The 71944-nt window shown below is 45.5% G+C and overlaps 2 protein-coding genes across 3 annotated transcripts; one reads left to right on the top strand and one right to left on the bottom strand.

Moving 5' to 3' along the window:
* Positions 1 to 13512: 13512 nt before the first annotated feature.
* On the top strand, positions 13513 to 25618 carry spx (spexin hormone). 2 transcript variants are annotated; one of them, XM_033039305.1, is made up of 7 exons: positions 13513 to 13773; positions 14814 to 14894; positions 14996 to 15053; positions 18315 to 18377; positions 20265 to 20392; positions 25326 to 25549; positions 25582 to 25618. In XM_033039305.1, exons 1-6 carry the CDS (start codon positions 13768 to 13770, stop codon positions 25437 to 25439), a joined length of 450 nt encoding a protein of 149 aa, XP_032895196.1. In that variant the 5' UTR covers positions 13513 to 13767; the 3' UTR covers positions 25440 to 25549; positions 25582 to 25618. The 2 variants fall into 2 exon arrangements, with proteins under 2 accessions (XP_032895196.1, XP_032895197.1); XM_033039306.1 differs by lacking the exon at positions 14814 to 14894.
* Positions 25619 to 28509: 2891 nt separating this feature from the next.
* On the bottom strand, positions 28510 to 66626 carry gys2 (glycogen synthase 2). Its single transcript, XM_033039478.1, has 16 exons — positions 66297 to 66626; positions 62675 to 62856; positions 59632 to 59823; positions 58801 to 58986; positions 53923 to 54067; positions 51820 to 51937; positions 50721 to 50841; positions 48455 to 48561; positions 44798 to 44857; positions 43455 to 43533; positions 41143 to 41256; positions 38529 to 38655; positions 35497 to 35592; positions 35232 to 35395; positions 32544 to 32624; positions 28510 to 30929 (listed from the first exon to the last, which is right to left on the bottom strand). Exons 1-16 carry the CDS (start codon positions 66415 to 66417, stop codon positions 30714 to 30716), a joined length of 2109 nt encoding a protein of 702 aa, XP_032895369.1. The 5' UTR covers positions 66418 to 66626; the 3' UTR covers positions 28510 to 30713.
* Between the last annotated feature and the right edge of the window lie 5318 nt (positions 66627 to 71944).

The raw sequence follows: 71944 nt of genomic DNA, 5'->3' as shown, positions 1-71944 counted from the left end.
CTATATTAAGCAAAGATTATAGAGGAGCAAGATAGACCACTCCTCGAAAAACGCGTAGTATGACGTGTGTGATTGTCGACGCCATTTTATTGAGCATTTTATTGGGCTGTCATGGCGTCCTCATCTAAATCTTCATCTCACTGCTCCGCTATCAATTGTTCTAATCGTAAATCTAAACGACCAGACCTGTCATTCTTTAGGTTCCCCGATAAAAAAGAAAGGTTAGAAAATATTATTATTATTTTTTGTCGATATTCTGTCGTGAAAATGTTATTTTCTGTTCTCCCATCAACGGCCATTGTGAAACTAGGTTTGTCGGTACATTAGAAGGTTAGTAGACTTATTTTTAATAGATCTTTACTTACCACTATAATAAAGACAATTTTAACACTTCTGTACGTTTTTGGTTTTGTTCTTGTAAGGGATTGGTCTCCAAAATATGGCCAGCGGGACACATTAGGCCCAGTGACCACGAGATTTTTCGAGCTCAGATTCAAGTCCGAGAACGCGGCGGCTTTTACCCGTTATAGCCCTCGAATTGTCGAGACATCACAAGCAAAGATCACAAGCCCGCCGTGAAGAAGGGTGCAATCAAAGATTATACAACTCTGCTCTATCATCTTTGGGTGCAATGGTGGGCCGTGGCGTTCGGCGGCGGCGGTTGCAATCAAAGATACTAGAGGAGCTCTGCTCTATAATCTTTGGTCGGAATGGGACGGCTGAACGTTATAACATGCTATCGTTCCACCCTCCCTCTCCCCTTCTCCTTCTCCCTCTTCCCCCTTCTCCCCTTCTCCCTCTCCCCTCTCGATCCCTCTCCCCTCTCGATCCCTCTCCCTTCTCTCGATCCCTCTCTCCCCGCGTGTCACTTAAAGAAATGGCGGCCGTGACGTTCCGTCACGTACTACACGTCAGTCCATTGGATTTCAGAGGAGTGGTCTATCTTGCTCTGCTATAAGATCTTTGATATTAAGTGTAGTTATTGCTGTGGGATAAAAATTGTTTTTGAGTCTGTTTGTCCTTGTCCTCATTGATCTGTACCGTCTGCCTGACGGCAACAGTTCAAACAGGGAGTGTCCGGGGTGGGAAATGTCCTTTATAATGTTCTGGGATTTCTTGAGACAGTGGGAACTGTGTAGGTCCTCCAAGGTGAGGAGAGGGCAGCCTACAATCCTCTGGGCGTTGTCAATAGCCCTCTGGAGCGCTTTCCTCTTAGCCGCTGTGCAGCTGGTGTACCACACGCATACACAGTATGTTAGGATGCTCTCTATGGAGCACCGATAAAAGGACAGCAGCAGTCTCTGGGTGATGTTGTTCTTCCTGAGCACCCTCAGGAAGTGCAGTCTCTGCTGGACCTTTTTCAGCAGCGCAGAGGTGTTCACGCTCCATGTCAGGTCCTCCTCAATGTGGATTCCCAGGAAGCGGAAATCCGCCACCCTCTCCACACAGTCTCCTCTGATGATTAATGGTGTAATGTCCGTTTTCTTCTTCCTGTGGTCTATTATGAGCTCCTTGGTCTTTGAAGTGTTGAGGAGCAGGTTATTCTCTCCACACCACACTGTCAGCTGCTCCACCTCATCCCGGTAGGCGTACTCATCCCCCCCAGGGATGAGTCCCACCACCGTGGTGTCATCCGCGAATTTGACAATGGTGTTACTGTGGTGGGCGGGGGTGCAGTCATGTGTGTAGATGGTGTAAAGCAGGGGGCTCAACACTCAGCCCTGTGGAGAGCCGGTACTGAGGCTGAGGGCCGTGGATGTGTGATGGCCCACTCTGACTCTCTGGCTGCGACCCGACAGGAAGCTATTTATCCACATGCAGGTGGAGCATAGAAGTCCCAGGTCCCCCAGTTTGTCCACCAGTTTGTGGGGAAGGATGGTGTTAAAAGCAGAGCTGTAGTCCACAAAGAGCATCCGCACGTAGCTCCCCGGATGCTCCAGGTGGGACAGTGCAGCATGGAGGGCTGTGGCTACAGTGTCCTCTGTGGATCTGTTCACTCTGTACGCAAACTGGTGGGGGCCAAAGCTTTGGGGCAGGAGTGATGTGATGTGACCCCGGACCAGTTTTTCAAAGCACTTCATCACCACTGGTGTGAGTGCAACTGGCCGGTAGTCGTTGAGGCTGGAGATGTGGGGTTTTTTTGGGCAAGGGGACTATTGTGGAGGACTTCAGACAGGGTGGGACAGTGGACTGGGCCAGAGACTGGTTGAAAATCCTCGTAAAGACTCCAGACCTTTTCGAGATACAGCATGGAAACAGGCCATTTGGCCCACAGAGTCCATGCCAACCATCGATCACCCATTCATATTATTTAAGAAGGAACTGCAGATGCTGGAAAATCGAAGGTACACAAAAATGCTGGAGAAACTCAGCGGGTGCAGCAGCATCTATGGAGCGAAGGAAATAGGCACCCGCTGAGCTTCTCCAGCATTTTTGTGTACCCATTCATATTAGTTCTGTAATCCCAGTTCCTACACTCTGGGGACAATTTTCAGAGACCAATTAACCTACAAACCCCCTCGTCTTTGGGATGTGGGAGGAAACCCAGTGAACCTAGAGGAAGCCCACGTGCTTACAGGGAGAACAGGGCGGCACACTGGCGCAGCGGTAGAGTTGCCTCCTTACAGCACTGGAGACCCGGGTTCGATCCTGAATATGGGTGCTGTCTGTACGAGTTTGTACGTTCTCCCTGTGACCTGCGTGGGTTTTCTCCAGGTGCTCTGGTTTCCGCACTCCAAAGACGTGCAGGTTTGTAGGTTAATTGGCTTGTGTAAATTGTCCCTAGTGTGTAGGGTAGAGCTGGTGCATGGGTGATCGCTGGTCAGCATGGGCTTGGTGGTCTGAAGGGCCTGTTTCCGCATTGCATCTCTAAAGTGAAGAGGCTGTGCAAACTCAACACAAAGGGCATTGTGTATCAGAATTACTAGTGATCTGATGGTGAGGATACAATAACCATGAAATCACACTCTAAGACTTGGTCATGATGAAATACTAACATGTTCACACTGGCCAACATTATTTATAATTTGTGCCGCAACTTTAATCAAGGGTAGTTAAGCAGTTAAACAGGAAAATCAGGAATTTCAGACTGATATGTATCTTCTCACTTTTACCTTTGCAAGCGAGTCATTTCACTGTCTCCCCTCCATTCTGTAATGCATTGAGCACAGTGTTTGTTATCCTCACATTCTGTACACAGGCTAAACTCACCACATATTTTCATTTCACCCATATTCTTCAAATACCCTGTTAACAACCTTCGAGGAGTTATTTACTGATTTTAGTCTTTAGAGTTACAGCGTGGAGTTATATTAATCTGCTCTGCCTGGATATGATCCATATCCCTCCATTCCTTGTATATCCATGTGCCTATCTAAAAACATCTTAAATGCCACTATCCACCACCCCTCCACTACCACCGCCCCAAGCAGTGCATTCCTGCCACCCACCATCAACTGTACCCTTTAGACTGTACCCCTCTTACCTTCGAATTATATCCTCTAGACTTTGAAAGGGGAAATGGTTCTGACTGTTATTAAGGTGAAAAATATGGATAATGGTTTTAGTTTACTTTAGTTTAGAGATATAGCACGGAAACAGGCCCTGCGGCCTGCCGACCACGCAGACCAGCGATCCCTGCACACTAAAACTATCCTACACGCACTAGGGACAATCTACAATTATACCAAGCCAATTAATCTACCTGTATGTCTTTTGTTTTCTCATATTATTCTCTCTCCTAATCCAATATTTAATTCTCCCTCTTTCTCTATAAATAAATGGATGTTAAATTCACCTAATTCTACTTTTGTCCCCTGGGCCCTATGCCCCTGTCCCACTTAGGAAACCTGAACGGAAACCTCTGGAGACTTTGCGCCCCACCCAAGGTTTCCGTGCGGTTCCCGTAGGTTCCCGGAGGTTTTTGTCAGTCTCCCTACCTGCTTCCACTACCTGCAACCTCCGGCAACCACCTGCAACCTCCGGGAACCGCACGGAAACCTTGGGTGGGGCACAAAGTCTCCAGAGGTTTACGTTCAGGTTTCCTAAGTGGGACAGGGGCATTTAGGCTGTTGATATTTCAGTCATTAAATCTGATTGTTTAAGGTAGACAATAGACAATTGACAATAGACAATAGGTGCAGGAGTAGGCCATTCGGCCCTTCGAGCCAGCACCACCATTCAATGTGATCATGGCTGATCATTCCCAAACAGTACCCCGTTCCTGCCTTCTCCCCATATCCCCTGACTCCGATATTTTTAAGAGCCCTATCTCTCATGAAAGCATCCACTAAGATCACCCCTCATCTTCCAAGGGATAGAGTCCCAGCCTGCTCAACCACTCCAAACAGCACAGGCCATCGAGTCCTGGCAACATCCTCATAAATCTTCTCTGCACCCTTTCCAGTTTGGTACTTTTTTACAGGATAAACAGGTTGTTGATAATTTTAACTGAAGGATATAAGGATATTAAGTCTGAAGAAGGGTCTCAACCCGAAAAGTGACCTATTACTTTTCTCCAGAGGTGCTGTCTGACCCGCTGAGTTACTCCAGCATTTGTGTCTATCTTTGGTTTACACCAGCATCTGCAGTTCCTTCCTGCACACTACCACTTATATATACATCTGAAGAAGGGTTTCGGCCCGAAACGTCGCCTATTTCCTTCGCTCCATAGATGCTGCTGCACCCGCTGAGTTCCTCCAGCAATTTTGTGTACCTAAGGAACTACAAATGCTGGTTTAAACCGAAGAAGGACACAAAAAGCGGCAGTAACTCAGCGGGACAGGCAGCATCTCTGGAGAGAAGGAATGGGTGACGTTTTGTGTCGAGTCCCTTCTTATATTTCCATTCCTGTTCCACTTACCTTCTCTTTAATTTTCAAGGAGTTAAATCATGCCTTTTCCATTCATTGAACATGTTGTTTATGAACTAACTTTTGAATTCCTACTGGATTGAGAAGGAACTGTTTATAATATTCTGTATACTGCCTACTTACGTCCAAAGAGTTACAATGGGATGACAGAAAATGCAAAAAAAAGTGTGATTGATTATATTTGCCAGTGAAAGTAGCCACAAACATACGGTCAGATACTTGGTGCGTCACTAGTACTATCTGCTGGGGATCTTAAAAGGTCAGCCCTAATTGTGTTAGACTTATCCAGGAACACTTCAGTCAAAACTCGAGTGGATACTACAGTTATCGTATTAGTAATACTGACTGCCATAGCAAGTTACGCAAGTGGAGAGTAGCGCTGTGTTTGAGATGTAAGGTTTACTGGCATCCATGTAAGCTTATCTAAGCCTTTAGTCTCATTTACCGGGATCAAAATGTCAGCCATTAGAAATATTTCCTCACTTGTACAATCAAAAGGTTAAATAACGTCTAACATGTGGGTCATCAGTTTTAAGAGGACACTGATTTTGAAAAGTTATGTTTTTTAAGTGTACGTTCAATTCAACTTTTCCATGATACTTCTTCCCCACAAACTCAGATATAATAATGTGAATATTGAATTGTAAGGTGGCTTGCCACCCTTTCTCAGTTTTACTTTCCCCATCCAAAAATGAAAGAAAATTAGATGTTCTGAAATGCATCAAAGCTTAGGTACCAATTCTGAAGTTTGCTTGTAATTTATTTATATGCTAGGAACTGCAGATGCTGGTTTACAAAATAAGTAATTGTGTAGACAATAGACAATAGAAAAAAAGTGCAGGAGTAGGCCATTTGGCCCTTCGAGCCAGCACCACCATTCATTGTGATCATGGCTGATCGTCCCCTATCAATAACCCGTGCCTGCCTTCTCCCCATATCCCTTGACTCCACTAGCCCCATAGACCTCTATCTAACTCTCTGTTAAATCCATCCAGTGACTTGGCCTCCACTGCCCTGTGTGGCAGGAAATTCCATAAATTCACAACTCTCTGGGTGAAAACGGTTTTTCTCACCTCAGTCTTAAATGACCTCCCCTTTATTCTAAGACTGTGGCCCCAGGTTCTGGACTCACCCCACATTGGGAACATTGTTCCTGCATCTAGCTTGTCCTTTTATAATTAGGAAGGAACTGCAGATGCTGGTTTAAACTGAAGATAGACACAAAAACCTGGAGTAACTCAGCGTGTTAGACATCATCTCTCAGAGATGCTGCCTGGCCGGCTGAGTTACTCCAGCATTTTTGTGTCTCGAAGATATTGTGTGCTAGAATAACTCAAATGGGTCAGGCAGCATCTCTGGAGGGAATGGACAGACAATGTTTTGGGTGGGGACCCTTCTTCAGAATGGATGTCGAAAGTGGGGAAGAGGAAGAAAGCTGGAAAAGAGAGGTGGGGACGGGACAAAGTTTGGCAAGTGATAGGTGGATACAGGTGAGGGTGGGTCTTGATTAGCAGATGGGTGGACAAAGGTTAGAGATGAAAGGGAAACAAAAGGTTGACAAATGGGAACAAACTGAGTCAAAAAGGACTTGGAGACAAAAGGGTATCAGATAAGGAAAGAAGAGGAGTGATATATAAAGCCAGAGGGAGGGATATAAATGGAAGGGGTCGGGATCAGGGTGGGGTAAAGAGGGGGGATTATGGGAGAAATGTGTGTGTACGAGGATGGGTGAAGGGCACAGGAAATAGAGGGGTTTATTATTTAGGATTGGAGAATTCAATGTACATACCATTGAGTTGTAAGATACCCGAGTGGAATATGAGTTGCTGTTCCTTTAGATACAGGGAAGGTGTTTGCAATGGCTGGAAATATCAATACCAGAGGTCACAGACACGGTATATGTGATATGCCATTTAGAACCAAGATTAGGATATACTTCTTCTCCTAAGAAATGGTGACCTTGTAGACTTCTTTAAACAAAACACACTTTGAATATTGGAGACACAAGGAACTGCACATGCGGGAACTTGCTGGAAATCACAAAGTGCTGGGGTAACTCAGTAGACAGACGACAATTCAGGTCTGAGGAAAAGTCCCGATTTGTAAAGCAGGGTCCTGACTCGAAACGTCGCCTATTGATGTCCTCCGGAGATGCTGCCTGACCCACTGGGATTGCCCCTGTCCCACTTAGAAAACCTGAACAGAAACCTCTGCAGACTTTGCGCCCCACCCAAGGTTTCCGTACGGTTCCCGGAGGTTGCAGGTGGTTGCCGGAGGTTGCAGGTAGTGGAAGCAGGTAGGGAGACTGACAAAAACCTCCGGGAACCTCACGGAACCCTTGGGTGGGGCGCAAAGTCTCCAGAGGTTTCCGTTCAGGTTTCCTAAGTGGGACAGGGGCGTTTACTCTAACACTTTGTGTCTTTTATTGTAAACCAGCATCTGCAGATCCTTGCATCTCAATCTGAAATAGTCATTTGTCCATTCTCTCCACAGATGCTATCTGACCCACAGAGTTCCCCCAACATTAAATATGCAGGAAGGAACTGCAGATGCTGGTTTATACAGAAGATAAGCGCAAAGTGCTGGAGTGGCTCAGCGAGTCAGGCAGCATCTCTAGAGAAAAGGAACAGGTGACGTTTTGGGTCAATACCCGTCTTTTCAAATTGTGATGATCCAGCCTGAAAAAAGGTCCTGACCCGAAACGTCACCTGTCCCTTTTCACCAGAGATGCCTCCCGACCCGCTGAGTTACTCCAGCGTTTTATGTCATTCTCCCCAGCACTATGTGTTTCTTTTAAGATTCCAGCATCTTCAGTTCTTTGAATCTCCAGAGAGGTTTAAACATGGTTCAGGAAATGCTAAGAACTGATATAGATTTAGCTGTATTATTGTCTCAATAACGGAGGCACAGTGATTTGCATGCTATCCAAACAGACCAGACACACCACACATAGCTATAATCAGTTCAAACTCAGGTTTTATAGATAATGGGGAAGATACAGAGTAGAATGTTGTTTCTTTGTTTGCAAACCTGCATCCTTGTGTCCCGAACTGAAACGCCGTCTGGCCGTTCTCCCCTCAGATCCTGCCTGGCCCATTGTGTTTCTCCAATACTTCTTTGTGTTTTTCTCATACTAAGAGAAAATCCAAGAAAGGCCAATCTTGCAAGTGCAAGTCTTCCATCTGCACCGCACTCTCCATCAATGTCTGGGATTACATAATTGTACCAGGGAAACATAGAAACATAGAAAATAGGTGCAGGAGGAGGCCATTCGGCCCTTCGAGCCAGCACCGCCATTCATTGCGATCATGGCTGATCGTCCCCAATCAATAACCCGTGCCTGCCTTCTCCCCATATCCCTTGACTCCACTGGCCCCTAGAGCTCTATCTAACTCTCTCTTAAATCCATCCAGTGATTTGGCCTCCACTGCCCTCTGTGGCAGTGGAGGCCAAAGGGAAGTTTTTTCTCACCTCAGTCTTAAATGGCCTCCCCTTTATTCTAAGACTGTGGCCCCTGGTTCTGGACTCGCCCAACATTGGGAACATTTTTCCTGCATCTAGCTTGTCCAGTCCTTTTATAATTTGATATGTTTCTATAAGATCCCCCCTCATCTTTCTAAACTCCAGTGAATACAAGCCTAGTCTTTTCAATCTTTCCTCATATGACAGTCCCACCATCCCAGGGATCAATCTCGTGAACCTACGCTGCACTGCCTCAATCACAAGGATGTCCTTCCTCAAATTAGGAGGCCAAAACTGTACACAATACTGCAGATGTGGTCTCACCAGAGCCCTATACAACCCAAAAGGTACAAACAGTATCTGCTCTCTTCGGCCAGTACAAATGGAGCCCAACTGTGGGCGGCACGATGGCGGTGGATGGCACGGTGGTGCAGCGGTAATGTTACTGCCTCCCAGCACCCGAGACCCATGGTCGATCCTGACTACATGTGCTGTCTGCATGGAGTTTGCACGCTCTCCCTGTGACCACATGAGTTTTCTCCGGTAGCTCTTGTTTCCTTCCACACTCCAAAGACCTACAGGTTTGTAGCTTAATTGGCTTTGGTGAAAATTGTAATTTGTCCCTAGTGTGTAGGATAGTGCTGGTGTACAGGATCACTGGTCGGCATGGACTCGGTGGGCCGAAGGGCCTGTTTCCACGCTCTATCTCTAAACTAAACTACAGCAACGTGCCTGACATCCCTATTGATTTGAATGTCAAGTAACTAATGTAAAACAACACTTGAAAATGTTTTGGGAAATGTCAAATCATTATCCATATACAGCTCATTACACTGAGATGCCAAGAAGGCCCAAATATATAAATCAATATCAGACTTGAACTATATAATTGTCTGTGTGTGCCATTCTCAGTCCATCCACCAAGGTTATAACCTTTATCCGCTTGTACTCTGACCATCGTTAATGGCACCACTGATCAGTAGAACTACTTTTCAATCTTGTCCTGAAATCTTCACTTTATACAATTCCCCACCATCAAAAGGATCTGCAGGAGTCGCTGTCTTAAAAAGGCAGCCGGCATCATCAGAGACCCACACCTCCCTGGCCATGTTTTCATTTCACTCCTGCCATCGGGAAGAAGGTACTGCACATCACGAGTCTGAAAACTGCAAAGTTCAGGAAACGCTTCTTCTCAACAACCATCAGGCTCTTGAACACTACAAACACTTACTAAACCATAAACTACAAGTGTCTTGGTTGTACTAGGGAACTTGGGCTTTTCTCTTGCACTGATATTGCTTTTTTAAACTTTCTTTTGTTAATTGTATTACCAGCATGAACATGTTTACAGACCTGTTACGCAGCTGCAGGTAAGAATGTCATTGTGGAGAGGAGACACAAAGTGCTGGAGTTACTCAGCGGGTCAGGCAGCATCTCTGGAGAGCACGGATAGGTGATGTTTCGTGACTGGACCCTTCTTCAGACGCTTCTTTGTTCCTTTTTCAGTACATAAAGACAATTAAATGCCCTTGAGTCTTGACTCAGGAAAGGCATGGGAATGAAATGATTTGAGTGCTATTCAAGAATTTCCCGTTTTCAATTGCCCGAAAATTGCTTCCAATTTAATTAAATTACTAGCAATAGCCAAAAGAACATCTTGACTCTTGAACAGAAATGGGAAATGCTGGAACAGCTTAGTAGACCAGGAGACATCTGTGGGAAAGGGAAACAAAGTTAAGGGGCTGTCCCACTGTGGCGACCTAATCCACGAGTTCTGGCGCGTTTGCCCTCGACTCATACTCGCAGCATGGTCGACACGAGGTCCTAGGTGGTCTTTGTAACTCTCCTTCATGCTCGAGAGTAGTACACGAGGCCTCAGCTAGGTCGCTGGAATTTTTTTTAAACATGTTGCCCGCGAGTAAAAAAAGGTCGCCATGGAAAAAATCAAAACTTTTTTTACTCGTAGGTTTAGTCGTAGTAGGTCGGCATGTCATTCGTAGGTAATTGAAGGTAGTGGAAGGTAATCGAAGGGAGTCGTAGATAGTCTTCAACATACTCGAAGGGAGGTCGAAGGAGATCGAAGGTGGTCGATTTCACTCTCCATTATTCGGTGTCCAGTTTTTCCGAAGCTAGTCAAAGCTGGTCTTCAACATAGTCGAAGGAGGTCTTCAACATGACATTTTTTCAAACTCTCCTAAACTCTTCTAACCGCGCCAATTAGGTCCCCGCAGTGGGACAGCCCCCTTAATTGTTTCAGGTGAACAAGAAACACTGGAGTAACTCGGAGGGTCAGGCAGTATCCTGGAGAACATAGATTGGTAACTTTTTGGTTGGGGAGTCTTCTTCAAACACAAAACCAGCATCTGCAGTTCCTTGTCATTACACAGTTTTTCAGGTGAAAGACTTTGACCTGAAATGGGAAAGAACAGAAAGTAAAGTTTAAAGCTGCACAGTAGGTTGGGGAGGTCTTTGATGGGTTTTTTTCTCCAGTTTTTAGAGATATAGCATGGAAACAGGTCCTTCGGCCCACCGTGTCCACCCATTCATACTATGTTGCCCCACTTTTGCATCCTCTCCCTTCACAAGGGGGCTCTATATTAGAAGCCAATTAACTTACATTAATCACTCTTCCCACCAATCTGTACACCTTTGGGATTTGGGAGGAAACCAGAGCAGGTGGAGGAAACTCCACGCAGGTGGAGGAAACTCCACACAGAAGCACCCGGGTCACCGGCGTTGTGAGGCAGCGGCACTACCCGCTGTACTGCCCATGGAACACACCGCGGTAATGACAAGACAAATCCATTGTCTTTACACATCTCTCCCAAACTTCTCCGCTACTGAAAACAAAGTGTTCTCTCTTTCCACGTTCTGATGAAAGGTCGTCAATCTGAGTCAGACTGTGCCTGACCTGCTGAGTTACTCCAGCATTGTGTGTCTATCTTGAGTATTTCCAACGTTACTCTGGTTGGTTTTTATTTCAAGATTCCAGCATCTGCAGTTATTTTGAATCGCACCTCCGACTCCTGAATGCACCAACACAATTATAAACTGAACATATTTTAAAATGATAGAATTTATCTTTTAGTTGCCTGTGTTAGGATGAGCCCTCTGCCTCAGAGGGCGGTGGAGGCAGGTTCCCTGGATGCTTTCAAGAGAGAGCTAGATCGGGCTCTTAAAAATAGCGGAGTCAGGGGATATGGGGAGAAGGCAGGAACGGGGTACTGATTGGGGATGATCAGCCATGATCACATTGAATGGCGGTGCTGGCTCGAAGGGCCGAATGGCCTACCCCTGCACCTATTGTCTATTGTCTATTGAATTAGAAAGCCAACAGGGACCAAGATGACAAAGAGTTATTGACTGTTCCCCTCACAAGTACTGAGTGCCGCCAGCATTTTGTGTTTTAATTGTGCAGTGACCCAAGATCAGAGATACCAGATCATAGATTGGTACAGCATCTAAAAAGGCCCTTCGGCCCAACTCGTCCACACCAACCAAGATGCTCCATCAGCACCAGTCCCACATTCCCGCGTTTGGCCCATACCCCTCCAAACCTTTCCTATCCATGATGTACCTGCCCAATGTCTTTTAAATGTTGGTTAAATGTCTAGTACCTGCCTCAACTACCTCCTCTGGCAGCTCATACCTACATTATATATAAAGTTGCTCCCCGTGTTCCTATCTTACCCCCCTCACTTTAAATCTGCACCCTCTAGTTCTTGATTCCCCGCTCCAGGACAAGGATGCAGTGCATTCACCCTATCTATTCCTCCTGATAATATCATATCTGCAATAAATATACTATATAAAATGATAATAGCTGTAACATCTAAATGGTGGCCGACTAGGAAAAGGGGAGATGCAGCGAGACCTGGGTGTCATGGTACACCAGTCATTGAAAGTGGGCATGCAGGTGCAGCAGGCAGTGAAGAAAGCGAATGGTATGTTAGCTTTCATAGCAAAAGGATTTGAGTATAGGAGCAGGGAGGTTCTACTGCAGTTGTACAGGGTCTTGGTGAGACCACACCTGGAGTATTGCGTACAGTTTTGGTCTCCAAATCTGAGGAAGGACATTATTGCCATAGAGGGAGTGCAGAGAAGGTTCACCAGACTGATTCCTGGGATGTCAGGACTGTCTTATGAAGAAAGACTGGATAGACTTGGTTTATACTCTCTAGAATTTAGGAGATTGAGAGGGGATCTTATAGAAACTTACAAAATTCTTAAGGGGTTGGACAGGCTAGATGCAGGAAGATTGCTCCCGATGTTGGGGAAGTCCAGGCCAAGGGGTCACAGCTTAAGGATAAGGGGGAAATCCTTTAAAACCGAAATGAGAAGAACTTTTTTCACACAGAGAGTGGTGAATCTCTGAAACTTCCTGCCACAGAGGGTAGTCGAGGCCAGTTCATTGGCTATATTTAAGAGGGAGTTAGATGTGGCCCTTGTGACTAAGGGGATCAGAGGGTATGGAGAGAAGGCAGGTACGGGATACTGAGTTGGATGATCAGCCATGATCATATTGAATGGCGGTGCAGGCTCGAAGAGCCGAATGGCCTACTCCTGCACCTAATTTCTATGTTTCTATGTTTCTATCACGTATCAGCCCCCTGCGCTCCAGTGCGCTTCCCGTTCGCAGAAGGGTCCCGACCCCAAGCGCTGTCTGCCCATTTCCCTCCACAGATGCTGCTTGTCTGGCCCGCTGAGTACCTTCTCCCACATCCCAAAGATGTGCGGGTTTGTAAGTTCATTGACCCTCTGTAAATTACACCCCTGGTGTGAACGTGGGATATCATAACATAGTGTGAATGGTGATCGATGGGCTGAAGGGCCTGTTTTCATGCTGTACATCTAAACTAAACTAAACTAAACTAAACCGAACTAAGTTGCATTTTCAACAGTGCATCAGTTAAGACCACCAACAGCGCATCAGTTAAGACCACCAGTTTGTAGAAAGGAACTGCAGATGCAGACACAACGTGGGCGAAGTACCTCAGTGGGTCAGGCAGCATCTCTGGAGGAAAGGGATGCCTGACGTTTTGTTTTGTCCAAGATTCAATTGTCTGAATCATCAGATGTCTGCAGAAGGGTCTCGACTTGAGGCGTCACCCATCCGTCTTTCTCCAGAGATGCTGCCTGACCCGCTGAGTTACTCCAGCAATGTGTGTCTGGTTAAAACCCCCTCTGCTAAACGTGGCGGCATTGCTTCACTGGACAGCCAGTCAAGTCTCGTCCGAGACAGTTGACGTCGCGGTGATAAGGGCTGCAGGGTTAACTCGGCAACTCTCCCGCGACCCCTCAACCCCCCTCGGTGCCTTCAGCTCCAAGATTGACAAGTGGCCCCTTCGGAGAAGAAAGGGAGCGCATTTATAGAGGGCAATGCAGCGGGCAGCAACAAACGCCACTTAACCTGCAACGCGGAGCCAGGCACGAATATGAAGGTGAGTGAGAGGGAGATGGAGAGAGAGAGGGGGGAGAAAGAGGAGAGAGAAAGAGAGAGAGAGAGAGAGAGAGAGAGAAGAGAGAGAGAGAGAGAGAGAGAGAGAGAGAGAGAGAGAGAGAGAGAGAGGAGAGAGAGAGAGAGAAAGAGAGAGAGAGCGAGAAGAAAGAGAGAGAGAGAGAAAGAGAGAGAGAGGAAAGAGTGAGTGTGTGTGTGTGTGTCTGTGTGTGTGTGTTTGTGTGTGTGTGTGTGTGTGTGTCTGTGTGTCTGTGCGAGAGAGAGGGGAGAAAGATAGTGAGAGGAAAGAGAGCGAACGAGTGTGTGTATGTGAGAGAGACGGAGAGCACTACTGCTCCATCCTATTGAAAAAAATAGGCACAGTGCTGGAGTAACTCAGCGGGCTGTGTGTCTTTATGTAAACCAACGTCTGCCGTTCCTTCTATCTCCATTCGTTAAAGATTATCCCTCTCTCGCTGAATCTTCCTTGCAAACGATCTTCCTACCAAAGTCTAAACTTCTGGTTAAGAGCCACGGTCTTTCTTGGAGTTTCTTTTGCGAAATATATTTTGCTTATAATTCAGCGTGGACTCGGTGGGCCGAAGGGCCTGTTTCCATTTGGGTGGGTGACGCTTCGGGTCGAGACCCTTCTGCAGACCTCTGAAGATTCAGACAATTGAAGCCAAGTCTGATCTTGGACAAAACAAAATGTCTTAACTAAACTAAATTAAATTAAACTAAACTAAACTCAACTAAGTGCAGCTGCATTTTCAACCGCGCATCAGTAAAGTCAAACAGTTAAGACAAACTGTGTAGAAAGGAACTGAAGGTGCTGGTTTATACCGAAGATAGACACAACGTGCTGGAGTAACTCAGCGGGACGGGCAGCATCTCTGGAGGAAAGGGATGGGTGGCATTTGAGAAAGTGGGATAACATAGAACTAGTGAACGGGTGATCGCTGCTGGGCACGGACTCGGTGGATGAAGTATCTGTTTCCACGCTGTATGTCTAAACTAAACGGAATTATTTATTCTGTTGTGCAGGGTCTGGGGACGGTCACGGTTCAAGGCCTGCTCCTGTTTTTCGTGTCTTCCTACCTTGTACAATCTCGGGACGTCCCCCAGGTACTGCCGCGGTTGTTAATCCAGCTGATTTTACTCTCACCTCACGCCCCCGCCCCACGGTTGTACTTGATGCTAACGCCATTGTGTTTCTTCCTCATTAGGGTCACTTCCAGAGACGCAACTGGACCCCTCAAGCAATATTGTACCTGAAAGGCGCACGTAAGTCAAAACCTAAAGATCCAATTCTCTTTACATACCTCCCGTAAGATCATACGACATAGGAGCAGAATTAGACCATTCGGCCCATCGAGTCTGCTCCGCCATTTGATCGTGGCTGATCTATCTTTCCCTCTCAACCCCATTCTCCTGCCTTTTCCCTGTAATAGTATAGTACAGTACAGGAACAGGCCCTTCGGCCCGCAATGTTTGTGCTGAACATGATGCCAAGCCCAAGTTCCCCTCTCTCACTTATGTGAAGACCTTATGCCTTCTCGCTTTTCACATTTCTAACCTGGGGGGGGGGGGGGGGGGGCGGATAGACAATAGACAATAGATGCAGGAGTAGGTCATTAGGCTGATCATCCACAATCAGTACCCCGTTAATCAGATCCCGACTATCTCCCCTACCCATGCCTTTCACGATTGTATCGACTTCCATCAGGTTTTGTGCTGAACCCGTGTCAAGACCAACTGTTATCTGACTGCACATAATCAATATCCCTCCAAGACTGGATATACTCGGCTTGTACTCGCTAGAATTTAGAAGATTGAGGGGGGATCTTATAGAAACTTACAAAATTCTTAATGGGTTGGACAGGCTAGATGCAGGAAGATTGTTCCCGATGTTGGGGAAGTCCAGAACAAGGGGTCACAGTTTAAGGATAAGGGGGAAGTATTTTAGGACCGAGATGAGAAAAACATTTTTCACACAGAGAGTGGTGAATCTCTGGAATTCTCTGCCACAGAAGGTGGTTGAGGCCAGTTCATTGGCTATAATTAAGAGGGAGTTAGATGTGGCCCCTGTGGCTAAGGGGTATGGAGAGAAGGCAGGTACAGGATACTGAGTTGGATGATCAGCCATGATCATATTGAATGGTGGTGCAGGCTCGAAGGGCCGAATGGCCTACTCCTGCACCTAATTTCTATGTTTCTATGTTTCTAATACCTGCATATCCGTTTGTCTATCCAAAGATCTCTACAATGCCGCTATGGTTTCCGCTTCCACCGCCAGCCCAGGCCGCGCATTCCAGGCACTGGCCACGCCTTGTGTGTAAAAACAATGAAATGTCCCACACATCTCCCCGACCCTACTTGCCCCTAGCTTGAAGCGTTGCCTTAGAGAATTTGTTTTATTTCCATTCTGGGGAAAAGCATCTGACTGTCAACCCTGTCTATGCCTCTCATAGTTTTATATACTTCTATCGGGGCCTCTCAACCCCCGGCGTTCCGGAGAAAACAATCCACGTCTGTCTCACCTCTCCCTGTAACACCCTCTATCCTGGCATCATTCTGGTAAACCTCCTCTGCGCCCTTTTCCAAGCCGCCGTATTCTTCCTGTAATAGAGCGATCGGAACTGCATGCAATACTCCATATAAAGCTGCATAAAGTTTAATTTAAGTTGAAGTTTAATTAGCAGGATTGTAAGTCAGTAATCGCGTGGTACACAAAGTGCTGGAGTAACGCAGCGGGTCAGACAGCATCTCTGGAGGACATGGATAGGTGACGTTTCAGGTCGGAACCCTTCTTCAGACCTATCCATTCCCTCCACAGATGCTGTCTGACCCGCTGAGATACTCCAGCACTTTGCATTCTACGCAAGATTCTAGCATATGCAGTTCCTCCCGTCTCCTCTTAATTTATGAGGTTTAAAATGGTTATATTAAATTATATCCGTTCTTTATTTCTTTACGAGTTGATACACGTTAGAGGTAGATTGGAGGCACAATGAACTGTAGATGCTGGGTTAAGACTGGGTTAAGATGCTGGGTCCAAAGAAGGGTTTCGACCCGAAACGCCACCCATTCCTTCTCTCCAGAGACGCTGCCTGTCCCGCTGAGTTACTCCAGCATTGTGCATCTGCTGTAAATGCTGGAATATTGAGCAAAACATAAAGTGCTGGAGGAACTCGATGGTTCAGGCAGTATTTGCGGAGGAAATGGACAGGCGAAGTTTCAGGTTGGGACCGTTCTTCAGACTGATGGAATAGGAGAACCCCCCAACTCTCCCCCCACCTTTATTCTATTGGTGTGCTGAAGGGTCCCGACCCGAAACGTCGTCTGGCCATTCCCTCCACTGATGCTTCCGGACCCACCGAGTTCCTCCAGCACTTTGGTCTTTGCTCTAAAGTACTATTATTACCTGTCCCTATCAATGGAGTATTGGGCGTGGAAGAAACGTTGTTTTAGAATTCCTGGCGAATTGAGATATATGGTTGGTTTGCAATTAATTATATCACTAGCTTCAATCTACACACACAATTTACACTAGATCCCAATTAATTATCTGTGTGGGCAGGAACTGCAGATGCTGGTTTACACCGAAGATAGACACAGACAAGTGGAGTCACTCAGCGGGTCATGCAGCATCTCTGGAGAGAAGGAATGGATGACGTTTCAGGTCGACACCCTTCTTCAGACGTTTCTCGACCCGAAACATCACCCAGTCCTTCTCTCCAGGGATGCTGCCTGTACCGCTGGGATGCTCCAGTTTTTGTGTCTACCTTCGGTTTAAACCAGCATCTGCAGTTCCTTCTTACACATTAGGCATCTCTAGAGAAAATGAATAGATGGCATTTCGGGTCGACAGTCTGAAGAAGGGTCTCGACCCGAAACGTCACCTATTCATTAATAATTATTTATTGGGGCGAGAAAGACTGGGTTAGATTTACTTTGTACTGTTATAACTAGTACTCGCGATCAAAGATCTTATAGCTCCGCTATAGGATCTTTGCTCGCGATTACCTACAAAGAGTGAATGCATTTCTGCGTTGCGAAGTAGTCTCGTTTAGCCAAAGGGCTTGAAAGTTAGTACATGGATTTAAACTCGCTAGTTACAATTACAAATGATGTCGCGTAAATGATGCGCAAATAACGCCCAAGTGGGACAGGCCCTTAAGTAAACGTCATTCCCCGAACTTCAACTGGCGCTTGGCGCCAATGAATGCAAAGAGACGGATAATTCCGGATAATTCAGAGATAAAAATCTCCTGTGAAAACCCCAAAACGAATCTCTTCCAAGAAATTGTTTCAGAATTCGCACCGTCCACAATCGGATCTGAAAAAAGTTTTTAGTGAACGTACAGGAGATTTCACGGGGTGTTAAGTTTCTAGTGAAAGTGCAGGAAATGCAAAGTAGTGTTTATTAAAGACACGGAGTGCTGGAGTAACTCAGCGGATCAGGCAGCACCTCCGGAGAACATGGATAGGCGACGTTTCGGGTCGGGACCCATTTTCACCCAGTTTCAAACTTCTGCTTTACAGAGGGACGGCGATTCATAGCGGACGATGGAAAAGACAGCGACCTCTTTGAGAAAATAGATATCGGTAAGAGGCAGAGAAGAGATGGAGACACGAGGAACTGCAGGTGCTGGGATCTTGAGCGAAACGCCAAAGTGCTGGAGGAACTCAGCGGGTCAGGCAGCATCTGTGGAGGGAAATTGACAGGCGACTTTTGAGGTCGGGGCCCTTCTTCGGTGATGGAGAAGGGGGAGGGGGGGAGTTGGAAATGAGAGGTGGGGAAAGAGCAAAGCTGGCAAATGATATGTGGATACAGGTGAGTGGGGGGGGGGGGGAGGGTGATTGACAAATGGGTGGACAAAGGCCAGAGGTGAAAAGGAAACAAAAGGGTGTGAGATAAGAAGAAAAGAGGAGTGAAATGTAAAACCAGAGGGAGGGATACAGGTGGAAGGGGATGGCTAGGGGGAGGTGGAGAGGTATTAGTTAAAATTGGAGGATTCAAGGGCATGTCCCACGTGGGCGTCATTTGCGCGTCACGCAGATGGCGTGCAAAGATTTTGTACATCACAAAATCCTGGGGCGCCACACGCGACCGCGCGTCACTGTTTACGGCACCATGCACATGCACGCGTCACGAGGCGCGCATCCTGCATCGTGATGCGTACATTGTGTTGCGTAAATGACGCGCAAATGGCGCCCAATTGGGACAGGCCCTTGTTCATACCATTGGGTTGTAAGCTACAACCTGTGAATTGGAGAAGTGTTTTATAGTAAGAGTCAGGACATTTCAATAATGTTCTGCATTCTACATGTAATAAAAAGGAACTGCAGATGCAACAATAGAAACACAATGTTGGAATAACTCAGCGGGTAACTCTCTGGCCAATTGAGGAGCCACGTTGTGGTACATAGACACTGTCGCCGCCACCGGCCACTGTCTTAGATAAAAAGGAAGAATGGCCGCTCGTCATGAGGATAACCAAGAAACTGCAGGCGCTGGTTTACAAAAGAAAAGACACAAAGTGCTGGACTAACTAGTCTGTGGAATTTTCTGCCTCAGAGGGCGGTGGAGGCAGGTTCTCTGGATGCTTTCAAGAGAGAGTTAGATAGGGCTCTTAAAAATAGTGGAGTTAGGGGATATGGGGAGAAGGCAGGAGCGGGGTACTGATTGGGGATGATCAGCCATGATCACATTGAATGGCGGTGCTGGCTCGAAGGGTCGAATGGCCTGCTCCTGCACCTATTGTTTATTGTCTATTGTCATAACTCAGCGGGCTGGGCAGCATCTCTGGAGAACATGGATAGGTGACATTTTGGGTTGGGACCCTTCTTCAGACTGAAGAAGAGTCTTGACCTAAAACGTCATCTATACATTCCCTCCAGAGATGCTGCCTGGCCCCCTGAGTTACTCCAGCACGTTGTGTCTACCTTCTGCATTCTACATGTGTAGGGAGGAACTGTAGATGTTGGTTTACATCGAAGATAGACACAAAATGCTGGTGTAACTCAGCTGGTCAGGCAGCATACTTTGGTATTGCAATAGATGGGATAGACTTGAGATCGAATGGCCTACTCCCACTACTCTTTTCTAACAGATTAGCAGTAAAAAGTAATTTTTCAACAGTCAATAGTGCAATTTTCACATATGCAACTGAACAGCGAAATTCGTTTTGCATATACAGTATCACACATGCCGACGCCACCATTTTTGGTGCCATTATTCCAAGTCCAAAGTCGGGTCGGCCCATCTGGCCGTCTTTGTGTTTGCAGGGTTGCCTCCTGCAACAGACCTTTGAGGCGCTGTAGGTATTACCCCGGGTTCACCCTTCCTCTGGCCCACGCTCCTCACATCCGACAGCATCTCCAGCCCCCTCCCTGTTACACTGACCGACGAACTTTCGGGCGGGTTCTCGGTCCCACCGGCCAACGGGTTCATGCAGATTCAATAATAGGTGTTCTTTATTCTTCTATCAGAAACCAGAAGCCAAAACACCAACCCGTCATCCCTGTCAGAAGCAATGGCAGTCCTCCTTGCTTCGGTGAGACAGGCACAAGAGGGCAAGTACGTTGGCAAGCGGTCTACAAGCTCACTGCACTCTGAGGTACGTGAAACAGCAAAGCCACAAGATATAGAGAGAGAACGGTGAGACAAAGGAAAAACCCACAGCAGACCATTCATCAGTAAAACACAAAGTGCTGGAGGAACTCAAAGAGTCAGGCAGCATCTGTGGTGGGAAATGGGTCAGAGTCTGAAGGAGAGTTTGAAGGTCGTTCCCGACCCGAAACGTCGCCTGTGCACTCCACAGATGCTGCCCGACCTGCTGAGTTCTTCCAGCAATTCGCATTTTACTCGCGGTTCTATCATCTGTTCTTCCTTGTGTGTCCATTTTGCTGCCCCATTGTGAAATCTCCCCAAAGTATGCCGACTTTGTAAGAGCTTCCCCTTCTCTCTCCAATGGGAGTTCTGTGAGACCCTCTCTCACTGCTGCCTACTCCGTCATTACTGAGCCTGAACCAGACTCCGTCATTACTGAGTCCCAACCAGAAACATCGCCTGTCCATTCCCTCCACGGTTGCTGCCCGACCCATTGAATTCCTCCAGCACTTTGTGCTTTTCTCACGATTCCTGCATATTGCAGTTCCTTGTGAAGACGGTTCACTAAGCTGTTCATTGTGGTTTAGGCAGCAGCAGGCAGTAATGTTAATTGCTGAGAATATTCGATTTCATGTTATACAATAGATTCAAAATGATATACATTTGCAAACACAAATTAAGTATGATGCAACGATAAAGCAGTGTCTGATTATTCAGATACTAAATGATGGCAGAGCAGACTCGATGGGCCGATTGGCTTAAATCTGTACCTATGTTTTATGACCTTGTCTTATTCGGAAATACTGACGGTTCGGCAACTGGCCCTTAGAACAGGAACAGGCCCTTCGGCCCACAATGTCCATGCCAACCATGATGCCATTAATCTAATCTCCTCTGCCCGCAAATAATCTATATCCCTCCATTCCCTGCATATCCATGTGCCTACCCAAAAGCCTCTTAAACACCACTGTCATAGCTGCCTGCACCACCACCCCTGGGAGCACGTTCCAAGCATCCACCACTCTCTGTATAAAAACATGCCCCGCACAACCATCTCACCTTAAAGCTATGCCCTCTAGTCCTTGACATTTTCATGTGTTTAAGAAGGAACTGCAGATGCTGTTAAATCAGCGGGTCATGGAGCGATGGAAATAGGCAACGTTTCGGGCCGAAACCCTTCTTCAGACTGATCGAAGGAGATAGGCCCGAAACGTTGCCTATTTCCTTCGCTACATAGATGCTGCTGCACCCGCTGAGTTTCTCCAACAGTTTTGTATACCTTGACATTTCCATCCTGGGAAATGGTGCGGGATGTATTATACCACTGTGTCATGTGTAAAATAAGTGTGTTTGGAAAATAACAGGAGCTTCATCCAATATCCTGTTCATCCATCACAAGCAAAGTGCCGGATTATTGGAATTTTTCCATATTGTGGTAATTCTAGTGTAAGGCCAAAAGATACAAAGTGCTGGAGTTTACTCAGCGGGTCAGGCAGCATCTCTGGAGAACATGGATAGGTGATGTTTTGGGTCAGGGCCGTTCTACAGCATGTTGTGTCCTTTTGTGTAAACCTGCTTCTATAGTTCCTTGTTTCAAGCATAAGGCTGCAATTGCCACATTTAAATGAAATTTACACCGGGGATTCTTACAGCAGTTAATGTGTGAAGTTGTGATCTCCTCCATCACTGGAAGGGTGTGGAGGCTTTGGAGAGGGTGCAGATGAGATTTATCGGAATGTTGCCTGGATTAGAGGGTAGTAGCTATGAGGAGAGGTTGGACAGACTTGGATAGATACAAAATGCTGGAGTAACTCAGCGGGACAGGCAGCATCTCTGGATAGAAGGAATGGGTGGCGTTTCGGATCGAGACCCTTCTTCTGACTGAGAGTCAGTGGGAGAGGGAGACACAGAGATAAGGAAGGGTAAGGTGTGAAAACGAGATATCAAAATAGATGAGATGAAGGAAAATGTAGGAAAAAAATCATGGTTAGTCTTGGGTTGTTTTATCTGGGACAACGGAGGTTGAAGGGAGACTGGCTAGACGTATATAAAATAATGAGAGGCATAGACAGGGTAGACAGTCAGAACCCTGTATCCCAGGCTGGAAATGTCAAAGACTAGTAGGCATGGTTTTAAGATGATAGGGGTAAAATTTAAAAGTCATGTGTGGGGCACTTTATACACAAGGCGTGGTGGGTCCCTGGAACGTGCTGCGGGGGTGGTGATGGAGACAGATACGATAGTGGCGTTTAAGAGGTTTTTAGATAGACACATGGATACGTGGGGAATGGAGGCTATGGACCATGTGCAGGCAGAGAGGATTAGTTAAAATTGGCATCATGTTTAGCACAGACAATGTGGGCCGATGGGCCTGTTCTTGTGCTGTACCGTTCCATGTTCTATGTAATAGGAGATGGGATAACCTTGACCAGAAATTGTGAATTAGAAGACAAGTGTTTGATATGATGTTGTGAAGATCCAGAATTACACTTGAATTTTGAACATGTCGAATTGTAAGAGTCATAGATTCATACAGCAGGGCAACAGGCCTGTCAGCCCGACTCATCCATGCTGCCAATTCTGTACCTAGTAGGAGTGGGGAGAAGAAGGGACAAGTCTTTCATTTTGTTGACTGCTTCTCTGAGACAGTGTGAAGCATAGATGGAGCCAGTGGTGGGGAGTCTGGGTTGTGTGATGGACTGGACTACATGTACAACTCTCTGTAATTTCTATGTGTAAGAAAGAACTGCAGATGCTGGTAAAATCGAAGGTAGACACAAAATGCTGGAGTAACTCAGCGGGTGAGGCAGCATCTATGGAGAGAAGAAATGGGAGAGATTTCGGGTCGAGACCCTTCTTCAGACTGATGTCAGGCTGACCAGCGATCCCCGCACATTAAAACTATCCTACACATTAGTGACAATTATAATAATGATACAATTATTTACAATTATACCAAGCCAATTAGCCTACAAACCTGTACGTCTTTGTAGTGTGGGAGGAAACTGGAGATCCCAGAGAAAACCCACGCAGGTCACGGGGAGAACGTACAAACTCCGTATAGGCAGCACCCATAGTCAGAATTGAACCCGGGGAGGCAGCAACTCTACCGCTGCGCCACCGTGCCGCCCCCATGTAGACAAATTCTCATACCTTCCAGGATCACCACCACTTGTATGAATTGGTCTTAATAGTGCTAGTCTGTAAATATTGAACATGGAAATAGCAATAGATGTGACGTTGAGAGGATATAAGGCTGTAGGATATTCAAATGTGGCAAATAAAACCGAGTGTACAGAAGCATGAGATGATACATTTTGTTGCAATGATTTATGTTAAATTGTATCATGTTAAACAGGATCTGAAGGGTCCTGACCTGAAACATCGCCCATCCATTCCCTCAGGCAGAATCTGTGGAGCGAATGGGCAGATATTATTTGACTCAGGACTGATATAGGGGGTGGGGAGAGAGAGAGAAAGCTGGAAAAGAGAGGTGGGGAATTCTGCCCCCGTCAGACTAAGGGTCCCAACCTGAAACGTCACCTGTTCATTCCCCTCCACAGATGTTACCTGACCTGCTGAGTTTCCCCACCACATTGTGTTTAGAATAACACTTGAAATATTATTTTTAATAAGTGTATGCGTTTTCTTTAAACATTAACGTATGCGGTATTGTGGATGGTGAGGATGATTATCAAAAAGTGCAGCAGGATCTTGATCGGTTTCGACAGGTGGGCTGAGGAATTATTGATGGAGTTTAATACAGAGAAAGGTGAGATATTGTATTTTTGGAAGTCTAACATGGGTAGGATCTTCACAGTGAACAGCAGGGCTCTGGGGAGTGTTGTAGGGCAGAGGGATTTAGGAGTTACAGGTAGATAGCGTGGTCAAGAAGGCTATCGGCACATTGTCCCTCATCAGTCAGAGTATTGAGTATAGGTTGGGTTTTATGTTGCAGTTGAACAAGACATTGGCGAGTCTGCATTGGTGAGTATTGTGTTCAGTTTTGGCCACCCTCTTATAGGAAAGATGTTGTTAAGCTGGAAAGGGTACAGAGAAGATTTTAGGATGTGACCAGGACCTGATGGCTTGAGCTACAAGGAGAGGTTGGGCAGGTTAGGACTATTCCTTGGAACACAGGTGTCCGAGGGGTGATATTATAGAGGGGTATAAGATCATGAGGGGAATAGATAGGGTAAATTAGTCTTTTACCCAAGGTAGAGGAATCACGAACCAAAGGACTTAAGGTGAGAAGGGAAAGATTTAATAGAAACCCGAGAGGCAACTTTTTCCATGCAGAGGGTGGTGGGTATATGGAACAAACTGCCAGAGAAGGTAGCTGAGCCAAGTACTAGACTTTACTTAGACTTAGTTTCTCCCACACTGTTGAGTGCATTGGACAGCAAGCTTTCGCCATTCTGTTTGGTTATGTGCGACGTCTACCACCCTCGATAGGCTTGCGTCTCGGGCTTCCAAATCCTTCTGGATTATAACTTTTATATGTGGCCCTTGATGCTAAAGGGATCAGGGGGTATGGAGAGAAGGCAGGTACAGGATACTGAGTTGGATGATCAGCCATGATCATATTGAATGGCGGTGCAGGCTCGAAGGGCCGAATGGCATACTCCTGCACCTATTTTCTATGTCTATGTTTCTATAACAACACTTAAAATACATTTGGATAGAGACATGGATTGGAAATGATTAAAGGGGTGGGCCAAACGCAGACAGGTGGGATTAGCTTTGATAGGCATCTTGAGCTAGTTGGGGGAGATGTAGATGGGGACATTTTGGTCGGCTTGGGCAAGTTGGGCTGAAGGGAGTGTTTCCGTGCTTAAAGACCCTAATACATTCAACTCAACTTGCAGGTTACCGAATCTAATTAAACACCGATGTCTACAAGTTATCCCCTGTAACCTGTAACTCTTTTGAAATTACAGATGAGGATGAGGAAAGTAAACAGTAGTATGTCTGAGAAGAGAATCCAAACGGGAGAAAAACACTCGAAATACTTGGACTTCTGCCGAGTTTCCCTTGTTGAGCCATTAGATTAGACTTCATCTTTGTGCTATTTAACTCTGCTGGCACAAAAGAATGTCTGTAAGTTATTCTTTACAATGTACATGGTTATGGATATACAACCTTTGGATTATCCACTTGTATTGTCGACCAGCGATCCCCACACTTGTATTGTAGCTGTTTAATGGATTAAAAAGCTTTCAGCTTCTTAAAAGCTAATTATTTTTGCCAAGTATCATTTTCAGCCATCGTTGATTCAAGTTTAAAACACAGCTTCAAAGTAGAAAATCAAAAATATGTTATCACTCAATTTTTGATACTATTTCAAATGATCTTCTGTTCAAAATATGAAACATGATTTTGTAATAATAAAACAATTCTGATAACATTCACAGTCTGCCATTTCACTAAAGCATAATCACAAAAATTAAAAATGTGTGAATTTTAAAGTATTTCCTGTTTTTTTTTAATTGACATATTTCGCTTGGGCAGCTTACTCCTCAGCGGTGCTACCTACCAGCTTAGTCCTCAGCGGTATCTACCAAGTGCTGTGCGATATCATAAACTACGATTGAGGTGTTACAGTTGTAACATCATATTGACTTCTCTAACTTCAAGTAACCCTTGCTTTCCCTTCCTCTCCAGTTCTCCAGCCAGTCTGACTGTCCCCCCATTTTACATTTTATCTGCTGGCTTTGTCATCACCTTCTCCTAAGTAACAATGATCTATTCTACATTTTCCTTGAACGTCATCCCTTTTGATCTCTTACACTTCCTTATCTCCCTCTCCCCTGACTCTCAGTCTAAAGAAGGGCCTCGACCTGAAAATGCCACCCATTCCTTCTGCCCAGAGATGCTGCCGGTCCCGCTGAGTTACTCCAGCATTTTGTGTCTATCTTAGTTGTAAAATAAAAGTGGAGGTCAAAAATCAGGGTTATAGAAGTTATTCCTTTTACAACTTAATTATCTACCAATTGCTGTGGGATATCATCAACTACGACTGAAGTGTAGTCGCTGTTGTAACATCAAACACACTTCAGGTAATTTGTGCACCGTAGTCTCTGGGGCAGTCGTTTAAGAGGTAGATAACCAGATTAAATCCTCTAACGTGTTCTTTAGCTTGGATACAGGGGAGATACAGTGCTGCCCCCAAATGAACAGACTTTGATGTTCAGCCAGAAAGCAGATGGGACCTGGAATTGTCAGCTTTGAAAACACAATCCTCCCTGTTATTAGAATGTAAAACAGCACAAGAACACGTGGGGCGATATGTTGGCACACTGGTAGAGTTGCTGCCTTACAACACCAGAGACCCAGTTCGATCCTGACTATGGGTGCTGTCTGTATGGAGTTTGTACGTTCTCCCCGTGACCATATGGGTTTTCACCCCAAGTGCTCTGGAGTTTCCTCCTGCACTCCAGAGACCTACATGTTTGTAGGCCTATGGGCTTTGGTACAAATTGTCCCCAGTGTGTAGGATAGTGTTAATGTAAGGGGGATCGCTGGTTGACAGAGACTCGATGGGCCAAAGGGCCTGTTTCCATTGCTGTATCTCTAAATTCAGGTCCCCCAAGAGGCTGCGGAAAAGGTGGGCGACGAAGCCTGCCTGGGCCGAATGGAGTGTCGACGGCAGTGGTGAGCCTCAGTGGCGCGGGGCCCCGGCGTGGTGAAGCTTTGGCAATGGGTGAAGCGGCAGTGGGGCCATGTGGCGGCGGCAAAACCTCGCAGGTCGACCCGCAGTCGGTGGCCAATGAGAGTGTGGGGGAACGGCCGTGGGGGGGGGGGGGGGGGGGGAGAAGGAGAAAGAACAATGGAGGACTCACCGTGGGGGGAGGGGGCAGAACAATGGACAATGGGGACCCAGCCTGGGGGAGGGAGGGGAACAAAGGGAGGGGAGACGGAGTACTTTGTAACTTTGTCAGTGCAGTAGGCGACCACTATTTGTACAGCTTGGGGCATGCAAGCAAAGGATTTCACTGTGCCTTGTCAAATGTAACAATGAAGTTACATTTTCCATTCCAACTGAAACTAAACAGGCCCTTCAGCTCACTCTGTCTGTGCTGAACACAATGTCAGGTTAAACTAATCTCTCTGCCTGCACAAGATCCATAACCCTCTATATTCATGAGCCTATCTAAAAGATTCTTATCATATTTGCCTCAACCACCACCCACTGGCAGCATGTTCCAAGCACCCACTACGACGAAAAAAAAACGTTCACGCCTCTCACGTTAAAGTTCTGCCCTCTAGTATTTGACGCTTCCACCCTGGCAAAAGGTTCTGACGGTCTACCTTATCTATGCTTCATTACTGTAGTTTCCATTTTGCTTTCCTTGGGCAACCTAATCCAATGTCTCTCCCTCACACATGCAGCAAGTTATCTGGCTGTAGCTCAGTATTGATGTGAAGAGCTTAAGATTGGAGATAGCACGACCTTTAAAAACACCCCACTGTAGAATTGCTGCCTCAGCACCAGGGACCCCGGTTCAATCGTGACCTCTGGTGCCAACTGTGTGAAGTTCTCACCTTTTCTGTTACCTGCATGGGTTTCCTCCCACGTCCCAAAGACGTGCAGGTTTGTAGGTTAATCGGCCTCTAAAATTGCCCCTAATATTTTGGGAGTGAATGTCAAAGTGGGATACCATAGAACTCGTGTGAAAGGGTGATCGATGATCAATGTGTGCTGAAGGGCTTGTTTCCGTGATGAATTCTTCAATCAATCAAATCCAGGCAAAAAGCCTTGCCCCAATTTTGAAAACAACTGAAATGAGCATCTAAGCCCAAGATTTAGTTAGAGGGTAGTTAATCGGTGGAACTCATTGCCATAGAGGGCTGTGGAGGCCAAGTCAGTGGACATTTTCAAGGCAGAGATAGACAAATTCTAGATTAGAACGGGTGTCAAGGGTTATGGGGAGAAGGCAAGAAAATGGGATCCGGAGGCAGAGATCAGCCATGATTGAATGGCAGAGTAGACTCAATGGGCCGAATGGCCTAATTCCACTCCTATAACTTGTGATTTGAATATGTCTGGGATTTAAAAGTGGAACTGTTTACTGATCAATAATGAGCAGATTAATAATTAAAAAAACAGACAGTAGGCTGAACTGGGAAAGTGTTAATATTTTCTTTAATATAATAAATCCAGGTTCAAATATTTAATGACATTTATTGCACACTGAACCAATTGCCAATTACACCCAATTAGTATCAATCATAATAAAACTATTTACCGAGTCAGTGTTCTGTGCTGAATGGTGTTTTAAATTGTAAAATACATCATTTGGCGGAAGCACAGTGCTACTCAGCTACAAACAGTAACACTGACCAGACAAGCAAACATTTAAAGATATCAAAAATCAAACCGATAATATCAAGGGCCAGGACATCATTTGACGTAGTTCAACTTAACAGGAGATGCACATGTCCCTTGCCAATTCAGATTTAGTGGAGAGGAACAAAAACGCATTCATTTCAGTTAAGGCACTTTCCACATCAGTTACGTTAACTAATAAAATTCAGAATGCAGCAAACTTTGTCACACAATTAAAATGGAAACTGCTGATCGCAATGAAATGATGGCATTGGGCACATTTAAGAGTTCTCAAATTAAACTGTGGGGTCAATCATTGTGACTGCTTCTACTTTGATTAGATCATTAAAGGTGTAGAGAGAGATCAGTGCCCATTAAAACTGGTCTGAGTCGACCATCACTGCATTAGTCCCATTCACACTACATCACCCTTTGATTTTTAGAGTCAGATTCTGAGATACAGCATGTGGGCAGTAAGTAGCAGCACTGATTACATGGTTCATAGTCACCTTTTATTGCCCATTACACTGCTCAAAGTAAAAACATGTTTGTAATCTAATTTTTGCCATTGGTGACTGAGGCTTTAGAAAGCTAGGATCGTACCAAGCCATCTGTCCATGTACCTCAAGACCTGGCACATTTCTCCTTCTATCCTCCACTGGAGAATTGTTATCACAATCAGCTTTCATTTGATCTACATGTACGTACACAAAACCACACACACACACACAATTTGTTACAAACTTAGATCCCAGAAACAAGATAGTGATGTACGACGATTAGCTGCTTTATTCAGTCCCCTTTGATAGCATCAATTAGTTTTAAATCGTAAATACAGAAACAACAGCTTATTCTAAAATCACAAGTGTACAGAAATGGAGAAAGCGGGGAAATTTACCCCAAGATAGAACCAACAGGATAAGGCCCAACCTGTGGGGGGTGAATAAATACATCGTTTGAAGAAAGCAAGCATTTAGTTTGTACAGTGCAGGAATGTCGTGCATTTTCTCAATAATCACACTGTTTTCAAGCTGAAATTCACCCATTGCAGAATAGATTGCCAAGTGGATAACAGTGATGAACAAGTTAATTTTAATTCCCTTTTGTATCAGAGCTCGAATGATTAATATGTAACATTTCATGTGTGGGGGAGGGGTGGGGGTGGGGGGGGGGGGGGGGGAGGGGGAAATGGTTTGGTAGTGAAAGGAGAAATGAATGGGCTAACATGGTGTATATCCCAAAACAATTATCAGCAACTTTAGCACCCAGAAGTGTGAAGTGTGAACATTACAACCTGTTTTTAGTTACCGGTGCCATGAATGTGAAAATGACATAAGTTCCAACCCCTGCATTGAAATACTGATTCAAACAACCATTCTTGGGAGGTCTATCTCTGGATTTTAAAGCATTGGGTGATAATGGTGACTGGCCACATCTCAAGTTCTGAAATAACAACATCAGCAGTGTAACATAATTGCATGTAATAATTATATCATTCTATAAATTAGCTAATGTTATTTGTGGACATGGTGCAAATGTGTTCTGGAAATCAAGGGGCGATTCGAAAAGGCTTTGGGATTTGCCTTTCGAATTGATATTTCAGTGCAGGGGTTTGGAGCTTTTAATTCATTGTTCCCTACTGCGGAGACTTATTACTGGAACTTGCTTCAATAGAATTGAAAGGTGGATGGAGGCTGAAGGGTACGACAAGAAAGAATATGTAGTTCTTCCAGACCTGCTTGATATAATGGAGCAGGAATAAGAATGGCATAACTCTTCCTTAATTATTACAGACATTTAAAAAAAAGGTTTACATGAACTCACTCAAAACTCGTATAAAGCACAATTCTGCCCTTGAGATGAGAATTTGACAATGTGCTGCACTAGGGTACAATATAACCAGACTACACGGACTTAACTTGCTAGTGCTTGCGCTTCTGTTTTCCCCATTGTCAAGGTTTTGTAAGCGGCGTTTCACATGGTGAAGTTCGGCACCTGCTCAGTTGTGGTACTCTGCATCAGACTGGTTTCCAGTGAGGAAGGGGGCCAGGGAAGCTGGCGTTTTAATGTTCCTCCGATCCTTCTCCGCCTCCTCCTCCTCATTATAACGCTCGTCGCCATTCTCCTCATCGTCACTCTGGTGGGGACTCGAATGCAAAGACACCGAAGGGGATGGCGGCACGGAGGCTGGCTGGGGATATCGGAAACCCTCGGTCTGGCGCAAGACAAGAAGGGATTAGTCTGTGCCATTAGGCCTTTTGGAAAGGTCACATCTTTTGTGGCACGTGGTTTATGTAGCCTGCTTTAACACGGAACAGACCAGGCCCTTTCGCCCACAATATGCGCTGAACAGGACGCCAAGACCAACTCTCATCTGCCTGCACATAATCCATAGCTTCTATTCCCTGCACTGTGTGTAAAATAATCAGCCTCATACATCTCCTTTAATGTTTCCGTACTCTCACTTTAAACCCTATGCCTTCTAGCTTTTGACATTCTTGCAACGGGGGCAAAAAAGATCCAGCCCATCTCCCCTACCTACACCTCTTATAATATTGTCTATGTCCATCAGGATTTGTGCTAAACATGTCAAGACTAGCTCTTATCTGCCTGCACATGATCCATATCCATGTGGACAAAAATGCTGGAGAATCTCAACGGGTGAGGCAGCATCTATGGAGCGAAGGAAATGGGCAACGTTTTGGGCCGAAACCCTTCTTCAGATTGAGAAAAACTCAGTCTGAAGAAGGGTTTTGGCCCCAAATGTTACCTATTTCTTTCGTTCCATAGATGCTGCCTCACCCGCAGAGTTTCTCCAGCATTTTTGTCTGCCTTTGATTTACCAGCATCTGCAGTTCCTTCTTAAACATCCATATCCATGTGCCTGTCCAAAAGACTAGCACCCACTATTGTATCTGCTTCCATCACCACCCCTAGCAACAGTGGCGGACTGGGTCTGAAGATATTGGTTGCCAGGAGACAAAGGGGGCCTACTTCATCAGGGGCCCACTTGATATAGGGGGATCACTTGTTCTGCATTTCTTAAAAAGTTACTCCTCTCACCTGAAGGCTACAAGCAAGGATGACTCAGCCCAGCCACTTCCTCTTCTCCCCTCTCCCATCAGACAAGAGGTACAGAAGTGTGAAAAAGCACACCTCCAGATTCAGGGACAGTTTCTTCCCAGCTGTTATCAGGCAACAGAACCATCCTACCAACAACTAGAGAACAGTCCTGAACTACAATCTACCTCACTGGAGATTCCTGGACCATCGTTAAACCAGACTTTACCTTGCACTAAACATTATTCACATTCTTCTCTTTATCATGTATCTGTACACTGTGGATGGCTCTATTGTAACCATGTATCATCTTTCCACTGCCTGGTTAGCACGCAACAAAAGCTTTTCACTGCATCTCGGTACACAAGTGACAATAAATTAAATTATGACCTCAAGTATTTGACATTTCCATATTGGGGACAAAGGTTCTTAACATCTACCTTATCCAGGGCACTCAGTTGGATACAATTCTATTAGGTATCCCCTCAACCTCTGGCGTTCCAGACAAAATCAAAGTCTGTTAAACTGCTCCTCGTAGCCAGTACCTCCTAGTCCAGGCATCATTCTGGTAAGCATCTTCACCCTCTCCAAAGCCTCTACATTTCCCTTGTAATGGAGTAACCAGAACTGCACACAATACTCCAAATGTGGCCGAAGCAAAATCCTATGAAGTTGCACCATGCCTTCCTGACTTACACTCAATGACCCAACTGATGAGAGTCAGAAATGCCAGCATTCAGTCCACAACATATAAAACAGACAAACTTACCAAAGGAGGTGCAATGGGCTCCATCTGGAATTTTTCAGGGAAGGCTCTACATAACGCAAGATGACGGGCGTGCATATAGTACTGAGGATGAAAGGAATTTTAAAGTTACCATTCACTTTTGAAGAATGCAACAAAAAGTTCTGAATCCCAACACTAAAACAAAATCTGTATGTGCCAAGTTTTCAGACTGAGCGATGAAATTTACAGATCGAGACTCAGAAACAGCTTCTTCCCCTGCTATCAGGCTTCCACAAGCTATGGTACTGTCCGATTCAACTCTACCTCATTGGACAGTCTCTGGAACTGATGCACTACAATGCTGAGAACTATATTCTGCACTATCTTCCCCTTTGCTTTATCTATTGCACTTGAGTTTGTCTTGTTGTATTATCTGTTTGGATAGCATGCAAAACAAAGCTTTTCACTGTACCTCAAGTACATGTAACAACAATAAACTCAAACCTATATGTGGGGCTACTGTGGATAGGGTGAGCATCTTCAAATACCTGAGAGTCCACACCACAGAGGATCTGCCATGGACATCACTCACTGCTGCTCTGGTGAGGAAGGCAAGGCAGCGCCTTTACCACATCACGCAGCTGAGGAAATTCATAGTCTCTCTGAGGATTCCTTCAGTCCTTCTACTCTGGGGCTGTAAAAAGCATCCTATCCGGTAACATCACAATCTGGTTTGGGAACAGCTCTGCCCAGGACAGGAAGGCTCTGCAGAGAATAGTGCGTTCAGCCGAACACACTATGGGAACTACACTCGCCCCCCTGCAGGACCTATACACCAGGAGGTGCAGATCCAGAGCCAGCAACATTATGGGGGACCCCTATCACCCCAGCATCGGTCTGTTCCAGCTGCTACGGTCAAGCAAGCGACTCCGCTGTCAGGCTGCGAAAACAGAGAGGATGAGATGGAGTTTCCTCCCACAGGCCATCAGGACTGTAAACTCTCATCTCACCAGGGACTAATTTACTGGTGTGTTGTGCCTTTTAATTTTTCTAAAAAGTAAATACTTGTTCTGTTCTGTTCTGTTTTTAATTCGCAGGCATTGGCACTTTCATTTCACATCTTGTACGTGTATGTGACAAATAAAGTTGACTTGACTTGCTTATTTACAGAAATTTACTTCCCCATTTTGGTTAAAAATTCAATTAGCCAGGAGCCTCTGATGGCAAATTTGATACACCTGTAGTTGTCAGCTAATGGGGAAGGGTCCCAACCTGAAACATCATCATCTCTGGAGATGCTGCTGGACCCGCTTGAGTTACTCCAGCGCATTGTCTCTTTTCCTGGTGACCACATCGAGCATGGGAATTTGCTTGCTTGCAATCCATTTGAAATCTCTTTGCCCAACTCCCAAGACCAGATGATTTATTTGGCTTTCACACCCTTTAGTCTCTTGGAATCTCTGCTTCACTAATCTCAAAGCCACACCAAGACCGTAGCATTAAATCTTTAGCCACCATGCTTTGGTGCAGGCCAGGAAGCTGGGAGCATGAAACTCCCTGCCCCTCATCTCATCCCAACCCCTCCCCAGGTACTTATGCTCTATCCAGGAGCCTGCTGCAAGGTGTATTGTGTTCACGTGCACAGTGAAATGCATTGTCTTGCATGCTATCCCAAAACAGATAATAATATACATGAATACAATCAAGTCAAACTCAAGTACCATAGCTGGAGCAAAGAGAAAGATACAGAGTGCAGAATATAGTTTTCAGCATTGCAACGCAACTGTTCCACAGACAAAGTCCAACGTTCGCAATGGTTTATAGATGATTCGGAGAGTACCCTAGCTTATGGAAGGACCATTTAGAATAGAGAGAAATAAACCGTTAGTTTGGTGGTGCGTGCATGCTTTCAAGCTTCTGTATCTTCTGCCAGATTGGAGCAGGGAGAAGGATGAATGACTGGGATTGGACAAGTGATTGATTATGTTGGCTGCTTTGCCAAGGCAGTGTGGCACAGATGGAGTCAATGGTGGGGATGGGACAAAAGTGCCCGTTTCCATACTGCATCTCTGACCTAAAGGAAGCACCATTTAGAAACCTGATAACAGAGGGGAAGAATCATAGAAAATAGGTGCAAGAGTAGGCCATTCAGCCCTTTGAGCTAGCACCACCATTCAATATGATCATCTAAAATCAGTACCCCATTCCCGCTTTCTCCCCATATCTTGGTTCTTGGTTTCTTGGTCCTCCAAAATATTCCAAATGGAATTTAAACTGGAGGTGGTGAAGGGAGGGCTTAAGCCAGAAAGGGTTATTGGGAAGAAATAGCTACTTTAAATTTAGTTGCATCTGGTTGGGTAATTTCGTTCAGACCGTAAGGTCTGAATGACAATAAAGGTATTCAATTCAATTCAATTCAATATAGTTGGGTGGAGATTATTCCATGCTTTAATTGGGCGGGGGAAGAACGAATTCCTTGACTGCGTGAGCCCCAAGAGCTATATCTAACTCTCTCTTGAAAAGATCCAGTGAATTGGCCTCCACTGCCTTCTGTGGCAGAGAATTCCACAGATTCACAACTCTCTGGGTGAAGACTTTTTTCCTCATCTTAGTCCCAAAGGGCCTGCTCTCGAGTCAGATGGTGCGCGCTTTTGTACTTCCTGCCCGATGGGAGCAGAGAGAATGAATGACCAGGGTGGGCCAATATTGGGGCAGGGTGTGATTTTGTACCCGGCCTAGGTATCTCCAGTCCAGAAGTTCCGAAAGCCTCTCTGTCCGATTCCTTTGAATGATCCTCTGGCGACGAGATTGTTTGCAAAAGCCGAACATGAACTGCGTCAACTGATTACACGACTCTTCGAGGGATCGGAAACGCCGGTCGAGGATGTAAATCCCTGGAAGGAGGGAAACACACAATGGTTATCGGAAGCCCAAACCCGGAGAACTAAATGAGGTATGTTCTGTGGAGCAGCAGTCGATTGGAAAAAGGACTCACCATAAGATGTAGGGTCCGCCACGTGCTCCTGCATAAAGCACCCAAAGCCGGAGAGGTTGGTTGTCACGCTGGGAATCCCCATCACCGTACACTCCGCTACAAACACACAGAGAGTTGGCAACAGTGTTTGATGCAGGCTGATAGAACATGGAACAGTACAGGAACAGGTCTTTCAGCCCACAACTTGCTGAACGTGATGCCAAGGGTCTGGACACGAAACGTCACCTATTCCTTTTCTCCAGAGGTACAGCCTGACCCCCTGCGTTACTCCAGCTTTTTGTGTCTATCTTCGGTTTAATCCAGCATCTGCAGTTCCTCCGTCGCTGCCTCAAAAAAGCAGGCAGTATCATCAAGGACCCTCACCATCCTGGCCACTCACTCATCTCCCCGCTACTTTCAGGTAGAAGGTACAGGAGCCTGAAGAGTGCAACGACCAGGTTCAGGAATAGCTACTTCCCCACAGCCATCAGGCTATTAAACTTGGCTCGGACAAAACTCTGAACATTAATAGCCCATTATCTGTTATTTGCACTTTATCAATTTATTTATTCATGTGTGTATATATTTATATAATGGTATATGGACACACTGATCTGTTCTGTAGTCATGCCTACTATGTTCTGTTGTGCTGAAGCAAAGCAAGAATGTCATTGTCCTTTCAGGGACACATGACAATAAACTCTCTCGAATCTCTCCCTACACATGGATCCAAGACCACCACTTATCTCAGTTTTAGAGAGACAGCGCCTAAACAGGCACTTTGCCCCACCGAGTCTGCGCCAACCAACAATCCCCGCACACCAACACTATCCCACACACACACACGGGACAATTTATCCAAAGCTAATTAACCTACAACCCTGCACATCTTTGGGGTGTGGAAGGAAACCAAAGCACCCAGGGAAAACCGCATGGGTTACATGGAGAATGTACAAACTCCATACAGATAGCACCCGTGATCAGGATTGAACTCTGGTCTCTAGCGCTGCGGGGCAGCGACTCTACCGCAGCGCCACCCGAAGATGGACAAAATGCTGGAGTAACTCAGTGGGTCAGGCAGCATCTCTGGAGAAAAGGAAGAGATGACATTTCAGGTTGGAACCTTTTTTTCAAGTCACCAAATAGAAAAGTCACAGAGCATGACATAACTTTATTTGAATATTTCCATTAGTTGTGTACATAGTGTGGATGAGGAGAAGTGTAATTTGACTAGCTGCCCAAGGTCATCTGTTGCTGGCCCAGATTTGTCATGGACTTTACTTGCTTCCAGTCACATCTCCCACCCCCATCGATCTGAAGGGCGGCATGGTGGAGCAGCGGTAGAGCCTTACAACGCCGGAGACCTAGGTTCGATCCTGACTACGGGTGCTGTGTGTACGGAGTTTGTACATTCTACCCGTGACGTGGGATGTCAAGATTTTAATATGAAGAAAGACTGGATAGACTCGGCTTGTACTCGCTAGAATTAAGGAGATTGAGGGGGGATCTTATAGAAACATACAAAATTCTTAAGGGGTTGGACAGGCTAGATGCAGGAAGATTGTTCCCGATGTTGGGGAAGTCCAGGACAAGGGGTCACAGCTTAAGGATAGAGGGGAAATCCTTTAGGACCGAGATGAGAAAAACATTTTTCACACAGAGAGTGGTGAATCTCTGGAACTCTCTGCCACAGAAGGTAGTTGAGGCCAGTTCATTGGCTATATTTAAGAGGGAGTTAGATGTGGCCCTTGTGGCTAAAGGGATCAGGGGGTATGGAGAGAAGGCAGGTACAGGATACTGAGTTGGATGATCAGCCATGATCATATTGAATGGCGGTGCAGGCTCGAAGGGCCGAATGGCCTACTCCTGCACCTATTTTCTATGTTTCTATGTGACCGCGTGGGTTTTCTCCGAGATCTTCGGTTTCCTCCCACACTCCAAAGACGTGCAGGTTTGTAGGTTAATTGGCTTAATATAAATGTAAAATTGTCCGTAGTATGTATAGTGTAGTGTTAATGTGTGGGGACCATTGGTCGGTGCGTATTCAGTGGGCCGAAGGGCCCTTTTCCACACTGTATCTTTAAACTAAACAAAGGATCACAACCCCAAACATCCCCTATCCATTTCTCCAGAGATGATGCCCAACATGCCGAGTTATTCCAGATTTTAGCCAATGCCTATCCAAAAGTCTTTTAAATGTCACAAAAGTCTTCAACCACCCCCAGCAGCATGTTCCAGGCACGCACCACCTGCTAAAAGACCTTCCCCCTAACATCTTTACATTTTGTCACCCCCACTTTAAAATTATGCCTTCAAGTATTTGTCTTTGCCACCCTGGGAAAAAGGTTCTGACAGTAGACCTAATCGATGCTCCTCAGTTTTATACACTATCAGGTCTTGCCTCAACCTCTGACAGGGAGGTTCAGGACTTTCACCCAAGGTTAGGATTGAACCCAAGTCTCTGGTGCTGAGAGGTAGTGACTCTACCAGCCAGGGTGGTGGGTATCTGCAACGAGCTGCCAGAGGAGATAGTTGAGCAAGGTACTGTAGCAACATTTAACCTGTTCACTGCCAAGATTTGTTTTCACATGTATACTCTGACCACAGTATATTCAGGGTGGCACCGAACAGATTAAAAGACATTTGTGCTGGGGGTACATGGAATGGGAAGGTTTAAGGGATTATGGGCTAAAGGTGAGTAGGTGGGACTGGCATAGATGGGGAATCTTAGTTGTCATGAATAAGTTGGGCCAAAGAGCCTGTTTCCATGCTGCATGGCTAACGCTATACTTCCCCTTCCCTCTTCCTATTCTACTGGTTGGACTCATTGTAATTATGCATGTTATCATAAATTTGATAGGATAGCATATAAACCAATGCTTTTCACCAAACCTTGGTACACGTGACAATAATAACTCTAAACCCAAGTTCATTCTCTCCCCATCTCTCATGCTTCCTCCTGATGAATTATCTAAGGTCTTCTGCCAACACCAAACATTGAAGCTTTCCTGGTCCTCTGAGGTCAGGCGTGTTATGGGACCGATGACACTTACCAGGAGTGTATCCCCAAGGCTCATAATAGGATGGGAAGACTCCAAGGTGACAACCCCGGACAAACTCCTCATAGTCCATGGGCAACAATGGACTGGTAGACGATAGAAACTCGGGGTGAAAAACAATCTAGAAAATTTTAAAAAGGTAGATTTTAAAACATTTGAAAAACAAGTGATGTTGTTATTAGGAATTAATTTCTGGAAGGCACAAGGAATTGCAAATGCTGGAATTTTGCGTAGAACAGGAAGTGCTGGAGTAACTCGAGCAGGCGTCTAACATGCTGAGTTACTGTGGATCGGTGAAGTTTCGGGTGGGGACCGTTCTCGAGACAGATTGTAATGGGGGGGGGGGGGAATAAGAGAGAGAGAAAATTGGAAAAGGGAGATGGGAGTGGGACAAAGCCTGGCAAGTGATAGGTGGAGTGTTCTTGTCAAGCAGAACTGTATTAAGGCCCTGTCCCACTTTCCTGAGTTACTCACGAACTCTCCAGAGTTTTCCCCTTGATTCGAACTCGGAGAATTACGGTAATAACCGTTCTTAGGTACACGGGGCTATTTTTTTTTTTTAAACGCGTGGACATTTTTCAACATGTTGAAAAAAACGTCCCAACTTACCCGATGCCCCGAGTTCCTACGGCTGGCATTACGAGCCGCTACGAAACATCTACGGACTCCTACGGACATTACCCGACATTCCCCGAGTTCGAATGAAGGGGAAAACTCGGGAGTAACTCGTGAAAGTGGGACAGGGCCTTCAGATAGGGAGTAAGAGGCAGGTCTTCAGCAATCTGTGCTCATTTAAGCAAGAGTTTAGTTTCATCAAAATAATTACCAATCTGAACAATATTCACATCCCAGATCATTAAGATACAATATCATTTGGCTTATTTATGATTTCAGTTTTTGACATTTATTCCCCTCCACCTCATTAGGCACTTTCTAGACCAATTTTTACAACATTCATATACAATCTGCTCCAATGACGCTGGTCCCAAATCAGTGCTGCTTAGAACATTAAATTGCCTTAATGGGGATAATGTTCATTTAAATAAAGCAACGATGGGCAATGGCAGGTGGTGTATATATCAGCAACAGATTGAGATTCGTTTTAGTTTAGTTTAGAGATAGAGCATGGAAACAGGCCCTTCGGCCCACCGAGTCTGCACCAACCAACGATTTCCCACTCACATTTGTTCTATGTTATCCCACTTTTCATCCACTCCCTACACACTCTGGGGCAATTCACAGAAGACCATCAACCTACAAACCTGAACGTCTTGGGGATGTGGGGGGGGGGGGGGGGGAAACCCACACGGTTGAAGGGAGAACACGCAAACTCCACACAGACAGCACCAAGGGCCAGGATTGAACCCAGGTCTCAGGTGCTGAGAGACGGCATATCTACTGCTGTGCCTCTGTACTACCCTCAAAGAGAATTTAGATCTCCATTTAAATAAAAAATACTTCAGTTATGCATTGAAATTTCCAATTCAAATAGAAAATTTAACAAACTAGTCCCACTTGCCTGTGCTTGGCCCATATCCCTCCAAACCCGTCCTAAACAGTTAGACAGGTACATGGATAGGACAGGTTTGGAGAGATAATGACCAAGCGCAGGCAAGTGTAGCTGGGACATTGTTGGCGGTGTGGGTGAGTTGGGCCGAAGAGCCTGTTTCCACACTGTATCACTCTATGACTCCACGGCTAAACTAGACTTGGATCAGTTTTAGATTAACACCACTATGTACAATGCCTTTAGGGCCTGTCCCACTTGGGGGTCATTTGTGTGTCACGCAGATGGCGCGCAAAGATTTTGTACATTCCAAAATCTTGGGGCGCTGCGCGCGACCGTGCGTTACTGCCCACGTACCATGCGAGCGTAATGCATAAATGATGTCGTGTAAATTCATTCTGAATACTCCAACACTTCAGACTGCATGGCACAGCTGCTGCCTTACAGCACCAGAGATCCAGGTTCAACCCTGATCTCAGGTGCTGCCTGCTTGGAGTTTAGATGTTCTTCCTGTGACCGTGTGGGTTTCCTCAGGGTGTTCGGGTTTCCTCCCACATCCCAAAGACATGCAGGTTTGCAGGTTCATTGCCCCCAGTATGCAGGGAGTGGTTGAGAAAGAGGGGTAACAAACACAAGGTAAATGGGAGATCGATGGATGGCGTTGAGTTGGTGGGCCGAAGGGCCTGTTTTCATGCAGAATCTCTGAACTAAACTAAAGACTAACTGCTGCACTAGTTTCACGATCTGTACAACTCATTATCATCCCATATCCCACAGCCAACAATGGACCATTGTGGGCTCCACATTTACTTTTTGCATATCTTTCATTTATTTGTTCTATCTCTCAATATATCCATCTGAAGGGTTCTGACCCAAAGCGTCACCTATTCTTTTTCTCCAGACCTGACCCACTGAATTACTCCAGCTTTGTGCCGATCTTCAGTTTAAATCAGCATCTGCAGTTCCTTCCTGCGCACAATTGAGAAAATAGCATGAACGTAAAGGGTGCAATGATCATCAGGTACGTAGAAGGAGATGGGCATCCGGTCTGGGTCTGGGGTCAATGCATTCCCAGCCCTGGGCAGAAGGCCAAGTACGTACCTTAACTCGGTCAGCTCTGTTGTTGAACAGTCCAATGCGTCTGATGGTGCTGAGGATCGGGTCCTTGCTGTCATCGAGCATGTTGTGCGTCGTCACAGGAGGTAGACTTTGACGCTGGAGTTGGGGAGGACAAATTTCCAATCAATGGCTACAGTAACAGTGATACATTTTAAAGTAGAACGCATTTTATCGGGATGCATCGCGGCATGGTTTGGGAACAGCTCCACCCAAGACCCCAAGAAATTGCAGAGAATTGTGGACGCATAGCCCAGACCATCATATAAACAAACCAAACTCCCTTCTATTGATTCCATCTACACTTCACACTGCCTCGGCAAGGCCACCAGCATTATCAAGGATAAAGGGCCTGGCCCACAATGCGAGTTCATCCAAGAGCTCTCCAGAGTTTAAAAAAAAAAATCAAACTCGTGGTAAGTACGTAGAATGTATGTAGCGGATAGGTCGGAGCTCGTGGACATCTCGTAGCGGCTCGTAACGCTAACGGCAGGTACTCGGGAAACGCGGTAAGCTCGTGAAATTTTTTCAACTGTGAAAATTTCCAAGAGTAACCACGAGTTTGATTTTTTTAAACTCGGGAGAGCTCTTGGGTGTACTCGCATCGTGGGACAGGCCCTTCAGTCACACCCCGGTCACTCCCTCTTCTCTCCACTCCCATCAGGCAAGTGGTACAGAGCGAAAAAACGCACACCTCCAGATTCAAGGACTTTCTTCCCAGCTGTTATCAGGCAGCTGAATCACCCCTATAACCAACCAGAGAGCAGTCCTGAGCTATTATCCACCTCACTAGAGACACTCGGACTATCTTTGAACAGACTTCACCCTGTATTAAGGTTATTCCCTTTATCCTGTATCTGTACACTGCGGATGGCTTGATTGTAATCTGCTGTCTTTCTGCTGACTGGTTAGCAAGCAAAAGTTTTTCACTGTACCTCAGTACACGTGACAATAAACCAAACTAAAATTAAAAGTATCGTGGGAAAACCGTATGCAATAAAACTACCGTTAAACCACTCTTTACATTCACCAGAATAGAATTGACTTAGAATAGAATAGAATAATAGAATAGTCTGCAGCGCCACCAACTAGTTGAATTGAATAGCAGGACAAATTAGAAAATATATTCAAACATTAAACTAGCTTAAGATTAGTCCTGCAGAATTTACTGCATCCTCTCATTTACACTCAACTAATTTTCGCATTATTGTCACTGTATTTCTGGAAAGTTCACCCTCAACCCAGGCAGAGGCAGAGGCAGAGGTCCGAAATGTTATCGCAGGGATAGGGATCAATGAATGGGCAATAGGGTTTGACGTCCAGAGTGTCCATGATCTAATCAAGCATCAGAATCATGCATTTAAAAAGTGTCCTAGGAAAGTTAAAAAAATAAAACCCACTGGCAGGTGCTTAGATCACAACGCCAGGGGAGGTGGTGGAGGCTGATATGATAATAGCATGTAAGATGTGTTTAGATAGACACATGGATATGCAGGAAATGGAGGGATATGAATCGTGTGCAGGCAGAGGAGATTAGTTTGACTTTGCATCATGTTTGGCACTGACATTATGGGCCGAAGGGCCTGTTCCCTTGCTGCATGTTCTAATAGAGATGAGAGGATAAGAGACAGTCTTCAATTCATATTTAAAATCTAGCAGGTTGCAAGTGCATCAACATTAATTAATTGACTCTTTGAAAAACATGCCAGAAGATTGGATGTGCCTTGGGCCCAGGATTTTAAACAACAAAATACTCAAGCTGTTAATATAACAAATATTAAACAAAGAAATACACGTACATTCAATTCAATGATTCCTTGGGCATCAAATTATGGACAAACCCTTATGTATCATGTCCTCAAAGGATTCAATTTAAAAGAAAAGTCAAGGAGTTTCGGAATCAGAGAGAGCTGGATGTGTACAGCTTCTTTTTATGGAATTCCCTGCCACAGAGAGGCAGCGGAGGCCAAATCACTGGATGGATTTAAGAGAGAGTTAGATAGAGCTCTAGGGGCTAGTGGAGTCAAGGGATATGGGGAGAAGGCAGGCACGGGTTATTGATAGGGGACGATCAGCCATGATCACAATGAATGGTGGTGCTGGCTCGAAGGGCCGAATGGCCTCCTCCTGCACCTATTTTCTATGTTTCTATGTTTCTTTTGCCAACCTTGGGAAAATACAATTTTCAAACTCTGGAATCAAAGAACTGGATTTGTACAGCTTCTTTACCCAGCAGGGGAAAATATAATTTAAGCTCCATCAAGGCCAAAAAACAATGGGTCCATTCCAAGACATACCTGCGTGGCATAAATGGCTCTTTTCATCACAGTCAAGTCATCACGATCAAGGAACTTGGTCATATCTGGCGTTTCCCCTCTGTAAACACATGATAGTCATGACTAATGGAAGAGACCACAATAGCTGCTGTACATCAAGCAGAGTCAACCCAATGGCCGCTCATTCTAATTTACAAGTTCACAAGTTATAGGAGCAGAATTAGGCCATTCGGCCCATCGAGTCTACTCTGCCATTCAATCATGGCTGATCTCTGCCTCCTAATCACATTTTCCTGTCTTCTCCCCATAACCCTGGACACCCGTTCTAATTAAGAATTTGTCTACCTCTGCCTTAAAGATATCCACTGACTTGTCTACCTCTGCCTTAAAGATATCCACTTGGCCTCCACAACCCTCTATGGCAATGAGTTCCACAGATTAACTACCCTCTAACTAAAGAAGTTCCCCCCACCTCCTTTCTAAAAGAGTGTCCTTTAATTCTGAGGCTATAACCTCCGGTCCTAGACTCTCCCACCAGTGGAAACATTCTTTCCACATCCACTGTCTATGCCTTTCCTTATTCTGTAGCCTCCTTTAAGTTAGTCTTAGTTATCAAGCACTGCTCACCAGTTACCCTGGCGAGCTCTGACTTATGATGATATCTGCTTACCCGATATCTCGAGTAGTACTGCACAAAAACAGGCCATGTGGCCCAATATCAAGATGCTCCATCTAAGGGGGTCCAATTTAACTCAAATCCCTCACCCTTTCCATGCACCCATTATAAAAATATCTCAACCTTTCCTCCAAGATCACACATCACCTCATTGTGTAGAAAGGAACTGCAGATGGTGATGCAGCACTGAAAATAGAAATAAAATGCCGGAGTAACTCAGCGGGACAGGCAGCATCTCTGGAGAGAAGGAATGGGTGACGTTTTGGGTCGAGACCCTTCTTCAGAATTATTGTTATTTTTAATATTATTATTCTCTTCCAGTCCTATAAACCCTGCAAGATATCTCCACTCGTGTAATTCCAGCCACAGAATCTTTCTTCAGACTGGGTCAGAACCAACAAAGGATTCTGACCCAAAACATCATCTCTTCCCTTTCACCAGAGATGCTGCCGGCACTGCTGAGTTAATCCAGCATTTTGTGTCTATCTTCAAATGACGTCATGCAGTCACTAACGGCCTGTTGCATAAATGATGGCCAAGTTGAACAGGCCCTTTATACTCTAACTTTATTTTATGACCATAAGGAGAATTTCAAGCACATCCAAGTTTTAATCACTATCAAGCAGAGACTGACAAATGAGTAGGTCCATCGTTCATTGTCATTTTGTGAAGGATCTGTGTAACTTACTTCAACAATGCTTCATAAAGTCGCTTTCCAAACTTCTCCTTCACTAAATGAGCAGTGTCCCTGCAAACATACAAGTGAAAACAAAGTGTCACAATACTTATTGTAGAAACAGGACTCTACCTGAAACGTTACCTATCCATGTTCTCCAGAGATGCTGCCTAACCCGCTGAGTTACTCCAGTACTTTCACATTGCTTATTGGTTTAGTTAAGTAATACAGTATGGAAACAGGACCATCAACATTAGTGCCATCCCACACGCTAGCACCATCCCGCCCGCTGGCACCGTCCCGCCCGCTGGCACCGTCCCGCCCGCTGGCACCGTCCCGCCCGCTGGCACCGTCCCGCCCGCTGGCACCGTCCCGCCCGCTGGCACCGTCCCGCCCGCTGGCACCGTCCCCCCGCTGGCACCATCCCGCCCGCTGGCACCATCCCGCCCGCGGGCACCATCCCGCCCGCGGGCACCATCCCGCCCGCTGGCACCATCCCGCCCGCTGGCACCATCCCGCCCGCGGGCACCATCCCGCCCGCGGGCACCATCCCGCCCGCGGGCACCATCCCGCCCGCGGGCACCATCCCGCCCGCGGGCACCATCCCGCCCGCTGGCACCATCCCGCCCGCTGGCACCATCCCGCCCGCGGGCACCATCCCGCCCGCGGGCACCATCCCGCCCGCTGGCACCATCCCGCCCGCTGGCACCATCCCGCCCGCTGGCACCATCCCGCCCGCTGGCACCATCCCGCCCGCTGGCACCATCCCGCCCGCTGGCACCATCCCGCCCGCTGGCACCATCCCGCCCGCGGGCACCATCCCGCCCGCGGGCACCATCCCGCCCGCTGGCACCATCCCGCCCGCTGGCACCATCCCGCCCGCTGGCACCATCCCGCCCGCTGGCACCATCCCGCCCGCGGGCACCATCCCGCCCGCGGGCACCATCCCGCCCGCGGGCACCATCCCGCCCGCTGGCACCGTCCCGCCCGCTGGCACCGTCCCGCCCGCTGGCACCGTCCCGCCCGCTAGCACCATCCCTGGATGAAAAGGAAATTCAGGGATGGGAGATGATGAGTGTATGTAGGATGAGAAAGGAGTGAAGCGATTATGAAGGTGGGAAAGTTGGGAGGGGGGGGGGGGGAGAAATAGGGAAGGTATTACTTAAAATTGGGGAATTCAATGTTTATACCATTGGGTTGTAAGCTACCCCAGTTTGCGTGTGGCCTCACTCTGGCAATAGGGTAGACCATTATTTGTTTTTTTCATTGAGTTAAAGGAGCATAGAATCATTTGGGTTGTACCTCACTGCTTTTCTTTTCTACTCAAGGGAGGTCTTCCCCCTCCAATAATTGAAAGAATGCTCATCAACAAAATCCCAGTTAAAGCATCAAACATTAATGTTAAGGGTGTCAGGCAGTAGAATGGGGTACTACTGGGCAGAAGGCAGTAGAATGGGGTTGAAAGTAGATCAGTCATGATTGAATGGTGGAGTAGACTTGATGGCTTAATTCTACTTATGAACATGAAATATAAAGAAAGGCTTCAAAACACATCAATCAACTTCAGTGCCCCGCCAGCGTTACGAAAGATATTTGTTAATCTCACCCCCTCCCCTCCACCACTATTTCTCACAACAGTTATCCCAAGGTTATTCTGGCACTGGAGGCCCTTAACCATATCCAGAACAATCCAATAGAACCCATGGGGCAACTTTTTGTTTTAATATTCACCAAGGGTGGCAGGTATAGTTGAATTAGCTGGTGGCAGACATAGTTGAAGCAGGTACAGATTGCAATGTATAAGAAATATTTGGACAAGTACATGGATAGGATAGGTTTGGAGGGATATGGAGCAAACAGAGGCAGGTGGGACTAGTGTAGATGGGACATGTTGGTCGGTGTGGGCCAGTTGGGCCTCTTTTCCGAGCTGTTTGACTCCAAGAGGACCGATCACCCCAGACACCCCAGGCGGTCACGGTGGCGCAGCGGTAGAGTTGCTGCCTTACAGCGAATGCTGCACCGGAGACCCGGGTGCTGGCTATACGGAGTTTTACGTTCTCCCCGTGATCTGCATGGGTTTTCGCCGAGATCTTCGGTTTCCTCCCACATTCCAATGGCGTACAGGTTTGTAGGTTAATTGGCTTGGTAAGTGTAAAAATTGTCCCTAGTGGGAGTAGGATAGTGTTAATGTGCGGGGGGTCGCTGGTCGGCGTGGACCCACTGTGCCGAAGGGCTTGTTTCCGCACTGCATCTCTGAACTATACCTTGTTATATATACCAAATTTTATTTGACCAATGAACATTTGTTCAATAGTAGGTGAAATGTTCAACCCAGTACATTTTGACCAACAAATATAAAACAGCCCTATTTCTGACCACTGTTCCAACACCCGTGTGAAAAAAACATCTGAAGAAGAATCCCTAACCAAAATGTCACCCATCCACGTCCACCCGAAATGCTGCCTGACCCAATGAGTTATTCCAGCACTGTGGGTTCTGCACGTGATTCCAGTTTCGTTTAAAGATTTTTTTTTTAAATCGTAGATCAATAAGGCTAAAAACAATTCCAAAAAACCAGGAACAAATTAGGTGGTGCAGTGGTGGAGTTGCTGCCTTAGAGCCAGAGACCCGGGTTTGATCCTGACTCTGTATGGAGTTTGTACGTTCTCCCTATGACCACGTGGGTTTTCTCCAGGTGCTCAGGTTTACTCCCACACTCCAAAGACTTCCAGGTTTGTAGGTTAACTGTCTTCAGTAAAATTGTAAATTGTCCCTAGTGTGCAGAATAATGCTAGCGATCTCTGGTTGGCAAAGGACCCGTTTGCGTACTGTATCTCAAGTCTAGACCAATTGGAATCTCTTAGTGAAAAGGGATCGCAATTATCTCATTCAGAATACTGGTGCCACATGTCCACAATAGAACCTAAAACGGAATGGATTATATTTGGAATAATAGTAGAAGATATCAATTTAAATAAAGACCAAAATGTTTTTTTTAATTATGGGTTAGTAATTGGAAAGAAATTGATACTTAAATTTTGGAAAAAATACAACCATACCAACTGTTAAAATGTGGATTAGGAATATGATGGACATAGCACGCCTTGAAGAAATGAGACTCCGACTAATAGATAAATATGACCAATTCTTAAGGAGTTGGTCACCTTTCATCGACTTTTTGGAATCATGTGATGCAGCGGTACCATAAAGATTGCTGATTTCAGTTCATGTTCATACAGTTCATGTAGATAGATCTACATCTCCGAATAAAGATTTGAAAATTTCTCTTTTAAGGGGCCTTCTCTCCTATTTCTACTTTCCACTTTTTCTTTTTTTTTTTTATATACACACTTCACACTTCTCTATTCTCTACCATCTATTTTTCCTCTTTTTCCCCTTTCTATTGTTTTCTTTTTCTTGTCTTGCTTACTTCCTTCTCAAAACATAAAACTAGAGGTTGTACATAGAATGGATTACAGTATGACATAGTTGGCACCTAAAATTAGGTTCCACTGTACTGTCTTGTACTGTATTAACTTCTAATAAAAAAAATTAAATAAATAATAATATATTTTTTTTTAATAAAAAAAAAAATAAAATACTGGTGCCACAAGACCTTTCAAATGCACGAATAATCAAAGTTTACAAAAGCAGAAGAGGATGTTTTACCAAAGTTGTTTTCTGACCGCCTGTCCCTTCAACGTTTCAACATTGAAGTTGTGGGTTTTTGCTGGCATGATGAAAAATACCACAACAGTAACATCACATTTCTGAACCTAATAAGAAAGAATAATACACAGAATGTAAACTGAAGAACACTCTTAGCTCTCGGTACATGCAAAGATCTTTGTAGAGCCAGGTTCACAATTTATGATGAATCATTAATTGGCTGTTTATGTGTGAAGGTAGTAGATAGTTTAGTCAAGTCAAGTCAAGTTTATTTCTATAGCACATTTAAAAACAACTCTCGTTGACCAAAGTGCTTTACATCAGTGCAGGTACTAACGTGCTACAAACAGTGGTACATAGATTAACAATACATACATAGATACATAGTGCTCCCTCAGAGGACCTCAAGAAGGGCTTGAGAGTAGAAATAAGTTTTAAGTCTAGAGATAAGTTTTAAATTCCATAGTTTAGGTGCTGCAACAGCAAAAGCGCGGTCGCCCCTGAGCTTATGCCTAGACCGTGGGAAAGTTTAAACTTTCAATTAACATCTGCCAAGTGTTTCAATCAGGCAGCAATCACAGACGTGCATGGTACAGTTGCATTGTTTGCATCATGGCCAGGTTCAGCAAACCAAACCCTCAGGAACACAGGAGATTACAGAGAGAGGTGGGCAATCCCCGGTTCATCGCAGGTCCCGATCACCCCACCATCAAAAGGATCTCTGGGAGTTACGGCTTCAAATGGCAGACAATGGCAAAAGACACACACCACCCTGGCCCACTTTCATTTCACTCCGACCATCAAGAGGATGAAAACCATGACCCCCCCCCCCCCAGGTTCAAGAATAGCTTCTTCCCCACAACAGTCTCTAGAACACTGCACAACACTAAACTCAACTATGGATTGTTTTTGGTTGCACCAAGGACTTTCGGGTTTTTTTGCACTAGTGTTGGGGTTAATGTATTGAATTAATTTATTACATGTTATTTATGCGTGTTGTTTACTGGCGTGTTATGCCGCTGCGAGTAAGAATTTCATTGTTTTGTGTTGGTACATATGACAATTGAACACTTATCTCTAAAATATTCTTGTACATAGTATAATTTTACTACATACACTGAGGAAGCACTACAGAAACACCGAACTATCCTTTCTCCCACACCACTGGACTCAATTTCATAGAGATAGATTTCTTTGTAGTCCACGACTATGAATAAGTGGGTATTTAAGCTAATAGCCGATTACCAAATGGATTAGCAAAAGTGAACTAAAAACTCAGACATGCTCTCCTGTTACTGTGTTGGCAGGTTGATTGGACATTGTTAGGGGGGGTGGGAAATAGTTACAGATTCATTAAATGCAGTGCTTTTAGAACATACAACAGTACAGCAACGGAATGAGTCCTTCGATCCACAATGTTTGTGTCGAACATGATGCCAAGTTGAACTGATCTCATCTGCCCCCATCCCCTGCACTTCCAGGTTCCCATCTAAAAGCCTCAAATGCCACTATATTTTCCACCTCCACTGGCAGTGCGTTCCAAGTACTCAACACTAAAAACTTGCCCCGCACATCTCCTTTAAACTTTACCCTCTCATTTTAAAGCTATATCCTTATAGCCATATCTTTCACATGGACACCTCCAACATAGGGTGGCACAGCGGGTAGAACAGCCACCTCAGTGCCAGAGACCCGGGTTCGATCCTGCCCTCGGGTGCTGCCTGTGTGGAGTTTGCATGGTCTCCCTGTGACCGTGTGGGTTTTGTCCAGGTTTCCTCCCACATACCAAAGACGTACGGGTTTGTAAGTTAATAGGCCCCCTAAATATGAGTGCATGCAAAAAGTGGGATAACATAGAACTAGGGCGAATGAGTGATTGATGGTCGATGTAGATTCGGTAATATTAACATTGTGTAATGATGGATATATTCCTGGCAGATGAAAATTTAAAAGTGTGAAATGAACTGTACTTACAATATTGCCAAAATCCCACACAGAGCAATATATTTATGTATCTGTTGTGCTGCTGCAAGTAGGAATGTTGTTCCGTTTTGGGGACCTATGACAATAAAACACACTGGACTCTTAAGGCATACAATTTAAGATAGGCTGGTGGACTTGGAGGAAATTGATCACATTTAGAGACTAGTTGAACTTGTGTCACATTTGGCACCGACACTGGGGGCCAAAGGGCCTGTACCTGTGTTATTCCATGACATCATGGAATTCTGTGCTTCCGAAACATAAAAACTGCCGCATTTCTTACCCGGAGAAGGAAGTTTAACCTTGACAACGCTTCTATGAAAAGGTCAGCCCCTTTATTTGTAAATTCATATCTGCCAGCTATGAAGAAGAAGAGTGTCTTTTCCAAATTGAAATCCAAGTGTCTGGAATTTGAAAAACAACAACAACACATCCTTAAAAATTCAAAGCAACTGAACAAAAACCATCTTTGTGTTCACAACAGGAATCTACACTCTTATATTTGCACTATAACATCAACAATAAGGGGACAATAGTTTCAAGGAACACACACGTTTTGTTTTGGCATATTTTTCAGGTCATAGGATTTCGTAGAATACCAAGAGTTTGATTTTGTTTTTAAACTCGGGAGAGCTCTTGGTAAACTTGCATAGTGGGACAGGGCCTTAACTCAGTGGGTCAGGCAGCATCTCAGTAGAACATTAATAGATCACGTTTAGGTCAGACCCTCATTCAGATTGGATGGGTTGGTGGGGAAGGAAGCTTGGAGAGGGGGGTAGGACAAAGTGTTGCAGGTGGTAGCTAGACACAGATGGTGGGAGGTACCAGAGATGAAAAGACAGAAGGTGCAAGACAAAAGGGTTGAAGAGTTGCAAACCGTGAAGCCAGAAGGAGGGATGTGGGTGGAGGGACAGAAGGAGAGAAGTAGGTGAGTGCACGTGGAGCACAGGGAAGGGGGGGGGGGGGGGGGGGTAACGAAATGGAGGCGTGGGGATGGTGACATTCCCTCCGAGCAAATGTTCAAGACAGTTTTGGAAGCAATGCCTCAAGATGCTCGTGTCAGTGCCTGCAGTGAGCAGACCGATACAAGGTCATAAGTGATAGGAGTAGAATTAGGCCATTCGGCCTATCCAGTCTACTCTGCCATTCAATCATGGCTGATCTATCTCTCCCTCCTAACCCCATTCTCCTGCCTTCTCCCCATAATCTCTGACACTTGCATATGCCAAGCTTAATCAGATGGAGAGACAGCTTTCCCAACTCATGTTTTCATTGGGCAATAACCCCATTGATTACAGGCCACAGACCTGCAGATACAAAAGTCCTCGCATTTGGTGGCAACACATTAAAATGCAGTAAAGTGAAGATGCAGCAGACAATACCCGTAGAAGTGTCCCCGAATAAACTCTTGGATGCGAGACTTGTATAGGGCGTGAAGGTTCTGAAACTCGTGCATGGCGGAGAACTTCTTGATGTTCAACCCATTAGGTGTGATCACATCTGAAAAAGTAGTGAAGAAACAGAAAATTGCTGCATCTCGCAACCAAACTCACAAGGACAAATACCAATTGATGGAGATTTGGGGATCTTCATTGAGATAGGGGTTGGAGAAGAGGGTGTCCTCCATTCATATGTCGATCCTATCCATATGAATATATTATTCCACAAGCTGTTCTTTGGAAGCTAATAGCTAATATAACAGAAAGATTGACAATAGACAATAGGTGCAGGAGTAGGCCATTCGGCCCTTCAAGCCAGCACCGCCGTTCATTGTGATCATGGCTGATCGTCCCAAATCAATAACCCGTGCCTGCCTTCTCCCCACATTTTTTTTTTACAGCAGCATAACACATCTGTGGCTGCTATTCCAATGAACAGTACCTTGCTTTACATTTTACAAGCAACAATCTATAAAGACTATTGTGGTCAGACACAATGATGGAGTAACTCAGCGGGTCAGGCAGCATCTCTGGAGAACATGGATAGGTGACGTTTCTGGTCGGAAAACCGTTTCGGTTCTCCAGGGATGCTGCTTGACCCGCTGAGTTACTCCAGCATTTTAGCTTTCCTTGGTAAACCAGCATCTACCATTCCTCGATTCTGCATGCATATATTGTAGCTGGATCCACATCTAAATGAACAGTCCAAATTTTAAATCAACCATTTCAAAAATTAATTCCCCTCTAGTTTGAATGTTTCTCCATCAGTTTTTACATTTTCTCCAAAAACTCAGATTTAGAATAGTACAAAACAATTATGGAACCACAGAAACATAGCAAATTAGTTGCAGGAGTAGGCCATTCGGCCCTTTGAGCCAATACCGCCATTCAATATGATCATGGCTGATCATCCAAAATCAGTAGACCATTCCGGCTTTTCCCCCCATATCCCTTGATTCCTTTAGCCCCAAGAGCTAGTTCTAACTCTCTCTTGAAATTGGCCTCCGCTGCCTTCTGTGGCAGAGAATTCCACAGATTCATAACTCTCTGGATGAAGATGTTTTTCCTCATCTCAGTCCTAAATGGCCTATCCCATATTCTTAAACTGTGACCCCTGGTTCTGGACTCCCCCAACATCAGGGATTTTTTTCCTGCATCTAGCCTGTCCAATCCTTTAAGAATTTTGTATGTTTCAATAAGACGTGCCTCTCATCCTTCTAAATTCCAGTGAATACAAGCGCAGTCGACCCATTCTTTCATCATATGTCAGCTATACGATGAGTTTTGATCATGATACAAGAAATTGCAGATGCTGGAATCTTGATTCGAACACAGACTTATAGAGATTGGGTTCTTGGGACTGCTGCTAGCTTTGCAGCTGGATATAAAATAATATGCATATTGCTAATCCAAGGGTTATGAATGCCATGACTTTACACAAACCAATTTTACATAGTGATATAAGGATATCAATATGTGTATTATTTCATATCCAGCTGTAGAGCTTCCAGCATTCCCCAAAACCCAATATCTTTAAGATGTGCAGCCAAGGATATCATCAGGCATTCATGGGGCAGGGTAGATAGGTTAAGTAGGCTTTCCAGCATGTACCTCCTTTGCCCTGACTCTTATGCACCCTACCTGGGTTCCCACCAATTTCTCTCACAATCCTACCTCCTCCCTCCTTTCCCTTATAATACCCTCCTGTCTTAACATTTCACTGCTCTGCTCTAATCTCACTTTGTCCTTGCCTTCCTGTCCTTTGTCCAGCCATCAACCCCCCCCCCCCCCCCGCCACATGTATCCACCCATCACTTGCTCATGCCCCGACCTCTTTTCCAGCTTGCTCTCCTTCTCTCCCACCCCCCTATCAGTCTGAAGGAGGGTCCCAACTCGAAACGTTCAATGTCAATTCCCTCCACAGATGCTGCCCGTCCTGCTGCATCTGCTTTCCTCATTAAAAAAAGGTATGGAACCAGCGCTCGAGAGAGATGGGGGGGGGGGGGGGGGGGGGGTTGGGAGACACGGGAGCAGCGAGAAACTTGCCTGGCTTTTTCTTTATCATGTTCTCTGCCTCAACGGCAGTGATGGCGGACACGGTGGTGAAGACGTGGGCACAGTGCGCGCTGGCCCGCTCCATGCAGTAGCGATGGTAGATCTTCCTTTCCCCTGCTTCCCTGTCAACGTCGAACTGTTTCACAAAGAGACAGCAGGTTGGGACAGTGCGAGTTCAGCGAGTCATTTAGGTCAAACAGTTTTCTTCCACCCTCCAAGAACACCAAGCATTAAACGGCAGTGTGGTAGAACTGCTGTCTCAAAGCCAGAGACCCAGTTTCGATCCCGATCTCGGCTGCTGTCTGTGTGGAGTTTGCATGTTCTCCCGGTGACTGCATGGTTTTGGATGGAATTGCTAACTTTCAACCATGAGAAAGCACTGGTGGCAATAAATGGTGGATGGCAGAGGCCAAGCAAAGATGACCGAGGAGAAACAATCACAAAATGCCTCAGACATTGCACGTCACCCCCCTCCCCTCCTGCGTGTGTGGGGGGTGGTTAGTGTGTGTGTGAAGCCGCATCAACCCCCACCCCCCCTGCAAACGCGCTTTGGGGAAACAGACCCAACAGGTCTGCACTTGGTCTAGTAAATATTAAAATCTCTTCAAAGAGCACATTAAACGCTGTCTGTGTGGAGTTTGAATGTTCTATGACCGCGTGGGTTTTCTTCGGTTTACACCCACATTCCAAAGAGGTGCAAGTTTGTAGGTTAAATGGCCTCTCAAAATTGCCCCCTAGTGTGTAAGGAGTGGATGAGAAATTGGGAAAATGTACAACTAGTACAAACAGGTGATCGATAGTCAATGTAGATATGGTGAGCCCGTTTCAATGCTGTTTCTTGGAAAAAAATGTTCTACAAAACAAAAGTTAAACCATGACTTATCATGGAGGAAAAATGATCAAGAAACATCTTATAACCTATGTCTTATCATCATTGAGGAGAAATAACTTACAAGATCAAAGTTTCTACATCTGCCAGACCAAGCGCAGGCTTGGCGATCGCTTCACCCAACACCTCCGCTCAGTTCGCACTAACCAACCTGATCTCCCGGTTGCTCAGCACTTCAACTCCCCCTCACATTCCGAATCTGATCTTTCTGTCCTGGGCCTCCTCCATTGCCAGAGTGAGGCCCAGTGCAAATTGGAGGAACAGCACCTCATATTTCGCTTGGGTAGCTTACACCCCAGCGGTATGAACATTGACTTTTCTAATTTCAGATAATCCTTGCTTTCTCCCTCCTTCCCCTCCCCCGCTCTTCCACAGCCTACTGTCTCCACCTCTTCCTCTCCCCCCCCTCCCCAACATCACTCTGAAGAAGGGTCTCGACCCGAAATGTCGCATATTCCTTCTCTCCATAGATGCTGCCTCAACCGCCGAATTCCTCCAGCATTTTTGTCTACCTTTGATTTTTCCAGCACCCGCAGTTTTTTTCTTAAACAGTGCTTCTTATTCAGATCTGCACTTGTAATTCTGTAGCCATTATACATTAAAATCAGATTTGACAAACTAACATTTACTTCAAGATCAGATGTCCTAACAAGGGTCGTCCTGACTGCAAGAAAGGTCAACGAGACCCAAAAGACGAGTTGCAAAATGCAGCCGTTTTCTGTAGCGGTCTGCTGATTAAATAACACAGATGAGCAGAACCCCAGGGGCCAGTGTCCTCTACAAACGTCAAGTTCAAGGGATCAAGTAGGAAGCTTTCCCTGTCAATGGCAGCTGCTGAACGAACAAAACACGTGGTAAAAACAGACCAAATGCCCAAAAGCATTTTGGCTTCCAAGATAAACTGCTTCCACATGCAGAAAAAGTCTTTGTTTAGTTTAGAGATACAGTGTGGAAACAGGCCCTTCGGCCCACCGAGTCCACACTGACCCCCGCACATTAATGCTATCCTACACACACACTAGGGACAATTTACATTTACACTAAGGCTACAAAACCTGTACGGCTTTGGAGTATGGGAGGAAATTGAAGGTCTGAGAAAACCTACGCAGGTCAGGCAAGAATGTACAAACTCTGCACAGACAGCACCCATAGTCAGGATCGAACCAGGTTCTCTGGCGACGTGAGGCAGCATCTCCACTACTGTGCCACTATGCTGCTTTCTTAACCATCTTAATCCCAATACTTTCAAGGGACAAGCAACCAAATGCAAATTCCTCTAGCTATTTGCTATTATAATTTCCTCATTTTGGTTCCTTTTACTAAATGCATTATCCTTTTTAAATGAATGTCAACCCTATTTGTCACCATTTTGCCCAGTTGATGGACATCAGCCAGTGATCTACAACCTTCTACTTTATTGCCACCATGGTCAATGTTTGTATCTAAAATAAAAGTGAAAGTGCTGGAGTAACTCAGCAGGTCAGGCAGCATCTCTGGAGAATTTGGATAGGCAACTTTTGGGGTCGGGACCCTTCAGACTTTGATACATAGAACAGCACAGCAAAGGGACAGGCTCTTCAGCCCACAAAGTCTGAGCCAAGCCTGATGCCAGGTTAAACTAATATTTTCTATCTGCATGTGATCAATATCCCTCCATATCCATCTGCCCATCTTAAGGCCTCTTAAAATGACCATATCCGAACTGCCTCCACCAGTTTCTTTGCTCTACCCACAACGATTCTACATCTTCTGATCCTATGTCATCCCTTGACAAGAATTGACTTTCATTCTTTACCAACAGAGTTACCCCACCCCCTCTGCCCACATGCCTGTTTTTTTCAATAAGGCGGGTAACCTTGGATGTTGGATGTTCAGCTCCCAGCTCCAATTCTTTCAGCCACATCTCCATGATGCCCACAATGTCATACCTACCAATGTCTAACTGCGCTATAAGCTCATCCACTTTGTCCTACACTGCGTGCATATAAATATAACACTTACAGTTCAGTATTCACTATCCTCCTCTCAAATTGGTTACCATTTTGCCTGACCTTGGACCCTTCTCCCATTAAAATGTTACCCATTACATCAGTGGACTTCAGTAACATCCCCTGCCCTCTCCTTCCCTTTAATTTCATCCATATATCTGTGTACACTGTGGTACTGTGGCACTTGTTATGTTGCTGCAAGAATTTCATGGTTCCATTTCCCGGTAGATATTAGGCAGGCACAGAGGACGAGCTGGTAGAGCAACTGCCTCAAAGACTGATTCCTGGGATGGCAGGACTTTCATATGAAGAAAGACTGGATAGACTCGGCTTGTACTCGCTAGAATTTAGAAGATTGATGGGGGATCTTATAGAAACGTGCAAATTTCTTAAGGGGGTTGGACAGGCTAGATGCAGGAAGATTGTTCCCGATGTTGGGGAAGTCCAGAACAAGGGGTCACAGTTTAAGGATAAGGGGGAAATCTTTTAGGACTGAGATGAGAAAAACATTTTTCACACAGAGAGTGGTGAATCTCTGGAATTCTCTGCCACAGAATGTAGTTGAGGCCAGTTCATTGGCTATATTTAAGAGGGAGTTAGATGTGGCCCTTGTGGCTAAAGGTATCAGGGGGCATGGAGAGAAGGCAGGTACAGGATACCAAGTTGGATGATCAGCCATGATCATATTGAATGGCGGTGCAGGCTCGAAGGGCCGAATGGCCTACTCCTGCACCTATTTTCTATGTTTCTAAATCGTCAGAGAGCTGGGATTGTTCCTGACCTCGGGTTCTCCCTGTGACCACGTGGGTTTCCTTCAGGTGTTCCGGTTTCCTCCAACATTGCAAAGCCAAGTGGGATGGTAGATTAATTGGGCACTACATTGCTACTAATGTGTAGGAAATGGATGAGAAAATGGGATATCATGGAACTAGTGGAAATGGGCGATTGATGGTCAGCATGGACTCGGTGGGCCGAAGGGCCCATTTCCATGCTGTATCTCCAAAGGAGAAACATGACCATTCAACACCCTTGACCTGACTCTCGAACTCAAGAGGTAAAATTAGCAGTTCCACCAACGAGGAAGATTTGTGCGCTGTCCTCCTTGTAAGCATGCCAAACCTAACTATTATAAATAGTTTAGCAGCAAGGCCCTAATTACATGGGGTCAGGTCCACCAGGCGGGTCACTGTATTCTCGCATGCCTGGCATCAAATTCCCAAAACAGATGTGCTATTCTGAGCTCTTCTATAGGATTCGAGGAAGTCCTCCATGGAAAACAGTGCAATATTCCATCTGAATCCTAGGAATCCTGAGACCGAAGAAGAAATCAGGAACTGGAGCAGACCCCTCTTCCCTACCATTCACTACGACCATGGGCCGATTTACCCCGGGCCTCGTCTCCTCCGTGTGCATTCTCCAAATATCAAGAGATCAACGTGGCCAAAAGCAAATGTTGCTTGCACTGAGAACGGAGAGTGTTGTAGACTAGTGGATCTTGGAATGCAGGTAAAAGTGGACAGGCATACAAATTCCTTAATCATGCAAGTATTTAGCTGTCTTCTCGTAAGTTCACAAGTTATAGGAGCAGATTGAAGTCATTTGGCCCATCAAGTCTAATCCACCATTCAATCATGGCTGATCTAGCCTTCCCACTCAACCCCATTCTCCTGCCTTCTCCCCATAACTCTCAAAACCCACACTAATCAAAAACCTATAAATCTAAACATTAAAAATATGGAGTCATCCTCTCCCTATACACTAGGGGTAATTAACCTACAAATCAATACATATTTTGGACGTGGGATGAAACCCATGCAGTCACAGGGAGAACGTGCAAACTCCACACACACAGTCAGCACCCGAGGTCAGGATCAAACCCGTGTCTCTGGTAATGAGAGGCGGCGGCTCTACCAGTTGCACCACTGTACCACCCAGTTATAAATTTCAAAATCTATCTTGAAGTTGCGGTGGTCAGTCCATTCGGAGGCTTACCTTGTCTAGCCGGTTGTAAAAGTCAGTGTTGCCCGCACACAGATACCTGCCCAGCAATGTGGCGTGGGTGGTGAAGATTGTTGCAATAGGGTATTGCCGTATTCGGCTCAGTATCAGTCCCACGCCTGCTTGCCATTCATGAAAGTGGGCGATGATTTTTGGTTTGTCTTCAAACTGATCAGCAAGCTGCAAAAAAAATAAATCAAAATAGCACAACCATTGAATAAATTCTCTATAAGCAATCCGAAGATACAATGCAGGAACAGGCCCTTCGGCCCACCAGGTCTATGCCCACCAGTGATCACCCCATACACTAGCACTATCCTGCACACTAGGGACAGTTTACAATATTTTGCAGAAGCCAATTAATCTACAAATTGGTAAGTCTTTGGAGTGTGGGGGGAAACCCCGAGCACCCAAAGAAAACCCACGTGGTAATAGGGAGAATGTACAAACTCTTTGCAGACTGCACCCAAGGTCGGGATTGAACCCTGGTCTCTTGTGCTGTGAGGCAGCAACCCTACCCCTGCGCCACCGTGCTGCCCCTTCGTAGAGAACAGTATATATGTTGACTCCAATATTACATTTACGTTAGTTTACAAAACTCCCCTTCAAGGACCACTCTCAGTAACTACAGAAAAAGAAGTACAACACGACGGAGCTATAAGCAAAGGATAGATACAAAATGCTGGAGTAAATCAGCGGGACAGGCAGCATATCTGGAGAGGTGACGTTTCGGGTCGAGACCCTTCTTCAGACTGGCGTCAGGGAGAGGGAGATACATAGAGAAGGAAGTGCGAGGTGTGAAAGCTTTAAGCAAGGCTGATGTACCTCTTTCAAAAACAAGGCGGTCAGGGATCCGAAGATTAAAGCATCGTTTGATTCACCGTCGTGATGTGGGATGCCGATTTGGCAAGCATCCCAGAACTCGCCCTTCCACCGGTCCAGGTTCCATGCCGCAGAACCAATGTCAAACAGCAGCACATACGGGTTGCCGTCAATCAGCCATCTGCCAAAGCAAACCTGAAAACAAAGAATGCAGGAGATAGCGCTTTGGATACGATACCAACAAGTATTTTTTGTCGATGGTTTAGTTTTAGTATTACCACATGAATTCCCAATGATTTGCTGAGTCCTGTAGGAACGTTTAACATTTTAATCAGGCTCAATGGTTATATAGCATCAGGGTAAAACTATAAAATATCTGCAGACCTTAAAAACTGAACATAACTAACAAAACAAATACATTGTGGAGTTGCAATTAAAAGACTAAAGGCAACATAACCTCAGACAAAAGACACTGGACATTTAACAAACAACTTTCACACAGAACACGCTGCTAAAAAAACAAGCTTCCTTATCTATGTTGGGTGACTAGGAGGAATAGAGCACCTCATACCTTTGAGGGGTTGTTGTTCATTGTACTGTCTAGGTTCTTATCAGTTGGTAGCACCTTCATACGATTGAAGGGATTATTGTTTAGTACTGTCTGGGATCTTATCAGTTGTAACTGAGTTTACAAGGTTTTTATGGTCACTGTTCAGCAGACCCGTTCTCAAACAGTTAACGTGTTTTTAAATTAAAACAAATTCAATTATAGACAGACTAACCCCAACAATTCTCAGTAATGCCCACCAATGGGGTAGAGATGAATCAGACAGTACCCTAGCTTGTGAAAGGATGGTTCAGAAGTCGGATAACAGAGGGGAAGATAGACACAAAAAACTGGAGTAACTCATGGGACAGGCAGCCTTCTCTGGATGGAAGGAAGGGGTGACGTTTCGGGTCGAGACCCCTCTTCAGACAGGAAGTCACGGGAAAGGGAAACGAGTGATATAGAGGGGAAGAATTTGTTCCCAAGTATGGTGGCGTGTACTTCTGTACCTTCTGCTGGACAGGAGCAAGGAGGAATGACTGAGGTGAGGCAACTAGTTGACTATGTTGGCTGCTTTGCTTTTCAGATTATCAGGTCATTAATTCGTGCCAACTATTCTGAGTTTCTAATATTGTTAACTTTGCTTTCTTAAATCCAAACTTCTGCCAAGATTTTTCCACATTACAATTGGCCTACATGCAAACTGGGCCAGATGCAAGGTCTCAACCCAAGACAACCTCTAGCATCTGTTGCCTCCACAGATGCTGCTTGACACGTTGATTCTTCCAACATATTGTTTTTTGTTCTATATTCGAGCATCTGCTGTCTCTACACAAAACCTTATTTGACTTGCTTGTTCAAAGCAACATTTCCCATCCATTACAGAAAGCTTTATTCTAAATTCCTATTATTTAGCAGTGGTCATTCATGGACTTGCTTAATTGAAATGGAAACAAATTTGATAACGTCATAAGTTATAGGAGCAGAATTAGGCCATTCGGCCCATCAAGTCTACTCCACCATTCAATCATGGCTGAACCATCTTCCCCTCTCAACCCCATTCTCCTACCTTCTCCCCATAACCCCCAACAGCTGTACTAATCAAGAATCCAACTATCCCTGCCTTAAAAATATCCATTGACCTGGCCTCCACAGCCTACTGTGGCAAAGAATTCCACAGATTCACCATCCTCCAACTAAAGAAATTCCTGCTCATCTCCTATCTAAAGGAACGTCCTTTAATTCTGAGGCTATGACCTCTAGTCCTAGACTCTCCCACACGTGGAAGCATCCTCTCCACATCATGGTGAATAAAAAGGAAACAAAAAGCCTACAGATGATAGAAATCAGAACCAATAATTGAAAATGGAAACACTCAGGTCAGGCAGCATCTGTGGAGAAAGAACCAGAGTTAATATTGATCTTTAATAGAGCTAGAAGCTAGAAATGTGTAGGAAGGAACTGCAGAAGCTGGTTTGTACTGAAGACACAAATTGCTGAGTAACTCAGCGGGATCATGAGCAGGCAAAGAGTGGACTTGACATTATGTTCGGCACAGATTGTATGCTGAAGGGCCCGAGTTCCCGAGTTGTACTGTTCTATTAATTAATGTCAAATCAAGAATCTGCAATAAAATCACAAAGAGCAGATTTTGCAACCAGTGTGGCAAAGTGCGGAGTCATGGATTTTGGTAGCAAGAATAGATTTTTTCTAAATGGAGAGAGAATCCAGAAATCGGAGGTGCAAAGGGACTTGGGAATGCTGGTGCGGGACTCCCAAAATGTTAATCGGTAGCAAGTCGAAACGGTAGTAAGGAAGGCAAATTTAATGCTAGCATTTATATCGTGGACTGGAATACAAAAACAGAGATGTAATGCTGAGGCTCTACAAGGCTCTGGTCAGGCCACCTTTGGAGTACCGTGAGCAAATTTAGGCCCCATATCTGAGAAGGATGTGCTGGCTCTGGAGAGGGTCCAGAGGAGGTTTACAAGAATGATCCCAGGTATGAGCGGGTTAGCATATGATGAGCGTTTGACAATACTGGGCCTCAACTCGCTGGAGTTTAGAAGGTTGAGGGGGGACCTCATTGAAACTGACAGAATCATGAAAGGCATAGATAGAGTGGATGTGGAAAGGATATTTTCACTGGTGGGAGAACCTAGGACCAGAGGTCATAGCCTCAGAATTAAAGGTAGCTTTTTTAGAAAGGAGGTGAGGAGGAATTTCTTTGGTCAGAGGGTAGTTAATCTGTGGAACCCATTGCCACGGAGGGCTGTGGAGGCCAAGTCAGTGGATATTTTTAAGGCAGAGATAGACAAATTCCTGATTAGGACGGGTGTCGGGGGCTATGGGGAGAAGGTAGGAAAATGGGATTAGGAGGCAGAGATCGGACATGATTGAATGGCGGAGTAGACTCGATGGGCCGGAGGACCTAATTCTACACCTATAACTTGTGAACTTGTGAACCAATTGCTTCCTCAGGTCCTGCGTAGCACCTACCCGAAATCCTTGATACCTCATGAAGTCCATCGTCTTTTTTATGGCGTAGTTGCTTGGTTCAAACACTTCCACCTGCGTCTTCACATTATGCTCATAATAGGGGCCGATCAGCACGTAGTTTTCTCCCCATTCGTCTGCCGTGACCTTTGCTTTGGTTTGTATTACAGTGTAGATCCCACCAACTGGAAGAGATAAGAAAAATCAATCTAAGCCACACACTGTTACAGTTTAGTTTATTGTCAGATGTACTGAGGTACAGTGAAAAGCATTTGCTGCGTGCTAACCAGTCAGCGGAAGGACTATACATGAATACAATCGAGCCGTGTACGGTTACAGGATAAAGGGAATAATGTTTTATTCTAGATAAAGTCCAAATAAAGATAGTCCAAGGGTCTCCAATGAGGTAGATGGTAGCTCAGGACCATTCTCTGGTTGGTGATAGGATGGTTCAGTTGCCTGATAACAGCTGGGAAGAAACCACCCTCAAATCTAGAACAAATTTGACCTTGAATCGCGCGTTAGTTGCAATGCCATTTTTTCCTGAAACCATACACATTGAAACACCACCATGTCCAATGCAGTCCTAATTTGTCAATGCCTTACTATTTCTTCACAGTCAATGGGTCATTGTCCGGGATAACAGGAGCTTCCTCATGATATTAAAAATAGACAAAATGCTGGGGTAACTCGGTGGGTCAGGCAACATCTCTGGAGAACATGGATAAGTGACGTTTCAGGTCAGGACCCTTCTTCAGTGGGGAGAATGTGGGAGATGTGAGTGAAGGGGGACCCTTCTTGCATGCCAAACATCATGTGTTCATCTTGATATACCTCAAATCTGAAAAAGGAACCCAACCCAAATGTCACCTATCCATGTTCTCCAGAGATGCTGCCTGACCTGTTATTACTCCAGCACTGTCACTGTTATTTTTTTTGTAAAGCAGCACCTGCAGTTCCACGTTTCCTCACTGGAACAGTTCAAGGCAGCACCATACATGCAAAACACGGAATTAGTACTAAGAGGCCATTCAGCCCAAGTGCCTACTACACTATTCAAGATCACAGCTGCCCTTTGTTCTGACCACCCCAATCCCTGTTGTTTACGTAACATGGAAATGTGCCATTGAGCCCTGACCAGCGAGTACCCACCCTCGTTAATCCCAGTTTTCAGCATTTGCACCTCAGTTTTCTGTGCCTCTCTGCAAGTGCACTAGAAGAGACTGAATGGAGGTTAGTTGTTAAGTACACCCTCAGTGATGCCACCTGTGCCTCAAGTTTCTTTGTAACTAGAGCTCTCCAGTGAAGTGAATGGGGTGAGGAATGACGTCTGGCATGAGTGGGGATCTCAGGAGGAAGCAGTATTAGACAATCCACTCAGCATGTTGCCCGTCGATGGCAAATGCTACAGCCTCATCTTTGGCAATGACAGACCATGTAGACCACAGAACATTGTCCATGTCAAACATGATGCCAATTTAAACAAATCTCCTTTGACTGGGTGTGATCCACCCTCCACACCCACGTGCCCATCCAAGAGCCTCTTAAATTCCACTACAGCACCCAACTCTGCCACCACCCCTGGCAGTGCGCTCCAGGCACTCACCACCCTCTGTGCAAAAAAAACAAAACAAAAATAACTTGCCCTGCACATCTCCTGTAAATTTTACCCTCCAGTATTTGACATTTCCACCCTGTGAAGCAGGATGTGACTGTATACTGTTGACCGACCTAGCCCAGATGCAAGGGGACCCAAATTATTGATCAATTCTAGCCTTCTGTTCTTCTCCCACATCTCATCCTTTGCCATCTCTTGAGACTTCCATCTCTATAAGACTCCTAACCACGTTCTTAACACCAATTGTCTGAAAAGAACACCATCATTACCCCAGGGCTTGACATCTTCCAATGGCTTCCAAATAGTAACATAGAAAATAGGTGCAGGCATAGGTTATTTTTGCCCTTTAAGCCAACATCGCCATTCAATACGGTCATTGCTGATCATCCAGTACCCTGTTCCAATTTTCTCCCCATATCCCTTGGTTCCGTTAGCCCCAAGATCTGTACCTAACCCTCTCTTGAATCCATCCAGTGAATTGGCCTCCACGACTCTCTGGTTGAAAAAGTCTTTCCTCATCTCAGCCCTCAACAGCCTTCCCCTTATGCTGGACTCCCCCAACATGGGAAACATTTTTCCTGCATCTCTTCTGTCCAATTCCTTAATAATTGTATATGTTTCTATGAGATATCCTCTCATCCTTCTAAATTCCAGTGAATAAGCTCAGTCAACTTGGATAACCACCACAGTCCTCCATCCGCACCACTGGTTGGGGAATCATGACCTGGAGAATGAAGGCTTAAGGCAAGAGTGGAAAGATCTGATAGGAACCCACAAGCCATTTTTTCCACACCAAGGGTGGTGGGTATATGAAACCAGCTGCCGGACGCAGTAGTTGAGGCAGGTACTACAACAACTTTTAAGAGACATTTGGACAAATGTCTGAAGAAGAGTCTCAAGATTCAAGAGACTTTATTGTCACGTCTCCCAGATAGGACAATTAAATTCTTGCTTTGCTTCAGCGCAACAGAATATTGGAGGCATAAATAAATACAGAACAGATCAGTGTGTCCATATACCATTGAATATATATATATACACACACACACACACACATAAATAAGCATACAAAGTGCAATAGGCTATTAAAGTTCAGATTTTGTTTGAGTCGAGTTTAATGGTCTGATGGCTGTGGGGAAGCAGCTATTCCTGAACCTGGATGTTGCAGATGACCCAAAATATGACCCATCCACGTTCTCCAGAGATGCTGCCTGGCTTGCTGTGTTACTCCAGCAGCTTTGCATCATACATGGATAGCAAAGGTTTAGAGAGATACAGGCCTAATGGGACAAACTTAGATGGGACAACTTGGTCAGCGTGTACGAGTTGGGCCAAAGGGACCATGTCCATAAGATGACACAAGAATGCTGGAGTAGCTCAGCAGATCAGGCAGCAGCATCTCAGGAGAACATGGATAGGCAACGTTTCAGGTCAGGACTATGTTGTACGATTCTATGACTTTCACTTTGACTAAATCCCACAATACTCAAAGCAGTAATCAGTGCAATACCAGCAAACCCAACCTATAACAACTTGTTCAAAGCCTTTGGACCCAGTCCTAGGAGAATGCTACCGAACTGAATAAATCTAGCCAAACGTCAAATGATGTGCAACTCAAAGCAACAGAAGGACGATCAGAAATGTTACAACCAGAAATCCACAACTGATCTACATGCTTCAATTCCCCAGTCACACAAAGGCCTTTCCCAAAGTCAACTGGCTTTAAGTTAATGAGCAACGTGTAAAGGTCAAAGGTTCGGGTAGCTGATAGCACGGACAGACAGGGGAATGACAAGGGAATTAAAAGTTAGCGAGGCAGTCTGTTAAAAATGGTCAGTATCAAAGTCAGTTATTTGACATGCTCAATTTAGAAATACAATGATCTCAGTTAGAAGAGAAAACGGTAGGCAAATAGGTGACTTTTAACCTGAAATTAGTCTGCACACGCAGGAAAATTGGACTGCCCACCGTTTTAAGGGGGCTCAGTGGCCGAAATGGATTGCTTACCTTTGTTAGTGACCTCCCAAGAAATCTCAAAGAGCATTAAATTTTCCACGGGTAAGTTTTCATCCTCCCAGACTGGGAGGCCGTTTAAAGAAGTCACTGAAAGTGACCTGACCAGAGGCATTTTGGCCGAGATTCCTTCAGATCAAAAATGGGGTGCGAATTTTGACTGCTGTGTCCTGTTCGTTGAGGAGGCTGGAGCGCTGGTTCCCTGTGGCTCGGCCGTTGTAATTTCACTGACCTGCACTGTGTGTGTGTGTGTGTGGCGGCGCCTCCCAGGAGCCGGACAATGGACTGAATCAGGGAAGGGTCTCAAACGAGGGAGGGGAAAAAAAACTTCCAACAGCTGAAACATGCCTTTATCACGTGTTTGTCCGAGTGTCCAACCCATTACCCCGGAAGCAACACAAGCGTCCCCATTAGGAACTTTAATTTCGTTTGATATCCCTTGGTTCAGGTTAGGTGCAAGTAGGGTTAGACAGAAGTGCATATATTTGAAAAAAAACCTTGATCGATAACACTGTTCGGCTATCAATCGTGAATTTAGTTACATTTGGTTATATGTATAAAAACAAATTGAGTTTTTGAATTAATTCCGATAAATTCCAATTATTAAATCTCAATGATTAAAGAATTAGCCAGCACCAGCATATTTTAAAGCCACACAGTTTTAGATGTTTATGTCTAGGAATGACATGGAGCTGATTTACTCTGTGTTTTGTCTCGTTGTGTGCTGTTTCCTTTATTAAGGAGATTAAAACGATTTTGTTTTCTCTTCATTTCTTATAATGCACAGGAACCTTCAAGAGTAGCAGAAATCCTATTTGCAGCAATGTCATTAGTGCAAAACACAAAGTGCTGGAGGAACTCAGCAGATCAGGCAGCATCTATGCAGGGAAATGGGAAGGCGACGTTTTGGGTTGAGATTCTTCTTCAGAGTCGTTCATTCCCTTCCACAGACGTTGCCTGACCTGTTGAGTTACTCCAGCACTTTGTGTTTTGCTCACCTCTCCAGCATCTGCAGTTCTTTGTGTCTGCATTAAACCTCACCCCATTTCTCCGCATTTCTGCAATTCATTTGCCCTCAGTCTTGCCCATCAACCTTCCTTTGATTCTTTTTGCCATTGATGAGTGTACCATCTGTAGTCAATTCAACAACTAGCATACATAAGTTATAGGAGCAAAATTAGGTCATTCGGCCCATCAAGTCTACTCCACCATTCAATCGTGGCTGACCTATTTGCCTCTCAACCCCATTCTGCTGCCTTCGCCCCATAACCCCAGATACCCGTACTAATTATGAAGCTGTCAATCTCTGCCTTAATCATACCCGTTGACTTGGCCACCACAGCCATCTATGGCAATGAATTCCACAGATTCACCATATTCTAGCTAGAAGTTACACCTCCTTAAAACACCATCAGTGACCATGCTTTGACCTGCAATGATTGTGTCACAGATGCCCATTATTTATGCCCAACACCACCCTCTCCCTTCCTAACATTGAGATATTTTGCAATGCAATGATATTATGTTAAACATAGAAACTTGGAAACATAGAAAATAGGTGCAGGAGTAGGCCATTCGGCCCTTCGATCCTGCACCGCCATTCAATATGATCATGGCTGATTATCCAACTCAGTAGCCTGTGCCTGCCTTCTCTCCATACCCCTTGATCCCTTTAGCCACAAGGGCCACATCTAAGTCTCTCTTAAATATAGCCAATGAACTGGCCTCAACTACCTTCTGTGGCATAGAATTCTACAGATTCACCACTCTCTGTGTGAAAAATGTTTTTCTCATATCGGTCCTAAAAGACTTCCCCCTTATCCTTAAATTGTGACCCCTTGTTCTGGACTTCCCCAAAATCGGAAACAATCTTCCTGCATCTAGCCTGTCCAACCCCTTAAGAATTTTGTAAGTTTCTATAAGATCCCCCCTCAATCTTCTAAATTATAGCGAGTACAAGCCGAGTCTATCCAGTCTTTCTTCATATGAAAGTCCTGCCTTCCCAGAAATCAGTCTGGTGAACCTTCTCTGTACTCCCTCTATGGCAAGAATGTCTTTCCTCAGATTAGGAGACCAAAACTGTACACAATACTTGAGGTGTGGTCTCACCAAGGCCCTGTACAACTTCAGTAGAACCTCCCTGCTCCTATACTCAAATCCTTTTGCTATGAATGCTAACATACCATTCGCTTTCTTCACTGCCTGCTGCACCTGCATGCCTACTTTCAATGACTGGTGTACCATGACACACAGGTCTCGTTGCATCTCCCCTTTTCCTAATAGGCCACCATTCAGATAATAGTCTACTTTCCTGTTCTTGCCACCAAAGTGGATAACCTCACATTTATCCACATTATACTGCATCTGCCATGCATTTGCCCACTCACCCAACCTATCCAAGTCACCTTGCAGCCTCCTAGCATCCTCCTCACAGATAACACTGCCCCCCAGCTTCGTGTCATCCGCAAACTTGGAGATGTTGCATTCAATTCCCTCATCCAAATCATTAATATATATTGTAAATAGCTGGGGTCCCAGCACTGAGCCTTGCGGTACCCCACTAGTCACTGCCTGCCATTCTGAAAAGGACCCGTTTACTCCTAATCTTTGCTTCCTGTCTGCCAGCCAGTTCTCTATCCACATCAATACTGAACCCCTAATTCCGTGTGCTTTAAGTTTGTATACTAATCTCTTATGTGGGACCTTGTCGAAAGCCTTCTGAAAGTCCAGATATAACACATCCACTGGTTCTCCCTTATCCACGCTACTAGTTACATCCTCAAAAACAATTGTTTGAAATACATCCCAGAAGGAAACAAAGACTTCTTTCTTTGTGGGTGGCCACGGTGGAGCAGCGGTAAAGTTGCTGCCTTACAGCTCCTGCAGCACCGCAGACCCAGGTTCGATCCCGACTACGGGTGCTGTCTGTACGGAGTTCGTACTTTCTCCCTGTGACCGCATGGGTTTTCCCCGAGATCTTTGGTTTCCTCCCACACTCCAAAGCTGTACAGGTTTGAAAGTTAATTGGCTGGGTGTAAGTGTAAATTCTCCCTAGTGTGTGTCAGATGGTGTTAATGTGCGGGGATCGCTGGTCGGTGCGGAATGGGTGAGCCAAAGGGCCTGTTTCCGTGCTGTATCTCTAAACTACCTAAACTATGATACAGCAACATTGCTGTCACTCTCTCTGTAATCCCTGTCTGCCCGAACAGTCAGAAAGCCGTCCACACTCGCACCAGGATGTCCTCATGGAGCCATGTCCACGCCAAACACCGAGATCACTGCACTCACGGCAATCGCTCCGAGTCCTCACCAGTGCAGGCAGCACATCCATCTTGTTTTTTTGGCGACCTCACATTCCCCACCATGATGGAAGGAAATAACTTATACCTTTTTTTCCTCCTTTTCTCCCGCGGTCGGGACGATCGAAACTCCCGCGATCGGGGTGATCGAAACTCCCGCGGTCGAAGCTCCTGCGGTTGGAGCTCCCGTAGTTGATCCCTAACAAAGGGCCCGCCAGCTCCACGATGTTAAAGTCGCAGTACAGACGGAGATACAATGAAAAAAGTCGCATTCCGTGGAGGAAAGAGATGAAAAAGGTTTTCCTCAACCCCCCTTCCCCCCACCCCCACATTATACAAAAACTATCAGTACACTAAAAACATATAAGTAAACACAGACCAAAACAGGAAACGAAGAAAAAGACGAGACAGGCTGTTGGCGAGGTTGCCATGTACAGCGCCACCTGGTGTTCCTGGCGTTGTGAACCCTATAGACAAATAGTTCTGGTGACGCACAAGTGGACATTGGTTATGGGCAAGTATGCATGGGAACTATAAGAGAGAAAGGTTTGCAAAGTTATTTAATGTTTAAACATGAAAGAGGGACTAGGATTTATATTGAGTCTTTAAATATTCACGGGATACATTAGAGGATGCCAGCGTGGTTTACTCTGTTGTGTGGGAGGAACAGCAGGTGCTGGTTTACACTGAGGACGGACACAAAGTGCTGGAGTAACTCAGTGGAACAGGCAGTATCTCTTCAGACCCTTGCCTGGGTTAGTGCGTATCAGCGATAAAGAGAGATTGGACAAATTTGGATTGCTTTCTCCAGAATTTCGAAGGTTGAAGAAAAACCTGAGGCATAGATAAGGTAGACAGTCAGAAACATTTTCCCAGGATGCCTGGAACGCGCTGTCGGGGGTGGTTGTGGAGGCAAATAAGATGGTGGTATTCAAGAGACTTTTGGATAGGCACATGGATATGCAAGGATATGGATCATGTCCAGCTACTTAAGAGTTGGTCTTAGCTTCATGTTAGGCACAGACATTGTGGGCCGAAGGGCCTGTTCCTGTGCTGTACTCTTCCATGATCTATGATGTGTGGGAAGGAACTGCAGGTGCTGGTTTACACCGCAGATGGACACAAACTGCTGGAGTAACTCAGCGGGACAGGCTGCACCTCTGGAGAGAAGGAATGGGTGACGTTTCGGGTCGAGACCCTTCTTCAGACTTCTTATGATGTGGCTAGTGTCACATCTTTCAGCTAGAAGCTTTTAAAACTGGCAAGTGGGGGGAGGGGGGAGGGGAGTGAAGGAAAGAATGTGGATTTGTTCAGCACCCTTTGACCTCCACATATTCCAGATTGCTAGGTGCTATGCAAACACTGAGGAACTTTATGACATATGGTTACTGTTATAACGTGAAAAACTCACAATCAAATCTACACAAGGTAAGGAAGGGTCTGCAGGAACCATTCCACCATCTTGGACCATCGCAAAACTCTTTATAGTCAGTTAGGTTGTGCAGGAATCATGCCACTAATGTGGCACAATACAAGGCCCCCCTCTGCCAAATGTGTCCCTCTCTGGCTCCTTTTGTCTCCTTTCCATCTCCAGCCTTTGCCACTTACTCAACCCATCTGCCCCCTCACCTACATCCTCTTGGCAATAACTTGCCAGGCTTTGTCCTGCTTCCCCCCCACCCCACCCCCACCCCCACCCCACCCCCACCCCAACCCCACCCCAACCCGGAAGTGTTGAGTGCCTCAGTCAGTCTCTGCAAGATGGGGGAGCGATAGGGTCACGTCTCTCAGTCTGAGCTGTGAATAACACTGAACACATGTCTACTAAACTGTCTATGGTTTTACTGACCTGACAGTGCCCTTAATGTGGTTTGAAAATATAGTTTGGAAATGCTAAAGCTGTGTTGCCTTTGGTTTGGAAATGCTAAAGCTGTGTTGCCTTTGGTTTGGAAATGCTAAAGCTGTGTTGCCTTTGGTTTGGAAATCGTAAAGTTGTGTTGCCTTTGATTTGGAAATGCTAAAGCTGTGTTGCCTAATTAAAGTTGCCTAGCCTAATTAAAGTTGCCTTGCCTAATGTGCAGATACGATAGTGGGATTTAAGAGACTTTAGAATAGACACACAGATATGCAGAGAATGGAAGGATATGGATTATGTACAGGCAGACAAGAGTTGGTCTTGGTATCATGTTCAGCATGGACATTGTGGGCCGAAGGGCCTCTTCCTGTGCTGTACTATTCTATGTTCTATGATGTGTAGAAAGGAACTGCAGATGCTGGTTTACACCTATGTTGTATGAAAGCCCATTTTTTGTTGCCTGCTTTTACTCTTCAATCCACTACTAA

Source organism: Amblyraja radiata, chromosome 21, assembly GCF_010909765.2.
Source record: "Amblyraja radiata isolate CabotCenter1 chromosome 21, sAmbRad1.1.pri, whole genome shotgun sequence".
NCBI lineage: Eukaryota > Metazoa > Chordata > Chondrichthyes > Rajiformes > Rajidae > Amblyraja > Amblyraja radiata.
This window is presented reverse-complemented; position numbering and strand designations above follow the sequence as displayed.

Excerpts from the sequence above, each read along its gene's own strand:
- spx (XM_033039305.1), top strand. Across the intron at positions 14,895-14,995 it reads AATCTCGGGACGTCCCCCAG|GGTCACTTCCAGAGACGCAA; the intron begins GTACTGCCGCGG and ends CTTCCTCATTAG. Across the intron at positions 20,393-25,325 it reads CAAGCTCACTGCACTCTGAG|ATGAGGATGAGGAAAGTAAA; the intron begins GTACGTGAAACA and ends TTGAAATTACAG.
- gys2 (XM_033039478.1), bottom strand. The coding sequence starts at position 66,417 with ATGCCTCTGGTCAGGTCACTTTCAGTGACTTCTTTAAACGGCCTCCCA. Across the intron at positions 50,842-51,819 it reads ATTCGGGGACACTTCTACGG|ACACTTGGATTTCAATTTGG; the intron begins GTATTGTCTGCT and ends TTCAAATTCCAG. Across the intron at positions 41,257-43,454 it reads GAGCCATTTATGCCACGCAG|CGTCAAAGTCTACCTCCTGT; the intron begins GTATGTCTTGGA and ends CCCCAACTCCAG.